Raw genomic sequence first — 72,089 nt, 5'->3', positions numbered from 1 at the left:
CTTAGAGAGAGCAGTCTCGGTAGAGTGGAGGGGACGGAAGCCAGATTGGAGGGGGTCTAGGAGAGAATGGGAGTTAAGGAATTCTAGGCATCGATTGTAGACGACTCGTTCTAAGATTTTGGAAAGGAAGGGTAGTAGGGAGATAGGACGATAACTGGAGGGGGAAGTGGGGTCAAGAGCGGGTTTTTTTAGGATGGGGGAGACGTGGGCATGTTTGAAGGCAGAGGGGAAGGAGCCCTTGGAGATTGAGTGGTTAAAAATAGAAGTTAAGGAAGGGAGGAGGGCAGGGGCGATGGTTTTAAGAAGGTGAGAGGGAATGGGGTCCGAGGCGCAGGTGGAGGGGGTGGCACCTGCGAGGAAGGAGGAGATCTCCTCTGAGGATACTGCAGGGAAGGATGGGAAAGTAGGGGAGGGGGTTGGTGGGGGGGAGGGGAGAGGCGGAGGGGTGACTTTGGGGAGCTCAGACCTGATCGTGTTGATTTTCGTGAGGAAATAGGTGGCCAGTGCTCAGTGAATACAAATGAATGAATGAATGAATGAATGAATGAATGAATGAGTGAATCCCACCTCCTCCACTTGTCTGCTGTATGATGTTGGACAAGTCACTTTGCTGTCCCTCAGTTTCCTCATCTGTAAAATGGGGAATAAGACTGTGAGCTCAGTGCGGGTCAGGGACTGTGTCCAACTCAACTATCTTGTATCTACCCCAGTGTTTGTTACAGTGCCTGGCACATAGTAAGCGCTTAAAAAATATCAAAAGAGAAGATAGAATCTGGATGGGCTCTCCGAATTCTCACTCTCTCTCAGAAGCACACATGGATGAGGGCAGGAAGAAAGCACCGTATCAAGATCGTTCTATGAAACTATTCTGATGCCTTGAACAAAGAAAAGACCCCACTACAGCAAGCCTAATTATATTCCAGCAAGGGCATGCATTTCATCAGGCATCAAACAAGAAAAATGAATGATTATGGACTAATAGAGAGTGCAGGCTGTACCACATTTGCATGGAACAGATGTAGAAAAACTTCAAGCTTTAGAAAGAGTGGGCAAGCAGTGGACATTAAAATCAATCTTTCCAGAAGACTCTCATGAAGAAAATATGTTTGTAGAGTCAGTTAATTTCAAACCATTTATCAAAGTGTGTTATCTTGTTTGAAGATGGGACAGAATAGAATGTTGTGAAGTTTGGATAATAGGGACAGAAAGCTTAAAACCTTCACCTGCTCAGCATCTGCAGCAACAACTTTCTATTTCAGGGTGGATTTTAATGATTTTGTTCTCTGCACTCACAGTGCAGTCATTTTCTTACCAGCAGGAGTCTGAGTGCAGGGTAAAAAAAATAAATAAAGGAAGAGAGAATTAATTTCCAACATTGTGGTAGGGGCTTTACATAAAAACTAGCTTGCTCGTTAATCGAAACAATAAGCTAAATTATTATATGAAGCATTAGTGGTGCCAGACATAGCTTTTGAGTTTGTCTGAAACTGAGAATGGGGTCACACAATCCATTTTCTGGTTTATAAAACCCCTAAGGGAGATGTGTAAAGACTATTAAATAGAAAACTGAGTCAAGCTGCCAGGGGGCTCTCATATATTTTGTCCTAGACACTGGGGAACCCAGAGCAAGGGACCACCCATCAAGATCACCCCCCCGCCCCCCATATCCAATCCCACTGAAGTAGAGTTCTTGAAGAAATCCTGGGACTATTCAATTAGTGGTATTTACCGAGTGTTTACTGTGTGCAGCGCACTGGGCTAAATGCCTGGGAGAGTACACTAGAGTAGATAAACAAGATCCCAGCCCTCAGGAAGCTTTCAGTGTAACAGGGAAGATCATCACTAAAATAAATTACAGGTTGGTGGGAGTAGCTGAAAATAAGTTGTGTACATTAGTGTTGTGGGGCTGGAGGTGGGATGAGTACCAAAGCATGTAGAGGGTATGGACCTAAGGGTGGGAGATAAGAGATTAGTCAGGTAAGACTTCTTGAAAGAGGTGATTTTAGTAGGGCTTTGAAGATGCTGAGAGAGAAGGTGGTGTTGTTTTTTAATATGAATGGGGAGGTAATTCCAAGGAGGAAGGAAGGTAAGGAGCAAGAGTTACACAATGAAAGAGATAATAATAATAATGGCATTTTTTAAGTGCTTACTATGTGCAAGGCACTGTTCTAAGCACTGGGGAGGATAGAAGGTGATCAGGTTGTTCAAGTGGGGCTTACAGTCTTAATCCCCGTTTTACAGATGAGATAACTGAGGCACAGAGAAGTTAAGTGACTTGCCCAAAGTCACACAGCTGACAAGTGGCAGAGCTGGGATGAGAACCCATGACCTCTGACTCCCAAGCCCGGGCTCTTTCCACTGAGCCATGCTGCTTCCCCAATGAGATGAGATTGAGATGTATTTAGTACATTGAGGTTAGAAGAGCATAGAGAAACAGCATGGCCTAGTGGATATGGCATGGGCCAGGGAGTCTGAGGTCATGGATTCTATTCCTGGATCCTCCACTTGTCTCCTGTGTGGCCTTAGGCAAGTGACTTAACTTCTCTGTGCCTCAATTCCCTCATCTGTAAAATGAGGATTACGACTGTGAGCCCTGTGTGGGACAGGGACTGTGTCTAACCCCATTATCTTATATCTACCCTAATACTTAGAACTGTGTCAGGCACATAGTAAATCCTTAACAAATATCATTATTATTATTATCAACTATTATAGGGTGCTGGCTGGGCAGTAGTGGGATAGAAGTGAGGATAGGTAGTGGGGAGCAAGATGATTGAATGTCTCAAAGCAGCATAGCTTAGTGGATGGAGCACGGGCCTGGAAGTCAGAAGGGCCCAAATTCTAGTCCCAGCTCCACCACTTGTCTGCTGTATAGTCTTGGGTAAGTGACTTCACTTCTCTATGCCTCAGTTACCTCATCTGTAAAATGGGGATTAAGACTATGAGCCCCATTTGGGTCATGGACTGTGTCCAACCTGATAACCTTGTATCTACCTCAGCATTTAGAACAGTTCTTGGCACATAGTAAACACTTAACAAATACCATTTAAAAAAAAGTTGGTGAGGAATTTCTGCTTGTTACAGAGATGGATGAACAACTTTTGAAGATTTTGAGAAGTGGTGAGAAGTGGGGAGAACACTATCTTTAGAAAACTGATAAGGACAGCAGAGTGAAATATAGATTGAAGAAAGAAGAGGCAATTCTCTGTACCTAGTAAGTGGCTAATAGAGAGCTCTGGGCCTGGAACAATGCTCTAATCAATGAGTCAATTAGAGGTTTTATTGAACACTTAAACCAGACAGAACAATGTACAGAGCATTTGGGAGAGTAAAATTAAATCAGTAGATATGATCCCTGCCCTCAAGGAGCTTTCAAATCTAGTCAGAGAAACTGTCACTAAAATAAATTATGAGAAGGAGAAAACAATGGAATTTAAAGATGCACACATAGGTGATGCAGCCAGGGAGCGAGCAGCCAAAACAGAAGTCCTAAAGTTGGGGAGGACCAGATGTTGAGAGAAGAAGTCCTGCTGGCGGAGATATTATTTCAATAGGGCCCTTAAAGATGGGGTAAACTATGGTCTGGGGAATAATAATAATAATTACGGTACATGTTAAATGATTACTATGTGCCAAGCACTATTCTAAGAACTGGGTTAGATATAAATTAATCAGGTTAGACACAGTCCATGTCCCACATGGGTCTCCCAGTCTTAATCCCCATTTTACAGATGTGGTAACTGAGGCCCAGAGAAATTAAGTGACTTGCCAAGGTCACACAGCAGATGTGTGGCAGAGCAGGGATTAGAACCCAGGTCCTTCTGACTCCCTGTTTCTTGCTCCATCCACTAAGCCACAATGTCAAGTGGAAGGAAGTTTAGGGAATTCCAGGCAGAAGGGAAGGTCCATGCAAGAAGTAGGTGGTGAGAGAGGTGAGAATGAGGCACAGAGAGTAGTTTGGCTTTCGAAGAGTGTGAGGTGGGCTTTGTGGGAGGGGATAAGTAGATGGAAAAGAGTTGGTTGACTGTCACAAGTCTGATGGTTAGGAGTGTCTTGATATGACCAGGAAAGGGAGACAATTGGAGGTTTCTGAGGAATGGAAATATTCATTCATTCAGTCAGTCATATTTATGAGCACTTACTGTGTGCAGAGCACTGTACTAAGCACTTGGGAAGAAAATTCAGCAACAAATAGAGGCAATCGCTGCCCACAACAGGCTCACAGTCTAATAATGTTACAGAAAAATGATCTGGGCAGCAGAGTCAATTATGGACTCGGGTACGGAATTACTAGACTCAGGGAGGTCAGAGAGGAGGTTGATGCAGTAGTCGATTCAGAACATGATAAGTGCTTGGACCAATGTGGCGGCAGTTTGGATGAAGAAAGGTTAGAATCTGGAGAAGTTGTGAAGAAGGAACAGACAGGATTTTGGAGACAGGACTAAATGTGAAGGTAGGAAGAGAGAAGAGTAGATTATGGCAAGAATTTGGGATTGAGAAGCAGCATGGCGTAGTGGATAAAGCACTGGCCTGGGAGTTAGAAAGACCTGAGTTCTAAACCTGGATCCTCCACTTATCTTCTGGGTGACCTTGGGCAAGTCACTTTGCTTCTCTGCCTCAGTTACCTCATCTGTAAAATGGGGATTAAGGCTGGGAGCCCCAAGTGAGACAAGAACTGTGTCCAATCTGGTTAGTTTTTCTCTACCCCAGTTTTTAGTACAGTGTCTGGCACATAGGAAGTGCATAACAAATACCATAAAAGAGAGAGAGAGAGATGGAAAGGACAGTGGTGTTGTCTAGAGTAATGGGAGAGTTAGGAGGAGAGGGTTTGGGTGGTAAAATTAGATAATCAGTTTCGAACATTTTGAGAATGAGGTTCAAGCAGTGTGGCTCAGTGGAAAGAGCCCAGGCTTGGGAGTCAGAGGTCAGGGTTCGAATTCTGGCTCTGCCACTTGTCAGCTGTGTGACTGTGGACAAGTCACTTAACTTCTCTGTGCATCAGTTACCTCATCTGTAAAATGGGGATTAAGACTATGAGCCTCACGTGGAACAACCTGATTACCCTGTATCTACTCCAGCACTTAGAACAGTGCTCTGCACATAGTAAGCGCTTAACAAATACCAACATTATTACTATATCCATATTGAAATATCCTGGAGGCAGACAGATATATGAAATTGCATTGTCTAGTTGACAGACCATGGGCCTGAGAGTCAAAAGGACTCTTTCCCTTATCTGTGGTGTGTCCTTAGGCAAGCCACTTCACTTCTCTGTATCTCAGTTACCTCAAGTGTAAAATGGTGATTAAGACTGTGATCCCCATGTGGAAAGTGGACCCTAATGCTTAGAATAGTGCCTGGCACATAGTAAGTGCTTAACAAATACCATTAAAAAAAGAGAGAGGAGAGAGTTGAAGTTAGTGAGCGGGAATTTGGGAGTCATCTGGGTATAGGTGATAACTGATGCTGTGAAAGAGGATAAAATTACTCTCTTTCTTAACTACTCAAAGGCCTTGAGTAACTCATTCATTAGAGTGAGTGTAGATTGAGAATGAAAGAGCAAGAGAATTAAGCCTCAAAAGAGGATGAGAATTAAGCTTTGAGAAACACCAAGAGGTAGAGAGTGAGAGGCAGAGGAAGAGCCTGAAAAGGAGATTGGAAGGAATGGCCAACAAGATAGAAGGAGAACCAGGAGAAGACTGTGTCAGAGAAACCAAGATTAGATAGTATTTCCAGGAGAAGGGGATAGTTCACATTATCAAAGGCAGTTGAGAGATCAAGGACAATTAGAACAGGAAAAAGCATGTTCTAGTGAAAAGAGCTCAGGCCTGGAAGTCAGAACACCTGAGTTCTAATCGCTTCTCCAACAGTTGTCTGTGACCTTGAGCAAGTTCTCTGTGCCTCACTTTCCTTATCTGTAAAATAGGGATGCAATACCTGGTCTTCTTCCTTAGACTGGAAGTCACTGATTCATTTAATTCAATTGTATTTACTAAGCATTTTCTGTGTGCAGAACACTGCACCAGCGCTTGGGAAAATACAATACAGCAATAAAGAGCGACAATGCCTGCCCACAACGAGCTCACAGTCTAGAGGGAGTCTCATGGGGGACAGGGACTGTGTCTGGTCTAATTTATCTATACCTGTGCTTAGACATGTCATTCAATCAATCTATCTTAAATGCTTAACAAATATCCTCATTACTATTTGGAAAGAACGAAGTCACTGGTGACCTTAGAGAGAGAACTTTCAGTAGAGTAAGCAGGAAATGTATCTGTCTACTGTTATATTGTACTCTCCTAAGCACATAGAACAGTGCCCTGCACCCAGTGAGTGCTCAATAAATATGACTGAATGAATGAATAAATGGAAGAAGCCAGGTTATAAAGGGCCAAGGAGGGAGTTGGAGGAGAAATGGAGGCAACTGGGGTAAACTACCTATTTAGAAAGTTTGAACAGGGGATAGAGTGATAGTTGAATAGTGCAGTGAGTTGGAGAGATTATTTTTTTAATATAGGGGAAATGTGGGCCTGTTTGAAAGTTAGTACAGTCAATTCAACCTATTCCTCCTAGAGTACTGCATCAGCCTCCTTTCTGACCTCCTACCCTCCTTCACTCCGCTGCCCGGATTATCTTTTTACAGAAATGTTCGGGGCTTGTCAACCCTTCCTCAAAAATCCCCAGTGTTTGCCTATCCACCTCGATATCAAATGAAAACTCCCCACTATTGGCCTTAACGTTCTCCATCACCTTGCCCCCTCCTACCTCATTTCCCTTCTCTCCTTCTATATCCCAGCCAGAACACACTGCTCCACTGGTGCTAACCTTCTCACTGTGCCTCCATCTCGCCTGTCCCACCGCTGCCCACTGGCCCATATCTACCTCTGGCCTGGAATGCCTTCCCTCCTCATATCCAACAGACAATCACTCTCCTCCCTTCAAAGACCTACTGAAGGCACATCTCCTCTAAGAGGCCTTCCCAGGTTAAACCCCACTTTTCCTCAGCTCCCACTCCCTTCTGCATCACCCTGACTCTCTCACTTTGCTCTCCAAGAAGCAGCGTGGCTCTGTGGAAAAAGCCCGGGCTTGGGAGTCAGAGGTTATGAGTTCTAATCCTGGCTCTGCCACTAATCAGCTGTGTGACTTTGGACAAATCACTTCACTTCTCTGTGCCTCAATTACCTCATCTGTAAAATAAGGATTAAGACTGTGAGCCCCATGTGGGACACCCTGATTACCTTATAATAATAACAATGATGGTATTTGTTAAGCAATTACTATGTGCAAACCACTGTCCCAGTGCTTAGAACAGTGCTTTGCACAAAGTAAGTGCTTAACAGATACCATCATTAGTATTATTATTATCCCCTCTCCCTGTCCCACAGTAATTGAATATATGTATATATTTACAATTTATTTATTTATAATGATGCCTGGTTACTTGTATTGATGTCTGTCTCCCGTCTCTAGACCACGAGCCTATTGGGGCAGGGATTATCTCTATTGATGTACTGTACTTTCCAAGTGCTTAGTACAATGCTCTGCACACAGTAAGCACTCAGTAAATACAACTGAATGAATAAATGATGAAAGCACAGAGGCAGGAGCCATCAGGGAGTGAGTAATTGAAGACAGCAGCCAAAAAAGGAGAAAGAATCAGCTAAAGCATTTTTATAAGATGGGAAGGGACTAGCTCAGATATCAATCAACCAATTATATTTATTGAGTGGTTACTGTATGCTAACTCTGTGCTAATGAATCGGAGAGTACATTATAACAGAGTTGGTAGACATTTCCCTACCTAAAGTGAGCTTGGGACTCTTAAATTTCAAGAACAGGCAGGAAATCTTCACATGACTGATGGTCAGGTATGATAGACAGTGAATTTGGGGAAGAGGGTGCTGGGAAAGTGAGGGGAAAATCTGGAGGAGTTCAGGTCTGATGGTTTCAACTTTGTCAATGTAGCAGATGGCAAGGTCATTGGGGGCAAGAAATGACAAAGACAGGGGACACTGGAGGTTCAAAGAAGGAGTTGAAAGTCATGATCTTCACTCTCAAGGAGTTTACAATCTAGCAAGGAAGACACCAATTTAAACAAATTACTCTTAGGGGAAGTAATAGAGGATAGGGATAAATAAATAAAACAAATGAATGGTATTTGTTAAATGCTTACTATGTGTCAAGCACTGTTCTAAGCACTGGGGAGATACAAGGTAATCAGGATGTCCCATGTGGGGCTCACAGTCTCAATCCCCATTTAACAGATGAAGTAATGTTAATGTTGGTATTTGTTAAGCGCTTACTATGTGCCGAGCACTGTTCTAAGCGCTGGGGTGGACACAGGGGAATCAGGTTGTCCCACGTGGGGCTCACAGTCTTAATCCCCATTTTACAGATGAGGGAACTGAGGCACCGAGAAGTTAAGTGACTTGCCCAAAGTCACACAGCTGGCAAGTGGCAGAGCCGGGGTTCGAACCCATGACCTCTGACTCCAAAGCCCGTGCTCTTTCCAGTGAGCCACGCTGCTTCTCTAAGCAACTAGAGAAGTAACTGAGTAACTGAAGTAACTGAGGCACAGAGAAATGAAGTGACTTGCCCAAAATGGTGGAGACGGGATTAGAACCCATGACCGCTGACTTCCAAGTCAGTGCTCTTTCCCCTAAGCAAGACTGCTTCTCTTTATGTAGATATCTCCTGAGGGGGAGAGCAAGTACTCAATACTTTTAGACTGTGAGCTCATTGTTGGGCAGGGATTTTCTCTATCTGTTGCCGAATCGTACATTCCAAGTGCTTAGTACAGTGTTCTGCACATAGTAAGCGCTCAATAAATACGACTGAATGAATACATGCTAATACTACTACCACTGTTCTCTCTCCCCCTTAGAATGTAAGTCCTATGTGGTACAGGAAATGTGCTCAATCCGGTTATATTGTACCTCCCCCAGAATTTATCACCATGCCTGCCACTTGACAGATAAAATTATTTTCATAATGAGTATTATTTGTACTAATAGAAATCAAGGAGGACAATCCCTTCCTCATCCAGAAGCCCCCTGGAATTGCATGGGATGAAACCAGGCCCTAAATACCTAGGGAGCAATCCGAAGGAGGGAAATATCAGCTAGTTAAGAGTGGATTTTTAAAAGGAAAATCTATTAGCCCTCCCCAGTATCAGAGGATTTCCATCCACCTATTAACATTTCCACAGTTGACAGTGCAAGACCTTTTAGAGATTTAAGCGCAGTGTTATAGAAATGTGAGAGTTCTTTTTGCAGGTGAGGTTGAAAACCATGCATTGAGATTCTCTGTTAGACATTTCAAACAAATTCTTCAGGACATCATTGCTCAAAATGAAACTTACTAGGTAGCCTTATGTACAGTGCAATGCCAGGCATTATACATTGCCAGTGGAGAACTGTTCCACCTACCTGTAAAACCTCAAATGGTAACCTATTCCTCTGCGCATCAAGAGTTTAGTACAGAGCTCTGCACACAGTAAATGTTCAGTAAATAACATTGATTGATGACTATTAAGGTGTTCAATTAGCAGTCACTCTCTTAATTACCTACTCTCTTTTCCCATTAAACCCCAGATCACACATATTATTCTTCTCAAGCTAACCTCCCAGCCCCCAGCCTCTCTCCACTCCAGTCCCAACGTCACTCCGCTAATCATGATCATTTTTTTAAAGCTCATTCTGTCCATATATCTTCACTTCACTGCCCATCCACCTCTGCATCAAATAGAAACTCCTTCCCATTGACTTTAAATCACTCAGTCAGGTCTCTCCCTCCTCCCTTACCTTGCTGATCTGTTACCACCCACCCACACACTTCCCTAATGCCAACCTGTGATGAGCCCACAAGCAGCTGATTATTCAGTGACTGTGTGTGATTCCATGAACAACAACAAGGAAGAGACTTGCAAAGGCACTGGTGGGCTCTACCTGGAACAGGTGATTGCTGACCTTTGGGGGTGGTGTATGGAGGGAGGTGTCCCTTTCCCTCCCTGTTCTACCAGGTAACAGGCCTGGATCAATCAATGACTGCCACATAGAGCCCCAGCTGTGATGACTAAGGCAGGTGAAAGGTGCTCATTTTGAATAGTAAGGAGGCATGCTGAAAACATACACAGAGGCAAGCACCTGGGCTAGAAGCATGCAGACAAGCAAGAAGGAAGCATGCAGAGAGCAGCACTTGGAAGCAGAAAGAAGAAGCATTGGCAGAATGGCTTCCTTTGACCACAGACTGGCATTGGACCCTTGGTGGAGTGAGTATGTGTATGTGTCACTCCCTTGCATGCTGGTAAAACTAAGTAAAAAAACTTTCTGCAGTAACCTTGGTGATCAGTGGTGTGGCTTGACTCTACTATGTATCACTGACTCTCTCTGGGTCAAGGAAGGTCTTGGTTAGTATGAACCAGGGAATTATGACACAACCTATTCACTGTCCCTTGATTCCACCACTGATGTTTTGCTCATATTCTCTCTCTGGCCTGGAACTCCATCCCATTTCATAACTGACAGTCCTCCCCTCTTCCCACCCTCAAAGCCTTATTAAAGTCACAGCTCTTCCAAAAGGCCTTCCCTGACTAAGCCCTCATTTTCCTTACTCATTCTCCCTTTGCGTGACTTAGTGGAAATGGCATGGGTTTAGAAGCCTGAGGTCATGGGTTCTGATCTCAGCTCTGCCATTTATTCAGCTGTGTTACTTTGGGCAAGTCACAACTTCTCCATGCCTGTTACCCATCTGTAAAATGAGGATTAAGACTGTGAGCCCCACGGTGAGGGGGGACAACCTAACTTTGTATCTACCCCATTGCTTAGAACAGTGCTTGACAAATACCATCATCATCATCACGTGGAACAACGTGATTACCTTGCAACTACCCCAGCACTTAGAACAGTTCTTGACACATGTTAAGTGCTTAAGAAATATCATTATTATCACCTATGCACTTGATAATCACCCCACTCTCAGCTCAATAGCACTTTTATAGCTCTCCTTATACCCTGCCATTTTTCCTATCGCTATTTTTTATATTGGCTATCTCCCCCTCTATATCATCAACTCTTCTGGGCAGGGAACACATCTACCCATTCTGGTCTATTGTACTCTCCCAAGCACTTAATACAGTGCTCTGCACAGAGTAAACACTCAATATAAACCACGGATGCTTGATTAACATACGCTCTGTGCCTTGTTCTTTTCTCTCGCACATTTACTTTTTGCTCACTCTCTCCATCCTGTCTGGAACTCCCTTCCTCTCTCTCTTTATATCCAACAGATCACAGCTCAACCCATCTAAAGAACCTTTTTGAAATCCCATTTCTTTAGGAAGGCTTCCATGATTTAGCTCTCATTTCCTTGTTTTATAGCTCTACAATTTTCACTTTGGCACTTCCACATCGCATAAGGACATAAGCACTCACAGCCTCTTGAAGCGCTTGTGTACATATATCACCTACTTCATCACTTTCTCCTACCTGGATTTTATTTTAGAGTCTGTTTCTAGAGACTGGAAGCTATCTGAGGTCAGGGATCAAGCCTGCTAATTCCACTGTCTTGTCTTTGTTGTCGAGTCGTCTCCTACCCATCGCGACACCATGGACACATCTCTCCCAAATGCCCCAACTCCATCTGCAATCGTTCTGATAGTGGATCCACAGAGTTTTCTTGGTAAAAAATATGGAAGTGGTTTACCATTGCCTCTTTCTGTGCAGAAAACTTGAGTATGCACCCTTGACTCTCTCCCATGCCACTGCTGCCCAGCACAGGTAGGTTTTAACTTGTAGCAGACTGCCTTCCACTGGCTAGCCACTGCCCAAGCTAGGAATGGAATGGGTAGGCCTCTGCTTGACTCTCCCTCCCATAATCAGGACTGATAGAGTACTGGAAACTCTTCAGGAGTGACCCTGAGAGGGGTAATTCCATTGTACACATCTCCAAAGTACTGACTCCATTCTCTGTATATGGAAGGCACTCCATAAATTCTTGAGATTGATTGAAGTCCAACAATTACACTTGCTGTTGATGGAGGAGTCCTGAAAGAAAGTGGCAGAGGTCTCTAATATTCCTTTAGTTCACCTATCACCCAGATAGCATCATCACAACCATCATCCACATGACTCTGCAGTGCTTTTCTTTGTGCCCAGTACTGTATGGACCCCTTGGGTGGATACAAGATAAGTAATTTATCAGTGGAGCCTGTACCACCAGGGATTCACTTTCTATGTGTGAGTTGTCAGACACCTAGGAAACAGGGTTAAGTTGCAAGCAACAATAAATTGCAAACCATGAAAGTAAATTACTGAGTTTAACAATCCAAAATAAGAACATTAACAAAGGTAGCTAAAACAGGACTAGAAAGGAGCAATCTCTGAGTTCCTTCCTGCCCCGCAAAAGTTTGGGCAGATGAAAGGCACAAACATCTTGCACAGCCTTCCCACAGTTCCAGTAATCAGGTAAATGGGATTCACTCCTGGGGGAGGGGCAGGAGGAAGAGAGACCCCACGGCCCCCCAGAGCACATGGTATTGAAGAGGCTGTGGCAGACTATTGACCAATTATTAGATTTAAAAAAAAAAATTCTCTGGTCATTTCTTATTTTAGTCCTGAAAGATAAAATTCCATGATCTCAATTATCACTATCCAAAATTCCTGCTTTGGAATTGCCATTTCTCTATTTTGAGATGTCAGCTATTTCAGGGAAGTTATTTTTGCCATGTTTTTCCATTATTATTTGCATTAACCTTATAACTATTCTTGTCCATAAAACTGGAAGAGGACTGCAAGAACATAGCATAAAAATTGCAATAAATCAGTTGAAATGCAGCATTAGATTTTCCAGTTCAGTTCTTCACCAGACTGTAAATGTAGGCTGTTATTCTATGTTAAGCCTAGATAATTTAAGTTACTACAACTAACCTCTATGATCACATGCTCCTAAGTTAGAAAATGAAAGAAAGTATATGAAACCTCTGATTATTAAAAAGCAATAAAAAGTCAAAACACAAGAATTTGAAATACTTAATTTTCTACACGCACAGCATCTCAATAAATGCCTGTTAAAAATTGTTCCTGAATAGGGTTATGCAACTATCCATTGGGTTTTTATTCAAGCTACCCCCTGCTGTATTTGCTGTTTGTAAATATTGCAATGCTGTTATGAGTTTTCATAATTCAACATAGCAAAAAATATTTCCCACAACTCATTTGTAGAGCCATTCATTGTTAATCCCTCTTTTAAGACTTTGGCTTCAAAAATATTTCCTTTCACTGGATATACTTTGCCTTAATTTGTCAGTATCCCCATTCTGCCTCAAATTTCTAAGATTTTTAAAAAAAATATTTGATTTGTTTAGATCCCTTTATTTTTCCATTCCTTATTCAAGATCCATGCTATGATGCAAAATACAGCTTGAAAACAATAAAATTTATTTAGCAACATTATCTTGCATCTACGCAGGACAAAACCTATTTGAAAAAAAACTTTGTAGAATTCACAGGGAAATGTTAGCAGTTTGGTTTTCAACAAAATGAAGATTGTTATCAAGCACCAATTTGGAAGTAACACACTGAAAAACATCAGATTGAGGCTGGGCAGCTAAGATATTGTGGATTCTTTTGGTCCCATTAGATTGTGTCTTGAATGCAGTTCCTGATTGGCTAGGATGTGGTTGCTCTTGTCCCCTTCAGATCTGCAATTTAGATTTGTTGTCCCTCATCCTTGGAATTGGGGCAGGACTTAAAGGAAAGGAAGCCTTATTCTGTTTAACCCTGCTATATTACTACAGAAAAAAGCAAATGCAGCTAAATAACCTTCATTCATTCAGTCATACTTATTGAGCGCTTACTGTGTGCAGGGCATTGAACTAGGGACTTGAAAAGGTACAATACAATAATAAACAGTGACATTCCCTGCCCACAATAAGCTCAAAGTCTAGAATGGGGGAGACAGACATCAAAAAACATAAATAAAATTAAAGATATATACATAAGTGCTTTGAATTTGGGAGGTGGGAAGAGCAAAGGGAACAAGTCAGGGTGATGCAGAAGGAAGTGGGAGTTGAAGAAAAGTGGGGCTTAGTCTGGAAAGGCCTCTTGGAGAAGATGTGTCTTCAATGAGGCTTTGAAGTGGGGAGATTGGATGTCTGTCAGATTAGAGGAGGGAGGGACTTCCAGGCCAGAGGCAGGATATGATAGACGGTCAACTATGGGTCAACGGTGAGACAGGCGAGATCGAGGCACAGTGAGAAGGTTAGCACTAGAGGAATTAAGTGTACAGCCTGGGTTGCAGAAAGAGAGAAGTGAGATGAGGTAGGAGCGGGCAAGGTGATGGAGTGCTTTAAAACCAATAGTGAGAAATTTTTGTTGGATACGGAGGTGGTTGGGCAACCACTGGACTATTATGAGGAGTGGGTTGACATGCCTTGAACGTTTTCGTAGAAAAATCATCTGGGCAGCATAGTGAATTATGAACAGGAGTGAGGAGACAGGAGGCTAGGAAGTCAACTAAATTTTTCCACTTCTGCCTGTAGTCTAGGCTGTAAGCTCGTTATGGGCAGGGAATATATCTACCAACTCTATTGTACTGTACCCTCCAAAACACTTTGGAGAATACTCTGCACACAGCAGGCACTCAGTAAATACCACTGAGTGCTTGGTTCCAATTCTGTGAAGTAGGATCAAACCGGATCAGTACAATGGGATACAGTTGAGCATAGAAAAACCTGTAATGTTTTCTGCTGATCACACAGGCAGGCTGACCACTGTTTTCTGGTGAAACTTGATGATGTGGTGCAGAGATTTTAAAACATTCTCTTGCTGCTCAGGGCAAGCCCAAAATTACTAGCTTGGCAATAAGGATTGGGGGGCCCTGTACAGATTTAGTTTAAACATTGAATTTTCTAGGGGTAAATTACTTTCAAGAAGAATCCTTGCTTGGGCAGTTTCAGCTATTGGGCCAGAACACTGTAGTCAGCACTCGAACTGGAAACAAAATTCAACTCTCTCAGCATTTCATTTCCCACAGTGAAATGAGGGGGGAGCAAGTGGCTGTCCATTACGAGATTAGAAGATCACTACACACCATCTATTTCAATGCCCTTTTTGTTGCTTTCCAAAAATTTGATTTCTCATCAAATGACCACAAGGCCTAACACTCTATTTCAGAGACTTGGATCCAAATAGAAGTAATTCCTCTCTTCTATTGCTGGTCCCAGAATTTTTTAAAATTTTTTTGTGGTATTTGCTAAGCACTAAGCACTGGAGTAGATACAGCTCAATCAGGCTGAATTCCTTCTATGTTCAAGAGTGAAATGTCCCCTCCCCACCAAGAAAAAGTAATTCCAGAAAGTAGGTGATGAATATTAAATGCAATAATAATCGTATTTTGAATTTGTATAGTATTTTTTCCCCTTCAATTATCCCATCAAGCAAAAGTAATTCTAGGAAGTAAGTGACCAATATTGAATGAAATTATAATTGTATCTTGAATTTGTAGAGTGTTTTTTTCACTTTCAATTATCTCATTTTGTCCTCACAGGTTCTCATTAAGAAAGAAAAGGCAGGCATTACTATTCCCTTTTTAGAGGTCAGAGAATTGAGGCTCAGAAAGGGGATGAGATATGACTAGTAATCTCCATTCTAGTATGGATACCACTGATAAGAACCTTCCTGAAACCAGAATCTTGGAAGCAGCAACAAAGAAAACCTTTTAGGAAAAAACACCTTATGAACCACATAAAATACAGAACTGTGCCTCACTATCTTAAACTATCTGCCCCATGAAATGTAAATGGGTTCTAATCACAGTTTCTCCACTTGTCTCCTGTGTGACCTTGGGCAAATGACTCAATTTTGCTATGTGACCTTGGGCAGGTCACTTCACTCTTCTGGGCCTTCATTCCCTCATCTGTAAAATGGGGATTGAGTCCTACTCCCTCCTACTTAGACTTTGAGGCTCATTTGAGACAGGGACTGTTTCCAGCTTCATTATCTTGTATCTACTCCTTTGCTTAGTACAGTATTTGAGTCAAAGTAAGTACTTAACAAATACCAAGTACTAGGAAGATAGTCTCTAAAATAAGGGGATTTATTATCAACCTTATTTTTCCCTTAATAACTGATCTAGTGATCTTACTTAATTACTGGGCGGTGATCTGAACCCCAAAAGTATGAGTGAGTATAATAGGATATTAAATAGCCAGTTTCTAGGGGCAGAGAGAGGGCTGGAACATAGTTCAGTATACTGTGTCTATTACTGAAAGTAGTTCTCTTGTTTGCATTTTAGCTAATGCAGATCACGTACTGGGGAGTTCAACATGCTCAAACTCAGCCTGGAAGTGCTTTGCGTTTCTCCCAAACCTGTGAACTTCTTTGGAAATCCAGAATCAACTTTATTCAGAGTATTTCTAATTCTGTAGCTTTATCTGTGGTGTTCATTACAGTGTCCTGATGAACTCAGCCCTGGGCTGAACATGGCCCAAAGCCAAGATAATGCAGGTGATCCTAACTTATGGGACCACCTCCAAGAGCAGACATCAAAGCAGCACCTCTAAGGCACTGAATATATATTGGAAAAATTGGGGCATTGGGAGAATAGTGAGTTTTCCTGTTGGGATATGGAGGATATAGCTTAATTCCTTGCTCTGATAATGGGAAGGCTGCAGCTCTTGCTGCTGCTGCTATTAATGATAAGGAGGATGGTATTCTGACATGTTTTTCCCATCTGATCCCAAAAGATGAATTTACACATTCTACAAGCTACCAGATAATCAGAATCATTTTGTGGTTTAGTAAATGTGTATGTGTGCTCATGAGTCCTCTAGACTGTAAGCTCATTGTGGGCAGGGAATGTGAACAAGTCTGTTATACTCATTCATTCATTGGTATTTATTGAGTGCTTACTGTATGCAGAGCGCTTAATACATTGCTTTGCACACAGTAAACGTTCAATAAGTACCACTGAATGAATGAATGATAATGGTATAAATTAACACTTACTCTGTGCCAGGCTGTGTGCTAAGTGCTTGGGTAGATCAAAGTTAATCAGATCAGACACAGTCCCTGTCACATGTGAAGGTCTAGACTGTAAACTTACTGTGGGCAGGGAATGTGTCTGTTTATTGTTATAATGTACTCTCCCAAGCAATTAGGACAGCACGCTGCAAACAGTAAGTGCTCAATAAATACAATTGAATGAATGAAGCTCATAGTCTCAGAGGAAAGGAGAACTATTTTACCAGTGAGAAACTGAGGCTGGAGAGGTTAAGTGACTTGCCCAACGTCACACAGCAGAGACATGGCAGAGACATGTGACTAGATTCCCAATGACCTGAGAGAAATAAGGTTATCAGAAATTTTGAATGAACTCTCTCTATACGTACACTCTGAGTTTCAACCTAATTCTCAAACTTCACATGCTAGGTCTTTCTTGTAAGGGAGATTCCATTAAGGTTCTTTACTCGCTCATCTGCGGATTAGTTGGGGGAATATTGCATTTATTCCTGTCGGTTACCAAATCTGAAAACCTCAGAGGAGGTTCTGTCACAGAAGCTATTACAAAGAAATCTCCTGCAGCTCTGCCACGAAAATCAAAGCTAGGAAAAAAAAAATTGGTTTATTGCAGACAGGTTTCTTGGCTATCTGGTTCAACACTTGTCCAACCTATGACATGAGGATTAAACATTTTCATGGATATAAGAAAAGTCACTTAAAATGTTTTTCCTTAAAATAAATTTAAGAATCGCTGAAAATTGTCTAAAAAAATAGTCCTGATGGACAGTTTCTGACTCATTCCAAGACTTTGTACTAGGTAAACTGAATGCACACTTTCATCTTTTTGTTTAATTTAGAAAAAATGATTAACTCTTTGCACAGTTGAGTTCCTTCACAGTTTATTTTTATTATGATATTTGTTTAATTGCTTACCAGGTGTCAAACACTGTTCTAAGATCTGGACAAGTTAATTAGGTCAAATGTAGTCTCTGTCCCTCATTGGGGCTTGTAGTCTAAGAGAGAACTGGTATTTAATCCCCATTTTACAATTAGGAAACTGAGGCAAAGAGAAGTTAAGTGACTTGCCCAAGGTCACATAGCAAGCAATTGGCAAAGTTAGGATTAGAACCCAAGTCCTCTGACTCCCATGTAGAAGTAGCATGGCCTAGTGGCAAGAGCACAGGCTTGGGAGTCAGTGGATGTGGATTCGAATCCCAGATCTGCCTCTTGCCTGCTGTGACCTTGGGCAAGTCACTTAACTTCTCTATGCCTCAGTTACCTTATCTGTAATATGGGGATTAAGACTGTGAGCCCCACGTGGGACAACCTGATTACCTTATATCCACCCCATGGCTTAGAACAGTGCTTGGCACATAGTAAGCACTTAATAACATAATTATTCTTCTAGACTGTAAGCCCAGTGTGGGCAGGGATTGTCTCTCTTTATTGCTGAAGTGTACTTTCAAAGTGCTCAGTACAGTGCTCTGGACACATTAAGTGCTCAATAAATATGATTGAATGAATGAATGCTCTTTCCACTAGGCCACACTGCTTCTGACCAGAGGACCCAAGCCCTGTGCTTTCTTGTCAACCAAGTGTTGTTTCAGGATGTTTGGTCCTCACATACTGTCCTCTCTCTTTACCTCCTCTATCATGATCGGCTCCGGACTCAGTGGAAGGAAATTTTTGAGGCATCCTTTTGGTCATGTAGACCTTGGTGCCAAATGGGACTTCTCGTTCACCTTTCTCTGCCTCTTTGAGGGTATCACAGAACAAAAATAATAACACAGAAATAATGATAATAATAATAGTTGTGGTACTTGTTAAGCACTTATGTGCCAAGCTCTGAGGCTGACATAAGATAAACATACTACCTATCCCACATTCATTGAGCGCTTACTATGTGCAGAGCACTGTACTAAGCACTTGGAATGTACAATTAGGTAACAGAAAAAATCCCTGCCCATTGACAGGCTTACAGTCTAATCGGGGGAGACAGACAAAAACAATAGCAATAAATAGAATCAAGGGGATGTACATCTCATTAACAAAATAAATAGGGTAGTAAAAAATATATACAAGTGAGCAGACGAGCCCAGTGCTGAGGGGAGGGTTAGGGAGAGGGGGATAGCAAAGGGAAATGGGGGGAAAGGAGGCTTAGCTGAGGGGAGGTGAAGTGGGGGGCAGAGAGGCAGCAGAGGGAGCAGAGGGAAAAGGGGAAGCTCAGTCTGGGAAGGCCTCTTGGAGGAGGTGAGCTCTCAGGGCTTTGAAGAGGGGAAGAGAGTTAGTTTGGCAGAGGTGAGGAGGGAGGGCATTCCAGGGCAGCAGGAGGCAGGAGGACGTGGCCCAGGGGTCGACGGCGGGATAGGTGAGAACGGGGGATGGTGAGGTGGTGGGCAGCAGAGGAGCGGAGCGTGCCGCTTGAGAAGTAGAAAGAGAGAAGGGAGGAGAGGTAGTAGGGGGCAAGGTGATGGACAGCCTTGAAGCCTAGAGTGAGAAGTTTTTGTTTCATGCAGAGGTCAATAGGCAACCACTGGAGGTTTTTAAGAAAGGGAGTGACATGCCCAGAGCGTTTCTGCAGGAAGATGAGCCAGGCAGCAGAGTGAAGAATAGACTGGGTGTCTCAGTCTATGGGAGAGGGAAAGTAGGTGTTGAATGCCCACTTTATAGGTGCGATAATTGAGGCATAGAGAAGTTAAGGCCAGGTCACAGGAAGCAAGTGGCAGAGTCCAGATTAGAACCCAGGTCCTCTGAGTTCCAGGCCCTCGCTTTTCATGTGTCTGTCTCCAATCCCTTCTCCGCCCTTACATTCTTGGACTGTGAGAGCCCTGAGGGACAAGCACTTGCTCTGTAATCTGCACATAGTAAACACTCAATAAATACTACTATTCATTCATTCAATCCTATTTATTTAGCACTTACTGTGCACAGAACACTGTACTAATTGCTTAGTGACATATCCTGCCCACAACAAGCTTACAGTCTATACTACTTCTACAACTACTAGTATTGCTACTGGGACTACTACTAAGACGACTATTAATAATACTAATTACAGTACTTGTTAAGGAATTATTGTGTGTCAAGCACTGTTCTAAGCACTGGGATAGATACAAGTTAGGTTGGACTCAGTTCCTGCCCCACATGGGGCTCACACTCTTAATCCCCATTGTACAGATGAGGTAACTGAAACCAAGAGAAATTGTGATTCATTCATTTATTCAATCGTATTTATTGAGCACTTACTGTGTGCAGAGCACTGTACTAAGCACTTGGGGAGTACAATTCAGCAACAAATAGAGATAATACCTGCCCAACAGGCTCACAGTCTAGAAGAGGGGAGACAGCAAAACAAGTAAACAGGCATCAGTAGTATCAATGTAAATAAAGTGATTTGTCCAAGGTCACACAACAGAGCTCAGCTTAGAACCCAGGACCTTCTGACATGGAGGCCAGTGGTCTACTACTGCGATATTACTACTGAGTCTTCTACAACTGTGACTAGTACTGCTAATTAAATTCCCATTAGCCCACAGAGGAAGTCTCTGACGACTAGCGACCTCAAGTTTGAAACCAAATAATAATGATGGTATTTTGTTAAGCCCTTACTATGTGCTAAGCATTGTTCTAAGGGCTGGGGGGGATATAAGGTAATCAGGTTGTCTTACATGGGTCTCATAGTCTTCATCCCCATTTTACAGTTGAGGGAACTGAGGCACAGAGAAGTGAAGTGACTGGTCCAAAGTCACACAGCTAAATTGCAAAGTGGGAATTAGAACCCATGACCTCTGACTCCCAAGCCAGTGCTCTTTCCACTAAGCCACACTGCTTCTCAAAGACAGCTAGCCACATAACCTGAAGTGACTGCCTTGACTCTCAGGGAAGATATACAATGGGAATCACTCATCTAACATGGAAAGGGAGCAAGGCATAGTCTAAACTGAACTAGGAATACTAGAATTCTGGATAGTAGTGGAAGCAACAGTGAGCAAGGTTCTGAACCTCCTCATCTCCCCATAGAAGTGGAGCGACTCAGTATTTATTCATTTCCTGCTATTCATCAACTGGTGTTTCTTTTTCTCATTAAGGGAGGGAAGTAGCACCAGGAGAGAATTGAACATTAGGAAGGACAACATCTGGTCACATGGTAATCTTGGGTCTTTTAGAAAATCAGAGGATGAGGGAGGCACATAGTATAATAGAGCCCCAGGGGTCCAGAGTCGACACAAACCAATTAAGCTAAATGCTTCCTGAAATTGCTTTCTCTCATCTCAATGATAAACCATCGCAAATTGCCACACACAATTGAGCGCCATAAGTTCCAAGGGAAAATGTTTTCATGTAAACATGGCTTTCATGACTATTAAGCAAAACCTGTGGCCTACCATTTTTCTCATCTTGAGGGTGAAACCTCTAAAGAAACAAGATTTCCTAGAGAAGGGAAATCAAACAATGACTGGGACCTCAGCCAAAGATACTTTAAAAATATTAAATGTTAGTGGGGTTATTTAGTTTAATTTCAAAATATTCACTATGCTTTCTACCTTGCTGCTCACCCCAAAATATGGCAATGCAGTGATTCATGTCTATTTTTATTGAATATCTTCTAAGGGCTTTGAACCCATCTACATTTTGTAAACTGGATTTATTTTCACTAACTGAGAGCATTATATTTCAGCACATACTTCATTGCTTAAAAACAGGAATTACCAGTTCTTAGTGAGGCATTTCAAATTACATTAAGAACTCTCCATTCCCAGTTCCCGGAGGACGGAGAGAACTAAAGAGATGGAAGCTCAAGGCTGGGAAGTGACTTTCACTATACAGCATTTCAAACTCATTGTTGATTTCCCCAGCTGTAATATTGGAAGGGAAAAGCACAAAGTGACCTGAAGAAAGATGCTTCCATTTGGGTTGAGCTACTCTGTACAAATAACATTTAAATTATACACATGCACAAAAAAAATACATAAGCATACAAAGCACCAGCATGAGAGTTGAATAGTCCTAAAATTTGCTCCAGGTTCTACTTAATAATTATGTCTTAGAAAGAGTGCAGCAATTAGTTATGATAGCCTTGAAATGCTCTTCAGTACAACATCAACTCACTGATGATCATTTAACTTTCAGAGATGCTTTCTTTCATTAAAAATGATTACTCAAGCATAACTTTAATAATTTATCAAGGAATAAACGTAAACAGAAGTTAAATCCCAAAGCTTAAAGCTTTTCACATGCTGCAGATGTTCATTCCTTCTGTAGCTCAGGAGGTAAGGAAAAAAGAATCACTAAACTTTCAGATCACATTTTCCATCACTTTACTCAAACCTCCCTCTTCTCTGTCTACAAAAAAAAAAGTCATGCCAACTTTGAAAGCCAAATTTTTTACTCTATGTAATGAAGAACCTTTAGTCCTCCTAAAAATTACAAGTAAAGCCCTTGGGGAGATATGATTATTGTGGATAATTTTTTTTTCATTTGTGTACCTACTACAGTTTACTACTGAAATGGTGTTTTTTATGGATTTGCTGCAAAACAAAATTCCTTCACTTCCTAGATCTTAGAGGGATTTCATTAGAAGAGTGAAAGACTTACACAGGTGGTAAAAATGGCCAAAGAACTGGAAAATAGGTCCTATATGGAAAGGTTAATGGAATTAGAATTGTTTAGTGTAAGCAAGGGAAGGCTAAGGGGTGACATTAATGGCTGCAAGACCATAAAGGATATTTTGGGGAAGGATACTGACTGTTGTCCAGGTTGACAGAACCAAATGGCAAGAAATGGCCTTAAATTGTCACAATAATAATAATAATAATATTTGTATTTGTTAAGCCCTTACTATGTGCAGAGCACTGTTCTAAGCGCTGGGGGAGATACAGGGTAATCAGTTCGTCCCACGTGAGGCTCACAGTTAATCCCCATTTTACAGATGAGGTAACTGAGGCCAGAGAGGTTAAGTGACTTGCCCACAGTCACACAGCTGACAAGTGGCAGAGCTGGGAGTCGAACCCATGACCTCCGACTCCGAAGCCCAAGCTCTTTCCATTGAGCCACGCTGCTGTCACAAGATAAATTTGGTCTGGAAATGAGCAGGAATAACAGTCTTTACAAAGTGTTTACTGTTAGAAGAGTACTGCACTAAATGCTGACAGAAAATGTAGAAAGAACTTGTTAAAAAAAGTTACAGTTATGTACATAAATGCTGTGAAGTTGAAGGGGAGGTGTAAGAGCAAAGGGGAGCATGTCAGGTAGATGCAAAAGGGAGTGGGAGATGAAGAAAAGTGGGGCTTAGTCTGGGAAGGCTTCTTGGAATAGATGTGGCTTCAGTAAGGCTTTGAAGGGGAGGAGAGTAATTAATTGTTTGGCAGATTTGAGGAGGAAGTACGTTCCAGACTAGAGGTAGGATGTGGGCCAGGTGTCGGCAACCAGATAGGCTAGATAGAGGCACGGTGAGATGATTAGCACCAGAGGAGTGAAGTATTTGGGTTGGGTTGTAGGAGAGAGGTCAGGTGAGGTAGAGAGGGGGCAAGGTGATGGAGGGCTTTAAAGCCAGTGATGAGGAGTTTTTGTTTGATATGGAGGTGCATAGGCAACCACTGGAGATTTCTGAGGGAGTGGGTGACGTGTCCCGAACGTTTCTGTACAAAGATGATCTGGGTAGTGGCTTGAAAGCTGGACTGGAGTGGGGAGAGACAGGAGGTTGGGAGGTCAACAAGAAGGTTGAAGCAGTAATCTAGGCAGGATAAGACGAATGATTATATTAACATGGTAGCAGTTTGAATGGAAAGGAAAGGGCTGATTTTAGCAGTGTTGTGAAGGTGGGACTGACAGGATTTCATGGTGGATTGAATGTGTTAGTTAAATGAGAGACAGCAGTCAAGGATAAGACCAAGTTTATGGGCTTGTGAGACAGAAAGGATAATGGTGCCATCTACAATGATGGGAAAGTCCAGGAGAGGACAGGGTTTGGGTGGCAAGATTAGGAGCTCTGTTTTAGACATATTAAGTTTGAGGTGATGAGAAGACATTCAAGTAGAGGTGTCTTGAAGGCAGGGGGAGCTGTGAGCCTGGAGGGAGGGAGAGACATCTGGGGAAGAGATGAAGATTTGGGTATCATCTCCATACAGATGATAGTTGAAGCCATGGGAGCAATTGAGTTCTCCAAGGGAACGAGTGTAGATAGAGAATAGAAGGGGACTGAGAAGTGAACCTTGAGGGACCTCCACAGTTAGGGGTAGGAGGCAGAGAAGGTGACTGAGAATGAATGGCCAGAGAGATGAGAGGAACCAGGAGAGGGCAGAGTCAGTGAAGTCAACATTGGATAACATTTCCAGTAGAAGTGGGTGGCCCACAGTGTTAATGGTAGCTGAGAGGTTGAGGAGGATTAGAATGATGTAGAAGCCATTGGATTTGGCAAGAAGGAGATCACTGGTGACCTTTGAGAGGGTGGTTTCTGTGAAGTTAAGGGGATGAAAACCAGATGGGAGGGGGTCCAGGAGAGAATTGGAAGAGAGGAATTTGAGACAGCAGGTGTAGAATACTCACTCAAGGGGTTTGGAGAGGAATGGTAGGAGGGAGATGGGATGATAATTGGAGGGACCCGTGAGGTCAAGGGAGGTTTTGGGTTTGTTTTTTTTTTAGGATGGGAGAGACACAGGCTTCTGGTTCTTCTTCTCTTCTCCATCTATATCTACTCCCTTCCAGACTTCATTTACTCCCATGGCTTCAATTATGACCTATATGCTGATTATTCCCAAATCTGCATGTCCAGACCTGATTTCTCTCTCTCTCTCTGCAGTCTCACATTTCTTCCTGCCTCTAAGACTTGGATGTCATGCCATCACTTCAAACTTAACATGTCCAAAACTGAACGCCTTACCTTTCCACACAGACCCTATCATCCCCATGATTTTTCCATTATGGTAGGCAGCACTACCATCCTTCATGTCTCACAAGCCTGTAACCTTGGCATTAGCCTAGATTAATCTCCCTCATTCAACCCACATATTCAATCTGTCACTAAATCCTATCAGTTCAACCTTCAGAACATTCTTAAATCCACCCTTCCCTCTTTATCCAAGCAGTGACCATGTTAATCCAAGCACTTGTCCTATCTTGCCTTGATTACTGTAACTTCCTCCTTGCTGACCTCCCTGCCTCCTGTCTCTCCTCACTGCAGTCTGTAGTTCATTCTGCTGCCGAGATCATCTTTCTACAGAATCATTCAGATCATGTTTCCCCACTTCTCAAGAACCTTCAGTGGTTGCCTATCCATCTCATACGAAACAGAAACTCCCCACCATCAGTTTTTAAGCCCTCAATCACCTTGACCTCTCCTACCTCACCTTGCTGCTCTCTTACTACAACCCAGCCTGCACACTTCGCTCCTCTAACGCCAATCTACTCATTGTACCCTGATCTCATCTATCTTGCCCTCGACCCCTCTCCCATGTCGTATCTCCTCCCTGGTACGTCCTCCCTCTTCATGTCTGACAGACTGTTACTTTCCTTACCTTTAAAGCCTTAAAGTACATCTCCTCCAAGAGGCCTTTCCTGACTAAGCCCTTATTTTCTCTTCTCCCACTCTCCTCTGTGTAGCCCCGATTTGCTCCCTTTATTCACCCACCCTCAGCCCCAAATCACTATGTACATATCTGTAATTTATTTACTTGCATGAATGCCTATCTTTCCCCCCCTGTACTGTAAGCTTGTTGTGAGCAGGGAATGTGTATCAACTCTGTTATTTTGAACTCTCCTAAGCTATTAGTACTGTGGTCTACACACAGTAAGTACTTAGTAAGCAAAAATATGATTGATTGATTGAGACAAGGACTTGACTGTCTGATCTCCTGAGACATTGTCTGGCTCAGGATTCTAGTATTTTATATTCTGGATCATGGTAGCTATGATATGCAACATCAATAAACTGTCATTACCCTAAAATGAAACAACAATAAGACCTCACAACGAGGTCTAGAATTATATTTCATATAATCTTCTATTTCATCTTCAAGACACTAATATCCAGCACCCACTTCAGCATCTAGCATAGTGAATAGAAGAAAGTTTGATATTCTCAGAAGAGTAATCACTATTATTAAGAATGATTCCAGAAGATTCATTTCTTAATTAATTGATTAATGGCAGATATAGTCTGGGCAAATAAAATCCATAGAGGCTAATTTGAATAAAAAATTACAAGCCTTTCCCCTACCAGATTTCTGACCTGTGCTTAGTAAAATGAATTTTTAATGAGTTTCATATCTTTTTCTATCCCACACTAACCAAATGGGTAAATAGAAAATGAGCTAGAAGTAACTAAGATAGGATAGAAGCCCAAGATAGTAAGTGGTAAGGAAGGGTAGTATAGTCTACAAATCTAATTATCAACATTTAAGCATTGAGTTTGCATCTGGAAAAAAATGAGTGCACAAGTCTTTCAATGAGAGAATTTCTTCTATTCTACATTGTTCCAAATATTTAATGATGTCACTAAGTTCTGCTTCCTGGGCAGTGTATTATCCAGTCAAATATTCTATCTGGTAGTATTAGTAGTTGTAGAGTTTCCAGACCTTCTAGAATGTATGCTCGTTGTGGGCAGGGAACATGTCTACCAACTCCGTTGATTGTATCCTCAGTTCTATATTCAGTCCATGTTCCCCATTCCTCAAGAACATCCAGTGGTTGCCCATCCATCATACAAGAAGCAGAAAATCCTTATCATTGGCTTTAAAGCACTCAATCACCTTGCCTCCTCCTACCTTTATTATTATTATTATTATTTTTAAGTGCCATCGAGTGATTTTTGATTTATAGCGACTCCATGGATGTACTTTTTCCAGAACGTCCTGTCCTCTGACATAATATGCAACCTTTCTAATGGCTCTTCCGCTATCGTTGTTATGGTCTCTATCCATCTAGCTGCCGGTCTGCCTTTTCCACGTCTCCCCTGTACTTTTCCTAGCATTAGTATCTTCTCCAGAGAATTAGTCCTCCTGATTGTATCCAAAATATGCTAATCTAAGTCGAGGCATTTGGCCTACCAAAGAGCACTTTGGTTTAATTTGCTCCAAAATCCATTTGTTTCTTTTTGGGGCAGTCCACGGTATTCACAAAAGTCTTCACCAACCCCACATTTCAAAAGAATCGATGTCCTTCTCCTCCCTTATCTCTCTGATTTCCTACTACAACTGAACCAGCACACTTCACTCCTCTAATGCCAACCTACTCAATGTACCTCAGTCTTGTCTATCTCAACACCAACCTCTTGCTCACATCCTGCCTCTGGCCTGGAATGCTCTGCCTATTCATATCCATTCTCTCTGATCTCCCTTCCTCCTCTCTCTCCCCTCTCCAGTCTATTCTTCATTCCACTGCCCAGCTCATCTTCCTGCAGAAACGCTCTGGGCATGTCACTACCTTTCTCAAAAACCTCCAGTGGTTGCCTAACAACCTCCGCATGAAACAAAAACTTCTCACTCTAGGCTTCAAGGCTGTCCATCACCTTGCCCCCTCCTACCTCTCCTCTCTTCTCTCTTTCTACTGCACACCCCACACGCTCCACTCCTCTGTCGCCTATCTCGCCATCAACCCCTGGCCCACGTCCTCCCGCTATCCTGCAATGCCCTCCCTCCTCACCTCCGCCAAACTAATTCTCTTCCCCTCTTCAAAGCCCTACTGAGAGCTCACCTCCTCCAAGAGGCCTTCCCAGACTGAGCTTCCCCTTTTCCCTCTGCTCCCTCTGTTGCCCCTTTACCCCCCCCTTCACCTCTCCCCAGCTAAGCCCCCTTTTCTCCCCCTTTCCCTCTGCTCCTCCCCCTCTCCCTTCCCCTCCCCTCAGCACTGTGCTCGTCCGCTCATTTGTATATATATTTATTACCCTATTTATTTTGTTAATGAGATGTAAATCCCCTTGATTCTATTTATTGCTATTGTTTTAATAAGATGTACATCCCCTTGATTCTATTTACTGCTATTGTTTATGTGTGTCTGTCTCCCCCGATTAGACTGTAAGCCCATCAATGGGCAGGGACTGTCTCTATCTGTTGTCGATTTGAACATTGCAAGCTCTTAGGACAGTGCTCTGCACATAGTAAGCGCTCAATAAATACTATTGAATGAATGAATATCCAACAGAGGATCATTCTCTGCACCTTCAAAGAGATTAAAAACAAATCTCCTTCAAAAGACCTTCCCTGACTAAGCCCTCATTTCCTCTTCCCCCACTCTCTCATGAGTCTCCTTTGTCCTTGAATTTGCACTCTTTATTCACCCTTCCCTGAGCCCCACAACACTTATGTACATATCTGAAATGTATTTAGTCATACTAAGCCTGTCTCTCCCTTTAGACTGTAAGCTCACTGTGGGCAGGGAGCATGTCTACCAACTCTTAGATATTGTTTACAATAAGTGCTAAGTGAATAGGTTTGATTGACTGCTCTCATAATCTCTTAGTAAAGTATTCTGCATAAAGTAAGCTCTCAATAAATACCATTGATTGATAGTAGTAGTAATAATCGTAGTAGAGGTAGTTGGAGTGGTAATATTTATTGAGCGCTTGCTGTACTGAGCACCTGGAAAAGCACCCAAGGAATACTAGGAACATTGTCCACAGTGAACTTACACTCTAATGTGAGAAATAGCACTTTCGCTGATTCAGGAAAAAAACCCTTCAAATCAAGAATACCAACAAGATTAAATACCTAGCAAATTGAATTTGCTTAAGAAAAAATGATTTTCTATTTTCTGATCAACATAGTTTCACTCATTCAATGATGATGCTTAGAAATCATCTATTTCAAATGACCTAGTCTTACAGAATGGAGAAATCTCTTTCATTCCCGGTTCAGTTCTGCATTCCTTCCCAGGAGCCTGTGAGTGGTTGTTTCACGGGAGTACTTGGCTTCAGACCATTTAACACTGTTTATTGTTGTCAGTGAAAAAACTAACACCCAGAGATTCCCTGGCTGGCTCATCTCACCCTCCTCTGAAGGGCGAGAGACAGCTAAAAGTATTGCTGCACTTGGAAAGGATGTTGATATTGTTCCTATTGAGCAAAAGCATGATGACGTTTCTCTGCCCAAGTGCCTTTAATATTTGAAACAGTCATTCCCCACACAACAAGCACATTGGTGATTGATTTCTCCAAACGCATTTTATTTTTTCTTCCCACTCACATTGGGACAAACTCTATTCTTTTCAGCAGAATTTAAAAGGATTGTCAACTCAGTGATTCAGTCCCTCCAAAAGGATAACTAAGAAGGTTATCCAGCTCATTTTAATAATAATAATTAAATAATTATGGTATTAAGTTCTTTCTATATATCAAGCATTGTTCTAAGCGCTGGGGGAGATCCAAGTTAATCAAGTTGGACATAGTCCCTGTCTCACATGGGGCTCACAGTCTTTATCCCCATTGTACAGATGAGGTAACTGAGGCTCAGAAAAGGTAAGTGACTTGCCCAAGGTCACACAGCAAACATAAGGGCAGGGCCAATATTAGAACCCAGATCCTTCTGACTCCCAGGCCGGTGCTCTATCCACTGAGCCACAGCTTTTTCTCCTTGTCCACTTATTGACTGTAATCCCATTGTGGGCAGGGATTGTCTCTCTTTACTGCTGAATTGTACTTTCCAAGCGTTTAGTACAGTGCTCTGCACACAGTAAGCACACAATAAATACGATTCAATGAATGAATAGTATGAATCCAATGAATGTGAAATAACATTTACATTGTCACCATTGGTGCCAGCTCCGTGACGGGCAAGGAGACTACCGTTCCAATTGAGTAGGAATGTACACAGTTGAGTTTCTGCGTAGAGCTGAAAAAATGCGAAATTGGGTCTTCCTGACCCACCAACTCTTTAACACCTGCTTGCTGCTCTCAAGTGCCACCCAATCATGCAAAGGTATTTACTGAGTGTTTACTGGATGCAGAACACTGTATAAAGTGCCTACAAGCTGCCCCACCAACAGTTCTGTCTCCTTCTTGCCCTGGGCACAATATGAAAAGTTGGCCCCATGCTGTGTAAGTATTCAAATCTGTAAATCTGAGGCTCCTGTTCCAGACCAGAACTATGACTCTCCTTGCTCTCCAAACATTTTCATGCCAACCCATTCTTCCCAGAGCTTTTGACAAGAAATTTCCATAATATATATTGACTTTTAAAAAGTAGGTTGTATTTCCAGCAGAAGGGAGCAGCATAATCATTTTACAGAAGCAGGCAGATTATCACCAAAGCTAAGAACATTAAATATGTTGGACACAAAGCAGAGTTTCTTGCTGCCTGTCAGGATTTAAACAAAGGCTTCACTTAATATGTGACAGCTAATTAAGGTTCTCTAAGAAAAGGCCTAAATCAGAGTGAAAAGAGTTAAATATTTAATCTTCTTCCCATAATTTTCTTCTTTGACTATTTCCAGATAAATTCATAACTTGTAGAATGAATAATTACATAATACAATAGATGTGAAATTGAAAGGAACATCCATTTTACACAGTCACCTTGCACTATATTCTCCCTATATTCTGTAATCAGATATTGAAAGAATGAAATAGGTAGTGAGTAATCTTGTGGTTAAATTAAGGCAAGACCATTTAATTGACACCGGTAAATAAGAGAATAGACATAATGGCTGATTGTATTTAAAATTCCATGGAAACTAAATGCTATTTCTCTTAAATTGATAGAAGTTAAAGCTAATGATTAGTTAACTACAGGAGAGGGAGAGCATGAATAATGTCACTGAAGGCTTTCCAATCTATCAGCTCAGTTCATAGTTTGCTTCAGCTCCTCCCTGAACTGTTGAAAAATGGTTCCACATACAAAAGTCTGCTTTTCATGTAGTTGGAGTAGAATCTAGAAAATAATAATTAATAATTGCGGTATTTGTTAAGCTCTTACATGTGCCAAGCACTATACTAAGTGCTGGGGTAGATATAAGATAATTAGTTCCTGCAGAGGGCTCATAGTCTAAGTAGAAAGAACAAATATTGAATCTCATTTTGCAGCGGGGACTGAGGCACAGAGAAGTTAATAATGATAACAATTATGGTATTTGTTAAGCGCTTATTATATGCCTAGCACTATTCTAAGCACTGGGGTACATACTAGGTAATCAGGTTGTCCCACATGGGGTTCACAATCTTAATCCCTATTTATACAGATGAGGTAACTGAGCCATAGAGAAGTTGTGACTTGCCTAAAGTCACACAGCTGACAAGTGGCAGAGCAGGGATTAGAACCCATGATCCCTGACTCTCAAGACCATGCTCCTTCCACTAAACCATGCTGCCCAAGTGTGACTTGCCCAAGGTCATATGGCAGACTAGTGGTAGAGCCAGAATTAGAACCCGAGGCCTTTAACTCTCAGGCTCATGTTCTTTCTACAAGGCCACATTTATTCAAATGTCTATAAAGTGAACAAAGATGGGGGAGACTTGAATCAGGGTGACCAGTTCAATAGTCTAACCATGATATGACAAGTGCTTGAATGAGAATCGTGACTATGCCCACCTCTTTCTTGCCAAGTCCAGTAGATCTTATTTCATCTTAAGCATTTCTCATAGACCTCTTAGCTGACTTGACCAAAGTGGAACACGCCCTTCCTCTTGAAACAGCGTCTAACCTTAGCTTCACTGACACTGTCCTCTCCTGGTTTTCCTCCTATCTCTCTGGCCACTCATTCTCTGCCCCTTTCTCAGGCTCCTCCTATGCCTTCCACCCCCTAAATGAGGGAATCCCTCAACACTCAGTTCTGGGTCCCCTTCTAGTCTCCCTTGGAGTATTCATTCCCTTTCTTCAAGAACTAATTGGTTCCCGTGGCTTCAACTGCAAGCTAAAGTAATGATTTCCAAATCTAACTCTTCAGCACTGTCCTTTCTCCTTCTCTGCAGTCATTTCTTCCTGACTTCAGAACATCTCTAGTTGTATGTCCCACAGACACCTGAAACTTAACATGTCCCAAAATTGCCTTAGCTACCCCACCCATACCCTGTCATCCCCCTGACTTTTCCATCATTGTAAAGAACATCATCATCCTCACTGTTACCACCATTATCCTCACTGTTTCACTAACCTTTAATCTTGGAATAAGTTATGTTTCATCTATATCGTTCAATTTACCCAAGCACTTAGTACAGCGCTCTCCACACAGGAAAAACTCAATAAATATGATTGATTAAGTGCTCAATAATGCCACTAGTTGATTGATTCATTAAATGTGTTACATATAAAGCCCTTCTTATAATCCAGTCACTGTACTTGCTTGGTTGTACATGTATGCCTGTCTTCTCCCTTCATCCCTTCTTGACTGCCATTTTCAACTGTTCACTCCCTACTGGCTTCTTCTCCAATGCTTTCAAACATGCCCATGTATACTGGGAAAAAAAAGACCTCTTTTGACCCCATGGCTCTCTCCAGTTATCACCCCATATAACCCTCCTACCATTCCTCTCCATACACCTTGAGTGTGTTTTCTACTCCTGCAGCCTCCACTTCTTTTCCTCCAGTTCTCTCTGTGACTTCCTCCAATCTGGCTTCTATTTTAGTCACTCCACTGAAAAGACCATCTCAAAGGTCACCAATAATTTATTCCTTGCCAAATCCAATGACCTCTACTCCACCTTAATCTTCCTTGGCCTCTCAGCTGCTTTTGACACTGCTGACCACTCCCTTCTCCTGAAAATATTATCATCCAACCTTGACCTAACTGACACTGTCCTCTTCTGGTTCTCCTCTTTTCTCTGGCCACTCATTTCCCTTCTCTTTTGAGGGCTCCTCTTTTGCCTCCCAACTCCTAACTTGAAGAGTCCTTCAAGGCTCAGTTCTGGTTTCCCTTCTATTTTCCATCTACACCCACTCCCTTGGCGAACTAATTTGCCCCCATGACTTCATCTACCTTATCTATATGGATGATTCCCAGATTTACATCTTCAACCCAGATCTCCCTCTTTCTCTGCATTTCCTCCTGCCTTCAGGACAACTCGACTTGGATGGCTCACCAACACGTAAAACTTAACATGTCCAAAGCAGAACTCCTAATATTCCCACTAAACCTTGTCCTCTCCTGACTTTCCCAACACTGTAGATAGCACCACCATCTTCCCTGTCTCACAGGTACATAACCTGAGTGTTACCCTCAACTCATCTCTCACATTCAAACCACATATTGAATCCGTCATCAAATCCTGTTATTTCTACCTTCGTTACATGGCTAAAAATCCACCCTTTCTTCTCTATCCAAGCTGTAACCACATTAACTCAAACACTTTTCCTGTTCCCCTTGATTACTGCTTCGGTCTCCTTCCTGATCCCCCTGCCTCCTGTCTCTTCCCCACTCTAGTTTATACTTCAGTCTTCTGCTGCCCAGATCATTTTGCCACAAAAACATTCAGTCCATGATTCCCCACTCCTCAAGAACCTCCAGTGGTTACCCAGGCCCCTCTGTATCAAACAGAAACTCCTTACCATAGGTTTTAAAGCACTCAATCAACTAGCCCTTTCCTAGCTCATCTTACATGTCTCCAACTAGAATGCAACCTGCACACTTTACTCCTCTAATGCCAACACACTCACTGTACCTCGATCTCATTTATCTCACTGCTGACCTCTCGCCCACATTCTGCCTCTGGCCTGGAATGCCCTCCCTCTTCATATCGAACAGATGATCACTCTCCCCAATTTCAAAAACCTTAGCAAACACAAATATTCTCCAAGCGGGCTTCCCCGATTAAGACCTCATTTCCTCTTCTCTTTTCTGTGTCACCCTTGCACTTGGATTTGTACCCTTTACTCACCTCTCCTTTTGCCCCACAGCACTTATGTACATATCTGTAGTTTATTTATATTAATATCTGTCTTCCCCTCTGGATTGTAAACTAGTTGTGGGCAGGGAGTTGTGGGTAGAAGGGAGGACTGTTATTTAGTCCCCATTTTACAGATGAGGAAACAGAAGCAGAAAAGTTTAGTAACTTGTTCAAGGTCACAGAACAGGCAAGTGGCTGTTTGCCACTGGCTCTGAGTTGATAATTCCTAATTCAGAAGGCTTTCCCACATCTGCTTTCTCCTAACAAAGCAGTCATCTCTTGGTGGGGGCATGGGATGATGGGTATGAGGCAGCAAGAGGAAGGAACTTCATCAGGGCCCCAAGGGAGAAGAGGGAGGAGGGCGGGGAGTTTGACAACCCAAAAACCTGAGGCCCTTTCTGCTGAGACCTACTTATTTACCAGAGCGTGCAGATATTAATTTGCTGCATGAACAAAGGTCAAGAAAGGTGCATAGAATTGCTGTTGGCAGTAGGTGATACACTCTGGGTGTTAACTTTAGTAAATCAAAGTCTGAAATGTTAAAATGCGGTATGAAACCTTTTATTTCATGGATTCTTCCGGAATACTGCTTCTCTGTAATTCTTGCCATGAACCAAATTTTAATTATTTTCCTAAAGATAGCTTGTGAAGGATAGGGACTCTAAGAATTATGATAAAGAAGAAACTGCCTTCAGGATTCTCCAAATGGCTCTTTTAACTCAGATGGGATGGGTATCAGAACTTTTTTTTAGAAAATAAGCATATTAATCCTCTTCAAAATAGGGAGAAGCACTACCTATATGAATTAATGTGATGATCATACCAAATATGGCTTTAATTAAATGGCTCTGATTTTCTGTCAAGTAGATAACTTCAATATCTCCCATTTCTGAGTACACCTTTACAAGAAGTTCCTGTTCTCTATTCATTTTTAGCCCAAAATACAATATATATTGAAAGACTTGTGAGAATGAAGTAGCTGTAGCCTACTTTGGGAGTCTAAAAGGACATGCAAATTCATGAAGCATTCCATATTTTTAAACCCTCATAAAATCATATGTCCTCCAAGAGACCTTCTCAGACCAAATCCTCCCTCCCTTCTGCATCGCTTATGCACGCTGCAATGTACCTTTTAAGCAATTTGAAACTCACCCCAGCCCCACTGCATTTATGTGCATATCCTTAAACTCTACTATTTCCCCTCTCTGATATTTATTTCAAAGTCTGTCTCCCCTCGTGGACTGTAAACTCCTTGTGGGCAGGGATTGTATCAACAAACTCCATTGTATTGTATTTCCCAAGGACTCAGGTGCTCTGCACACAGAAAGTTCTCAATAAATACTCAGTTGATTGACTCATTGATTAGAATAAGAATGCCTCGGTGGGATCTTTAGATAACACATTAGGAGCTCAATATTGAATAGACCAGGCCAGCCTCAGTGAAAATGAGGTCTAAAGAGCAGAACAGTTCAGCAACACAGAATCCACTCACTACATCTGGCTTGAGTGGTTGGAAGGAGATTCCTACGAAAAAATAAAATATCTATTTCTGATGAGAAAGTCCCGCTCTCAGGATTGCACCTGGAGAGTTTGCAGTACTCTACCAGTCTCGGCTATAGGAGGGAGAATCAAGCAGAGGCAAACCCATTCTGTTCCTAGCTTGGGCAAAGGTCAGCGAGTGGCAGGTAATCTGCTACAAGTCAAAACTCATCTGTGCTGGGCAGCAGCGGCATGTGATGGAGTCAAGGGCAGAGATTCAAGTTTACCACATGGAAGGAGGCAAAGGTAAACCACTTCTGTAATTTGAGCAAGAAAACTCCACGGATAGACTACCAGAATGATTGCAGATGGAGGTGGGGTGTTCTGGGAGAGATATGTCCAAGGAGCCACTATGGGTCAGAGGTGACTCGACAGCCTAAAACAAGATAAGATGAGATGTGTAAGTAGAAGCAGTATGGCCTAAAAGATCGATCTTGGGCCTGAGACTCAGAAGGATTTGGGATTTAATCCTAGCTCATCACTTGACTGTCATATGACAGACTCTGTGCCTCAGTCAAAATTGGGATGAAGACTCTCAGCCCCATGTGGGACATGGACTGTGTCCAATCTGCTTAATTGTATCTACCCCAGTGCTAAGAACAGTGCCTGACACAAAGTAAGCCCTTACAAATACCATAAAAAATCCCCTTAACATTCACCAGCTGAGTCAGGAATCCTAAACCCCATTATCATCATGGCTCTATGCATTTGTGGTGTTTTGTTGTTCTGAGGGACCAAGTGGCTGCTTTCATTCTCTCAGAGGACTGCAGGTAGGGGTTACGGAGGATCCCACATGAGGGAGGTATTTCTCAATTCCTCAATCAAGGTAGGTATTTTGATTTGCCCCAAGAATTAGCCCTCACCTAAAATAAAATATAAGGCTCTGAAAAGGTAATATAGTCAGTATCTGTACCTTCTCTCCACACAGGCTCGCACCTGGAGAGTTTCCAGTACTCTACTGGACTCTACTACAGGAGGGAGAGTCAAGCAGAGGCCTACCCATTTCACACCTAGCTTGGCCGGTGGCTAGTGTTTGGAAGGCAATCTGCTACAAGTCAAAACTCACCTGTGCTGGGCAGCAGCGGCATGGGTGAGAGTCCAGGGCAGAGGTTCAGGTTTAATAATGGTGGTATTTGTTAAGCGCTTACTATGTGCAAAGCACTGTTCTAAACGCTGGTTGTCCCACGTGGGGCTCACAGTTTTATCTCCATTTTACAGATGAGGTAACTGAGGCACAGAGAATAATGTTGGTATTTGTTAAGCGCTTACTATGTGCAGAGCACTGTTCTAAGCGCTGGGGTAGATGCAGGGGAATCAGGTTGTCCCACGTGGGGCTCACAGTATTAATCCCCATTTTACAGATGTGGTAACTGAAGCACAGAGAAGTTAAGTGACTTGCCCATAGTCAGCTGACAAGTGACAGAGCTGGAATTCGAACCCATGACCTCTGAATCCAAAGCCCGTGCTCTTTCCACTGAGCCACGCTGCTTCTCTATTGCGTGGAAAGAGGCAGTGGTAAACTACTTCCATATTTTATCAAGAAAACTCTATGGATACACTACCAGAATAATTGCTGAAGGAGGTGGGGCATTCTGGGAGAGATGGAGTCTCTATGAGTCGCTATGGGTCGGAGACAACACAACGGAATAAGACAAAATCTGTACCTTTGACATGGAGGATGTAATGTCTGTCTCCCATTTTAGACTCTAAGCTCATTGTGAGCTAGGAATGTGTCTGTTATAATGTTATATTGTACACTCCCAAGCACCTATTACAGTGCTCTGCACAGAGTAGGTGCTCAATAAATACAATTGACTGATTGACTGAGCTCCACAAATGTAAGCTCACTGTGGGCATGGGATGCGTCTGTTATATTGTACTCTCCCAAGCATTTAGAACAGTGCTCTGCTTACAGTAAGTGCTCAATAAATATGATTGACTGACTGTCCCACATGGAGGAAGTTCTTCCTGTTGGGCAATGGTGTCAGCCCATGATGAGCAGTGGATGATGATGATGCATCAACAGCAGAAAAGCAGAACTTTAATTAAGGCATAAACTGTTAGCTGGAGGTGATATGAGCTTGTCTTTTGACTGGAGACTTGTTGTGGGTGGGGAATGTGTCTGTTATATTTTTATATCATTTGCTTCTAAGTGCTTAGTACAGTGCTTTGGCCACAGTAAATGCTCAGTAAATATGATTGACTGACCGATGCCTTAACCAGTGGTTCTTCAAGCAGCTGTTCCCTGGTCTTTTGTGATTGAGGGCTAATGTGTCCCCTCCCTAGCGAGGACTAGGAAGGTGGAAGTTCTGAACTTCTTAATACTAGGGAAAAAGAAAAATCATGTGCATCAACTATCCAGAGACAGAGCCTTAGCATTTCCATAAGAAATTTGATTTATTCTAGCATCCTCAAAGACAGCAAGATTCTTCTAATTTTCTTCTTTGGACAACAACCCAAAATGATGAGAAGAATCTTCTATGATGAACGCTTCAGTGTAAAAATGTGCAGCCTAACCATTAGAAACTCTGACTACTGGGTTCCTGGGTTGATCCCTGCTGCAAAAAACCTATAGATGTCAAAAGCACAAATTGAAGTGTACTTTATTGAACTTTTGAATTGCAATACTACTCACAAGAAATCCCAAACTGTAAACTAGTCAGGAGGGTTCAATGCAGTTAGTATAGTTCTTGATTAGGGGTACAAAGTTGATGGTTAACTGAGGAAAACAATCAGTAACATGTCATTTTGTCTAATTATCATGGAGTTATGGTGTTAATATCTCCTGAATGTAATTGCTACCCATTTTACATCATTTCCCCATTGTAAAAGTTCCTTCATTTAGGTCTCAGACAGAGTGTACAAATCACACTTCTTTTGTTTCACTATCCAAACCCTATGGAACTACACGTTTCCTTCTCCCTTTCCAAACTGTGCCACATGAGAGAGGAGGATATCCCAATGTGGTCTCTAAGCCTCGGTTTAGGGTAGCAGATTTGTGGGGTGAGAGGGTGATTTTAATTTTAAAAAATGAAAACATTCTTATTAATAATCCAAAGTCCCTGTGCATTTTTAATTTGATTACAATGTCCAGTGAATTATAAGAACACCAGGGCAGCACAGTCATGTTGTGATATGCTATGTATGTGACTATGGAGGCCTTGAAGAGAATTTCCCTGGGGTGGTTGGGGGCGGAGGGGAAGGTTGTCACAAAATTGAGATCAAATGCTTTAAATAATTAAGTGGGGGAAGAAAAAGTTGTAGTTCATTATAAAAAATAAGCTAAAAAAGACAATTAAAGATATGCTGTCTCCCAGCTATTGTCATCACTTTCCAATGACATTCTTTGATTGAACATAGTAATAGTAGTTATAATAGTATTAAATTGAGACCTCTTACTTTATGCAGAGCACTTTATTAAGTGCTGGGAGGAAATACACGGACGGGAATTAGTCAGAGTCCCTGTCAATTGGGAGACTCGTGCTCCAAGAAGGAAGGCAAATGATGGTGCTGGTACCATTTGAGGTGAGTTCATAAGGTAATCAAAATATTTTTATAATCACTCAACATGTCATGTTTGCAACTATACAGTGATAATTACTTTACTGCCTAAGGAAAGCAAAATGTCATACCCTGTTCAGTTACCCTCTGCTCTACCCCTCTCCTCACCCCACAACACTTGTGTATATATGTACATATTTATTATTCTATTTTATTAGTGTATACATCTATTATTATTCTATTTTATTAGTGTGTATATCTATAATTCTATTTATATTGTTGCTATTTATGCCTGTTTACTTGTTTTGATGCCTGTCTCCCCCCTTCTAGACTGTGAGCCCGTTGTTGGGCAGGAATTGTCTCTATTTGTTAGTGAATTGTACTTTCCAAGTGCTTAGTACAGTACTCTGCCACACAGCAAGTGCTCATTAAATACGATTGAATGAATGAATGACCATCTTGTTCAGTAATCTATTAAGGGGTTTGAGTTATGGGGGCTCTTCTTTATGCTCTGTTGTCCCACTGACTTCCGGAGTGTTACATCTCAAGATCACTTTTAGAGTTGAGTGAATTACCCCCAGCCCCAAGTTCCTTCCTAAAAGGCTAGTTCCTCAGGAAAACTTGTCCTAATTGCTCATTAAAACCCTCACTCTATCAAATGCCTATAATCAACTTTGCCAAATCTCAGTCTCAGGCCCAACTTAGACTAATCAGTCAATAGCTCAGTCAGTCAGAAGTTAGCTTTGACTTCATCGTCCCTTCAGAGCCCCATATCCCTTGAGAAATGACTGCTAAGTGTAAGTTTAGCATCAGTCTTTCCAGATGAATGCCAAGATGAAAAACATCTAACTCTTACTTCAATAAATTGCCCTTTCCTTCTCAATGAGGTTGCCTTTCTCTTTCACTACTGTAACCATTGCCTTCATTTTCTGAGATAATCTTCCTATTGGTATTCTTTTCATTCTCCCATCAATTTTGCATTTTGATACTTGTTCCATAACATTTTAAGTCAACCTTTGACATCCATGGTTAATGTGTACTATTCAGGGTGGCTATTTCTTAGCCATCAAGTACCCAGGAATTCCCCTAAATTGATATTGGAAGCTAAACGCTTCAAAGTTTGCTCTAGCATTTTCATGCTTAGTTTCACTTACAGCATACTTCAGTGTTTTTTGTTTGGTAAAATTCCCCAGACCTCTAATTAAAGTTAAAGACATTGATAGGTGATATAAGAACACCAGGGCAGCACAGTCATGTTGTGATATGCTATGTATGTGACTATGGAGGCCTTGAAGAGAATTTCCCTGGGGTGGTTGGGGGCTATATAAGAACAAGCCCAACTTGTACTGGGACTTGTCTCTATTGGTGCTCAGAACAATCAAATCAAATGAATCTGGCAACAGTCTTGGGTCTTACCCAGCAAGCCATCATTGTTTTCTATGTGTGTGTGATACATATATAGAGATAAACTAATATATGACATATGAAACCCTATATATGTATATATATAGGGTTGTAATATATATTATTTATCTTTATATTCATGTCTCCCCTCTCAGGATCGCACCTGGAGAGTTTCTAGTACTCTACCAGTCTCAACTACAGGAGGTAGAGTCAAGGAGAGGCCTACCCATTCTATTCCTAGTTTGGGAAATGGTTAGCAAGTGGAAGGCAATCGGCTACAAGTCAAAACTCCCCTGTGCTGGTCAGCAGCCGCATGAGAGAGAGTCAAGGGCAGCGACTCAGGTTTACTGCATGGAAGGAAGCAATGGTAAAACACTTCCATATTTTTACCAAGGAAACTCTAGGGAATCACTACCAGAATGATTGCAGATGGAGATGGGATATTCTGAGAGAGATGTGTCCATGGTATCGCTATGAGTCGGAGATGACTCGACAGCATGAGACACACCTAATCTGTTTATCATTGTATTGTAGTCTCCCACGTATTTAGTACTGTGCTCTGCACACAGTAAGTGCTCAATGAATCCAATTGAATGAAAGTTCCCTGCCCACAATTAGTGTACGGTTGACTCGGTTCTTTAGAGAAGCAGCGTTGCTCAGTGGAAAGAGCACGGGTTTGGGAGTCATAGGTCATGGGTTCGAATCCCAGCTCCACAACCTGTCAGCTGTGTGACTGTGGGCAAGTCACTTAACTTCTCTGTGCCTCAGTTCCCTCATCTGTAAAATGGGGATTAAGACTGTGAGCCTCATGTGGGACAACCTAATTACCCTTAATCTACCCCAGCGCTTAGAACAGTGTTCTGCACATAATAAGCACTTAACAAATACCAACATTATTATTAATGGGGTTTCATTCAATTGCACTGTACTGAGCACTTGGGAGAGTACAATACAACGATAAACAATAGACATGTCTGTCTCTCCCTCTAGACTGCACACTCACTGTGGGCAGGGAACATGTCTACCAACTCTGTTGTTATTTACTCTCCCAAGCACCTAGTCCATGACTCTGAACACAGTTAGTGCTCAATAAATACCACTGATTGATTGATCCCTACTATTTCTTTCATATCTTTTACACAAATTACTATTCCAAGGACAAAACCTCTGAAAAAGTCATGCAAAATAAAAAAGTACTCAAAGCAGATGGCTTTCCTGCAAAAAATTCCAGGCATAGAAGGGATCTAGTTCCCCTTCATTGGCATGAGCTTTTCTTCAACATATGGAGCACTGAAGAGAGGCCACATGATTGGAAAGATGCCACCACCAGCACCGTCCTCAAGAGGAATTTCAGAGAATACAGAGGAATCTCCCAGTTTTGCATACTTGATTCCACCCAAAATCTGTCTTAACAGGCAATTAAAGAACCAAGTCAACCATACATTAACTGTGGACAGGGAACTTTCATTCAGTCTTATTTATTGAGCGATTACTGTATGCACCGAGAACTTGGGAGAGTACAATTCAACAATAAACAGATACATTCCCTGCCCAAAAAGAGCTTATAGTCTAGATGAGGAGGGCAGTTGACAGACATTAATATAAATAAATTAATAATAAAAACTTTGGTGTTTGTTAAGTGCTTACTATGTGCTGAGCACTGTTTTAAGCGCTGGGGGAGATAGAGGGTAATGAGGTTGTCCTCATGAGGCTCACAGTCTTCATCCCCATTTTACAGATGAGGTCACTGAGGAACTGAGAAGTGAAGTGACTTGTCAAAGTCACATAGCTGGCAGGTGGCGGAGCCAGGATTAGAACCCATGACCTCTGACTCATAAGCCCGGGCTCTTTCCACTGAGCCATGACGTACATGAGTAGTGTGGGGCTGGGAGTGAGGGAGAACAAAGGGAGCAAGTCAGGGTGATGCAGAAGGGAGTGGGAGATGAGGAAAGGAGAGGCTTAGTCAGGGAAGGCCCCTTGGAGGAGATGTGCCTTCAGTAAGATTTCAAAGCAGAGCAGAGTAATTGTCAGATTTGAGGAGAGAGGGTGACCCAGGCCAGAGGCTGGTGTTGGGCCAGGGGTCAGTGGCACAATAGGCAAGATTGAGGCACAGTAGAAGGTTAGCATTAGAGGAGCAAAGTCTGCTGGCTGGGTTGTAGGAGGGGACAAAGTGATGGAGTGCTTTAACAATTCTGTTATATTGTAGTCTTCCAAGCGCTTAGTAAAGTGCTCTGCACACACTAAGAGCTCACTAAATATGACTAATTGACTGATACATTATGACTATCACAATGTAACTTCAAACCAAAGCACAGCAAAGCTAGTAGGAATTTTGCAATCAGTCACTTGTATTTATTGAGTACTTACTGTGTGCAGAGCACTGTAGTAGGTGCTTGGGAGAGTAACAGTACAACAAAATAAGAGATACATTCCCTGCCCACAACGACTGCACAGTCTAGATCTAGAGATCCTGGAAAAGTGCAAAGGGCAACACAAGGACTTTCAGACCTCAGTAAATGATAAATTAATCAACTTATCCAAATAAAACAGCATGGTTCAGTGGAAAGAGCACAGGCTTAGGAGTCGGAGGTCATGAGTTTTAATACTGGCTCTGCCATCTGTCAGCTGTGTGACTTTGGGCAAGTCAGTTGACTTCTTGGTGCCTCAATTCCCTCATCTGTAAAATGGGGATTAAGAGTGTGAGCCCCAAGTGGGACAACCTGATTACCCTGTATCTACCCCAGTGCTTAGAACAGTGCTTGGCACATAATAAGGGCTTAACAAATACCAACATTATTATTATAAAAGGGGCAGGGGAATTGCTATGTCCTTCCAAGAAGGTATGGAATTTAACAATTATAGTAAAAATAATGTTGTTTGTTAAGCACTTACTATGTATCAAGAACTGTTCTAAGCACTGGGGTAGATACAGGCTAATCATTTTAGACCCAGTCACTGTCCCACATGGGGCTCAAAGTCTTAAAAGAAGGAATAGGAAATGGGCAAAAAGGTTAAGGTGTGGGACCGACGCAGAGGATCATAGGAGGCTGCTGGGTCAGCCCCAGGAATTGGAAAGATGTAGCTTGGCAATAAAACTTGCTTTTCTGTTTGCATTTGGAGGATCATCGGGGCCTGCCTTGGAGAGGGAGAGAACGAAGGACGCTGCTTTCACCTCATTACCCTGAATTGATATTTGCCCAAACTAGCCCATATCTACTACTCTGATGGCATCCATCAGCATCTTCAAAGGTCTTCGAAACTGTGGCTCCGAAATTGATTTATGCAGAAAAAGAGAATGGAAAAAGCATATATGTATCCAACTTAATTTGCATAATTGCCTCTACACATAACTGCCCACCCTGATTTTTGTGGAGGAAGTATTTTTTTTTTAACCTATAGGCTAAATAAGTGAGTAATGTTATCCACCATGGGAGAAGAAAGAGTAGAAAGGTGAGAAAGTGGGAACACAGCATTGGGAAGAGTTAATTCACTGGATATTTACTGTATTGTGGAAGAAAATCTTCACAGACTCTGCATTGTATGAAGTATGAGGCATTTGAGAAAGTTCAATAACAGTAAAAGATGTAGTCTCAAATGCCTTTTTACATCACACTTCTTTCTCCCTTCCTCTCCCCAGCTTTAGAGCACAGGTCTGGGAGTCAGAAGGTCTTGGGTTCTAATCTCAGGTCTGCCACTTGTCTGCTCTGTGACCTTGGGAAATTCACTTAACTTTTCTGGGCCTCAATTACCTCATCTGTAAAATGGGGATTAAGACTGAGCCTCATGTGGGACAAGGGACTGTGTCCAAACTATTTGATTGTATCTTCCCCAAGGCTTAGTACAGGGACTGGCACATAAGTGCTTATTATTAATTTTCTTGTCTTTTTCCTCCAATCCCCTATTGCTATGCTTAATTCTTATATAACCTGTTTAATAGCACCCTTTCTGCTTTCGTGTTTCAATATTTATGCAAAGAAATGTGGCATTGAGAAGCAGCGTGGCTCGGTGGAAAGAGCCCGGGCTTGGGAGTCAGAGGTCATGGGTTCTAATCCTAGCTCTGCCACTTGTCAGCTGGGTGACCTGGGGCAAGTCACGTAACTTCTCTGGGCCTCAGTTACCTCATCTGTAAAATAGGGATGAAGACTGTGAGCCCCACGTGGGACAATCTGATTACCTTGTATTTCCCCCCAAGCGCTTAGAACAGTGCTTTGCACATAGTAAGCGCTTAACAAATGCCATTATTATTAATTATTTGAATAAAAACTGTAAATAAGCCCTTAAATAGTACAGTATAGTAAAAGGCCTTCCCCACTTAGGCCTTATTTCCCCTAATCTGTCTCCCTTCCATTTTGCCTATGCACTTGGCTCTGTACCTGTTAAGCACTTGATATTCACCCCTCCCTCAGCCCCACAGCACATATGCACATATCTATAATGTATTTGTTTATATAAATGTTCTTTTGGGAAGGGAATGTATCTACCAACTATGCTGTAATAATAATAATGGTATTTGTTAAGTGCTTACTATGTGCCAAGCACTGTTCTAAACTCTAAGGTAGATACAAGCCCATGTGGGGCTCACAGTCTTAATCCCCATTTTACAGAGGAGGTAACTGAGGCCCAGAAAAGTTGCCCAAGGTCACACAGCAGACAAATGGTGGAGCCAGGATTAGAACCCACAACCTCTGGCTCCCAAGTTTGTGCTCTTTCCACTAAGCCACGTACTCTCCCAAGCACTTAGTACAGTGCTCTGCACACAGTACTTGCTCAAATACCATTGATTGATTACAGTGCATGAATCAATGTGAACATAATGACTACAGATGACTGTACATAAATCCTGAGGTGATACATTTATTCTTGCCATACTTAAGGAGAAGGGAGAGCAGAAAACTACAAACTCAGTAAGAATTTGCAACTAATAATACAAAAAGGTCAAAGCTACTTTCAGTATGATACATAAACAGGAAGCAAAAGAATGTTGAGTTCTATCTAGCAGATGAACATGTTTAATAAGAGGGGGTTCAGTGAATCTGATGCATTCAGATCTCACCATTTGCTTCACAAATAAAAAGATACGAGTAATTTAGTGTTCATAAACTTAGAATAACAAATATTAAAATAATGATGAGGTGGTCATTTTAGTAAAGATTAAGTGGAAAAAATTATATGGAAAAATAATCCTGGTCAGATTGGGGCTAGGATAACAATAATAAGTACTAATAACAATGACATCATGTTAGAAATTGTCTCTTTGCCATCTGGGACTCAGAGTCTAAGGGGCAGGGAGAATAGGTGTTTAATTGTCCTTTTTTAGATAATGAAACAGAGGTTCAGAGAAGCTAAGTAACTTGTCCCAGGTCACACAGAACGGGTCAGGGTTCCAGATGAACTGATTCGCTGGTCAGTTTGCAGCGAATCTTTGACAGCCCCTCCGCTTGACACTCTCACTTGAGAGTGTTGTACTAAGTTTTTCTGGGGCTCATAGTCTCAAAAAAGTGCAGGTCATCGGTACAGTCACAGTGAGGAGCACCCCCAGAGTCCCACAGGACCCATAGAGTTGCACTGTACTCTAGGTAATTTTACCATACCCTTACCTACAGAGTAGTTAAGTGACTTGGGTAAGAAGGTCACACAGCTGGTAAGTGGTGGAGCCAGGATTAGAACCCCTACCCTTTGTATTAGGCTATACTGCCCTGAGCAGAAGAACAAGTACAAGACCACCAGAACCCCCAGGGCTATCTCTAGGCTGAGAGAACCTCCAGGCAGCATCGTTTCAAGGCAAGTCCTCTTTCCCTTGGCTGGATCTACTTCTGGACTAACCACTTGATCTCACCCACTGTGCCCTTAATTCTTGAATGGCGGTATGGGTATTTTTCCATTTAGCATGCACTTTTAACCTAAGGCTTAACAAGAACAGGCCAAATGTTTACTTATTAAGTCTATCATATTAAACTCCCCAGTTTCTTGATCAGTATTCTCTTTTGGGGCCTGAATGAAGATCAAACACACATATATACAAAGCAAAACCAAACAAAAACAGGGTCACTGAGTTTAGTTGACTTTTGTACTCAAATATTGATTAAATATTTATTCAATCTGATGCTGCAGGTGGAAGGGGAGTAGGGATGCAAGCTTTATCAGAGAATTCACTGTTCTTCACCCACTAATGTTATGTTGTATTGTTATTTATTTCTATTAAGGTCTGTCTTCCTTAGACTGTAAGTTCATTGTGGGCAGGGAATGTGTCTGTTCTCATATTGTACTTTCCCAAATGCTTAGTTCAGTGCCCTACACACAGGAAATGCCCAATAAATAATGATGATGGCATTTGTTAAGCACTTAGTATGTGCCTAGCACTGCTCTAAGCACTGGGTAATCAGGTTGTCCCACAAGGGGTTCACAGTCTTCATCCTCATTTTACAGATGACGGAACTGAGGCCCAGAGAAGTGAAGTGACTTGCCCAAGGTCACACAGCAGACTAGTGGTGGAGTCAGATTTAGAACCCATGACCTCTTACTCTCAAGCCCAGGCTTTTTCCACTAAGCCATGCTGCTTCTCAATATTAGTGAATGAATGAATATTGGCATTAAGTCTTGATATAATGGCATCCCATATGAAATATGTAATTTTATATATTCCTAAGCAGGACGTTTTATTCCTAGGATGTCCCTTGCTGATTTGAAAAGACAAGAGTATAACCAGTATGATCCCTGGATCCAAGATACTTTGAAATCCTGTTACTGAACAAAATTGCATTTCCATTCTGTAGTTTTGCAAGAGCATGGGATAAATGTCCCCGTGATTCATCAATGTCATCAGTAATTGTGTGATACACCTAGTTAGAGTCTTACTAATGCCATTTCTATTTCTTGTCACTTTCTCTGGTGATTGATTAACAAAAGAAAAGCCACTGCAGTCCAATTTTCTTTAGAACCAGAGATGCAACTAAGTTTGAGGGCATGTGTCAGCTCCAAAGCTTCAGGACACTCATCCAGATTCATTTTTCTCTTTCCAGCCCCATGGTTGTAATTTCACTATGCCCAGAGCTGCCTGTGCTTTTCGATTCTATCCAGCAGGGTTAGGGCTGACATCTCTTGTCTACAGCCAAAAGGAGAGGGTTTTGTGGCTTCCACAGAAAGGTTGTTTCCTAGGAGGTTTTTAGAGCACCATGGGGATTGTGTACAAGCACCCATGCAGGAAGAAGATGGGTGTTAAAGGACACTACCACACCCACACAAAGAATTCAGAGGAGTTGAGAGGAACAACATGGCCTATGTTGGTATTTGTTAAGCAATTACTATGTGCACAGCACTGTTCTAAGCACTGGGGTAGATACAAGGTAATCAGGTTGTCCCACATGAGGCTCACAGTCTTAATTCCCATTTTATAGATGAGGTAACTGAGGCACAGAGAAGTTAAGTGACTTGCCCACAGTCACACAGCTAAGTGGCAGAGCCTGGATTCGAACCCATGACCTCTGACTCCCAAGCCTGTGCTCTTTCCACTGAGCCCCACTGCTTCTCTTAGGATAGAGCACGGGCCTGGGAGTGAGCCCATTGTTGGGCAGGGATTGTCTCTATCTGTTGCCGAATTATACACTCCAAGCACTTAGTACAGTGCTCTGCACATAGCGAGTGCTCAATAAATACAATTGAATGAATGAATGGGAGTCAGAAGGACCTGGGTTCTAGTTCCAACTTTGCCACTTGTCTGCGGTGTGATGTTGGACAGATCATTTAACTTCTCTTATACCTCAGTTACTTCATGTGTAAAATGGAGAATACTACCATGAGCCCCATATGGGACAGAGACTGTGTCTAAACTGATTAGCTTTTATCTACCCCAGTGCATGACACCTAGTAAGCACTTAAGTACCATAAAAAAGAAGAAGAAAAACTGCATCATAGGAAATAAGAAAACCAGATATAAAGATGCTTGTATCTATACTGGAGAAGGCACAAGCCATTTGCTAAAAGGACTCTCCAGCCTAAAACCAGATAAATGGCCACCCTAATGGGTAGCAGTTAAAAATGGGCCAGGTTGTAGGCAATGAATTCACCTTATTGCAGTGGAGAGTGCTTTTTTAATTATTTATTTATGGTATTTGTGAAGTGCTTACTATATGCCAGACACTGTAGTAGATACAAACTAATTAGTTTGGAAACAGTCTATGTCCCAGATGGGGTTTACAACCTTAATCCCCACTTTGCAAACGAGATAACAGAGGCAAAAAGAAGTTAAGTAAATTACACAAGGTTGCCCAACAGACAGGTTTCCGTCTCCCCCATTAGACTGTAAGCCCGTCAAACGGCAGGGACTGTCTCTATCTGTTGCTGACTTGTTCATTCCAAGCGCTTAGTATAGTGCTTTGCACATAGTAAGTGCTCAATAAATACTATTGAATGAATGAATGAACAAGTGGTGGAGGTTGGTTTAGAACCTAGGTCCACTGACTCCCAGGCCTGTGATTTATCCACTAGGCCACACTGCTTGCTGGTATTGTTCTATGAGAGGCACTCAGTAGGAACTGTTCAAAACCTCACCATTCTCCCATCAGTCGGGATACATCCAGACTTTAGGTGAGAATACATCACATCCCCCATCTGGTTCTTACAGAGGGCAAAAAGGCAGCATGGCGTAGTGGCTAGAGCATGGGCCTGGAGTCAGAAGGTCATGGGTTCTAATCCTGTCAATTACTTGTCTGCTGTGTGACCTTGGGCAAGTCACTTCACTTCTTTAGGCCTCAGTTACCTTATCTGTAAAATGGGGATTGAGACTGTAAGCCAGATGTGGGATAGGGACCGTGTCCAACCTGATTTGCTTGTATTTACCCCAATGCTTAGTATAGTGCCCAGCACACAGTAAGCACTTAAATACCACAATAATAATAATAATTATCATTATTATTAAAGATGATCCCTCATGGTTGTTTATACCAGGGTGTCCCTGCTTCTTTTTCTTGCCTCTTCTATCTTTTCTTCATAAGAGATGAAAGAATTGGGATCAACAGTTGTTAAAGTGATGAAATGAATGATGAGGGTTATGAAAATTATTATGAAGAAGATGATGATATTATGGTGATGAAAGGAACAATCACAATGGTAAGGATGACATTTCTGTTCTAGGAAACTGTGTTTCATGGAAATAGCAAAAGCAGTATGGCCTAGTGGAAAGAGCATGGACCTGGTAGTCTGAGGGCCTGTGTTCTAATTCCGGTTTCACCACTTGTTTGCTTTGTGACCTTAGACAAGTCACTTGGCTTCTTTTTTTCCCAGGTACCTGATAGGTAAAATGGGGATTGATACTGTGATGCCTATGTGGTACAAAGACTGTGTCCAACCTGATTATATTTTATTCATTTATTCAATCATATTTATTGAGCGCTTACTGTGTGCAGAACACTGTACTAAGCACTTGGAAAGTACAATTCAGCAACAAATAGAGATAATCCATAACCCACAGTGCTTGGCACATAGTAAGCCTTTAACAAACGTCATAAAAATATACATATATATATGTATATGTATATATAGAGGAACCTCTCAGGGTTGCACTTGGAGAGTTTCCAGTACTCTACCAGTCTCGGCTATGGGAGGGAAAGTCAAGCAGAGGCATATCCATTCCATTCTTAGCTTGGGCAATGGCTAGTGAGTGGAAAACGATTTGCTCCAAGTCAAAAGCTCACCTGTGCTGGGCAGCAGCAGCATGGGAGACAGTCGAGGGCAGAGACTCAGGTTTATTGCACGGAAGGAGGCAATTGTAAACCGCTTCCGTATTTTACCAAGAAAACTCTATGGATCCACTTCCAGAATGATTACAGATGGAGATGGGGCATTCTGGGAGAGATGTGTCCATGGTGACGCTATGCTGTAGAGTCATATCCAACCCATAAGACAACAACAACAACTATATATATAGGAGTAATGCATTTCTGGGGACCCAATAATATACTGATAATGTTATGTTCCCATTTCTCTTCTCCTTTTAATCAGTGTTCATTTCATAGACTGAAAGCTCCACCATGAATAGACCAAATGGATATTTTCTCTTTAAATTTGCCAAAGTCGCATTTGTCCCTGAGTTTAATGTTGAAGCTAGCTAGTCTTAAAAAGAAGAATAAATGAAAGAAAATGCCCAGAATTGGCAATTTCAATTTTATCTTCTTCACATGTATTTAAAAATGCCCCTACATAAGTCATTCCACACTGCTTGGAATTTTGTTACCAAGAAGAACAGTAAATAGCAAGACAGCTAATTAATGACTTGCACAAAAATTAAAGATGCAGAAATGCTAATACTCAGATTGACCACTGCACTAATGATTTGCAAATGAGAAATGTCATTTGAAAGCTTGGGTCTAAAAACACTAAAACAAGCCATAAAGAAACAATAGAGAAACTGCAGGCTGAGGGTTTATGAGGACATTTTACAGCTCTTTATGTCTCGTTCTGCCTAATTTAGAGTTGAAGGCTGACTGCAAACCTTTCATACAAGGTCATTTTGACAGACTCAAAAAAAGTAAGATAAATGACCATGTATGATAAACCTGAACTCAGACAAGTTAAAATCCAAGGTAATAGTTAAAATCAGGTAAATGTGAAAATGAAGATGAGAATTATGGATAGGTAGATAGCTAGCGAGATAGAACTTGATAGACAAATGGCACATAGATATGTAAGACAGCTGATAAATAGTAGAGAAATCGATGAATGGTAGATAAATGACAGAAAGAAATAATGAGTGTGTCGGATGAGAAATACTTGATTTCAAGTCTTCATGGCAGGAGAAGTGAGAGGACCTCAATGGCACAGTTGAATAATCAAACATTAAGGGCATAGAGCAGGCCATGGATTGTATATTCATTTTTGGAAGCAATTATATGCAATTCTAGCTCCTTGCCTTAAAACTAATACCAAAAAGATGCCCATGCCCTCAGCCACGGCTGTTCCTAATGCTTAGAGGGCCCTGGGTCTCAACCCTTCGTCCAAGCTTCCCAAGCTTTGATTGGTCCCACTCACAAGCTAGCTCAGCTGGTCATTTAAATGGTATTGGTTAAGAGCTTCCTATATGCCAATTACTGAACTCAGCGCTGGGGTAGATACCAGAAAATCAGAATGGACACGGTCCCTGTTCCACATGAGGCTCACAGTCTAAGTAGAAGGGAAAACAAGTATTGAATCCCCATTTTACAGATGAGAAAGCTGACACAGAGAAGTTAAGTAACTTTCTCGAAGACACACAGTAGGCAAGTGACAGAGCTGGAACTTAAAACCAAGTCCACCACTTGCTGGTCCATGTTCTTTCCATTAGGCCATGCTGCTTATTTCACAAATCAATCAGTAATGCTTAGTGAAACACATATTGAGTGCATAGGTACTCAGTAAATGCCTCCCTTTTCAATTCACCCATCCTTCCCAGCAGTATCAGGAGAGATCACCTGCCTCCTCTCAAAATCTACCCTCTTCACCTGCCCTTCCAACCTCATCCCTTTATACTTTATTCAAACTTTTTCCCTCTCTCTTCTTCCATCTCTGACCACCATTTTCAACCACTCACTCTCCAAGGGCACTTTCCCCACTGCCTTCAAAACATGCCCATGTTTCCCCTACCCCCCAAAAACACTGTCTTAATAATGATGTTACTTATTACTTGTGTATATTTGTATATATTATTTCTCTATTTTATTAGTGTGTATATATCTATGATTCTATTCATCTATTTTGATGGTATTGAAGCTGCGTGGCTCAGTGGGAAGAGCATGGGCTTGGGAGTCAGAGGTCATGTGTTCGAATCCCTGCTCTGCCACTTGTCAACTGTGTGACTGAGGGCAAGTCACTTAACTTCTCTGTGCCTCAGTTCCCTCATCTGTAGAATGGGGATTAAGACTGTGAGCCACATGTGGGACAACCTGATTACCCTGTATCTACCCCAGTGCTTAGAACAGTGCTCTGCACATAGTAGGCACTTAATAAATACCAACATTATTACTTGTTTTGTTTTGCTGTCTTCCCCCTTTTAGACGGTGAGCCCGTGGTTGGGCAGGGATTGTCTCTATCTGTTACTGAATTGTACATTCCAAGTGCTTAGTACAGCGCTCTGCACACAGTGAGCGCTCAATAAATACTATTGAATGAATGAATGTTAGGCACTTACTCTGCACCAGGCACCGTATTAAGCCCTGGAATGGATACAGGCAAATTGGATTGAACAGGGTTCCTGTCCCACTTAGAGCTCACAGTCAAAATCCCCATTTTAGAGATGAAGTTACGGAGGTAGGCACAGACAAGTTAAGTAATTTGTCCAAAGTCTCATAGCAGGCAAGTGGTGGAGCAGGGATTAGAAGACGGATTAGAAACTGGGATTAGAATAGTGCTCCAGTACTTAGAACAATGCCTGGCACATAGTAAGCTTTTAACAAATACCATAAAAACAAATAAATAAAAAACCCCAGGTCCTTCTGAATTCCAGGCCTGTGCTCTGTCCACTAGGCCTCGCCATTCCTCTTTACTCCATCTTCATCCCACCCATCATTTCCAAACTCCTCAAGCGAGTTTATTACTCCCATTGCCTCTACTTCCTCTGTTCAAATTCTCTCCTTGAACCTCTGTAATGTAGCTCCTGCCTCCTCCACTACATGGAAATGTCCCTCTCTAGGGACATCAGTGACCTCCTTAACAAATCCAATCGCCTCTACTCCATTTTAATCCTCTTCAACCTCTCAGCTGCCTTCCGCATTGTGTCCTACCCCCTTCTACTGAACACAGTAACTAATCTCGACTTCACTGACAATGTCCTCATCTGGTTCTCCTCCTATTTCTCTAACAACTCCTTCTCAGTCTCTTTCACAGGTCACTGTCTCCTCTGTTTCCCATCCCTGAACTGAGAGAGTCCCACAGAGCTCAGTTCTGGGTCCCCTTTTATTTTCCAATTATACCCACTCCCTTAGAGAACTCATTTGCTCCCACAGCTTCAACTACCATATAATAATAATAATAATAATAATAGTATTTAAGTGCTTACTATGTGGCAAGCACTGGAGTAGATACAAGGAAATCAGGTTGTCCCAAATGGGGCTCACAGTCTTAATCCCCACTGAACAGATGAGGTCATTGAGGCCCAGAGAATTTAAGTGGCTTACCCAAGGTCACATAGCAGACAAGTGGAGGAGCCAGGATTAGAACCCATGTCCTCTGACTCCCAAGCCTGTGCTCTTTCCACTAAGCCACGGGCAAAACTCACCTGTGCTGGGCAGCAGATGCATGGGAAATTGTCAAGAGCAAGATACTCGAGTTTATTACTGGGAAGGAAGCAGTGGTAAACCACTTCTGTAGTTTTAATAATAATAATAATAATGTTGGTATTTGTTAAGCGCTTACTATGTGCCGAGCACTGTTCTAAGCGCTGGGGTAGACATAGGGGAATCAGGTTGTCCCACGTGGGGCTCACAGTCTTAATCCCCATTTTACAGATGAGGGAACTGAGGCACAGAGAAGTTAAGTGACTTGCCCACAGTCACACAGCCGACAAGTGGCAGAGCTGGGATTTGAACTCATGAGCCCTGACTCCAAAGCCCGTGCTCTTTCCACTGAGCCACGCTGCTTCTTATGAGGGGTTCCCATTCCTTGATTCTGCTGTAGAACCTTTCTCTGTTCTTAGATCTTTCAATAATTAACCTACTATTATTCACAGAATATATTCCTATTGTTTAAAAATTCTCTATTCTGGTCTTTAAGGCTCTCTATATTTTAGGTTTTTGCCACAAAAAGTGTACTGGACCACTGCTGTAGTTTTACCAAGAAAATTCTATGGATACACTACTAGAACAATTGCAGTTGGAGGTGGGGGGTTCTGGGAGAGATGTGGGTATGGTCACACCATGGGTTGGACACGACTCGACAGCATAAGACCACAACAACAACGATGCTGTAAAGCTACCTCTTCAGCTCCGAGCTCTCTCCTCTCCAGTCTCATGTTTCCTCCTGCTTTCAGGATATCTCTATTTGGATGGCCTGCCAACACCTCTAACCTAACGTGTCTGAAACAAAACTACTCATTTTCCCACCAAAATCTTGTTCTCCTCCAGACACCTCTATATTTGTAGACAGCATGGAAGCAGCATGGGAAGCAGCATGGTTAGTAATTGGTTAGAGCACCGGGCTGGGACTCAGAAGGACCTAGGTCTAAACCCAGTTCTGCCATTTGTCTGCTGTGTAACCTGGGGCAAATCACTTCACTTCTCTGTGCCTCAGTTACCTCATCTGTCAAATGGGAACTGAGATGGTGAGCTCCATGTGGAACAAGGACCGTGTCCAACCCAATCTGCTTGTATTCGTCTCAGTGCTTAGTACAGTGCCTGGCACATAGTAAGCATTTTTAAAAAACACAATTATCATTGTTATTATTATCAGCACCACTATCCTCTGTTTCATGAGTCCATAACCTTGGCATTTTTCTTGACTCATCACTCTCATTCAACACATATTCAGTCTGTTACCAAATCTAACAACTCTAGAATCCTCTCCTCTCTATTATATCTCACTTTGAATACTGCATCAGCCTCCTTGCTGACTTCCCTTGCCTCGCCTCTCTCCCTTCTCCAGCCCATACTTCATTCTGCTGCCCACATCATTTTTTCTTAACACTACTCAGTCCATATCTCCTCTCTCCTCAAAAAGCCTCCAATGGTTGCCCATCCAACTCCTCATCACACAGAAACTCCTTACCATCAACTTTAAGACTCTCAAATCAGCTAACCCCCCTCCCTAACCTTGCTTTTCTCCTATTACAACCCAACCTCACTTTGCTCCTCCTGTACCAACCTACTCACTATACCTCATTCTTGTCTTTTTCATTGCTGACACCTCTGGTCTGGAACTCCCTTCCGATTCATTATCAACAAACTACCACTCTCCCTATCTTCAAAACCCTTCTCAAATCACATCTCCTTCAAGAGGTCATCCCAGACTAAGCCCACACTACTCCCATTTCCTTCTGCATCACCCTTGTAGCTGTGTCAGTAAACCCTCAAGCAATTTGATTATTATCCTATTCCCACAACACTTACATATATCCAGCTGTAATTTTTTTTTAAACATTTGTCTAGTCTGTAATCTCCTTGTGGTCAGGAATCATGTCTACCTACTCTATATAATAATGATGGTATTTGTTAAGTACTTACTATGTTCCAAGCACTTGGGTAGATACAAAGTACTCAGTTAGTCCTACATGAGGTTCACAGTCTTAATCCCCATTTTACCGATGAGGGAACTGAGACACAGAAAGGTTAAGTGACTTGCCCAAGGTCAAACTGCACAGAGTAAGCACTCAATAAAATTTCATCATTCGTTTGATGGCAAAACAATGAACATGATGCTTTGGAGTAGACAACTGAGTAAGAGACACAGTCTTTATCCTCAAGGATTTCATAGACTAACAGAGGAGAGTGACAGACAAGAAGCCATTAGCAAATAATAATGATTGTGTTGTTTATTAAGTGCTTACTTCCCAAGAGAAGCAATGTGGCCTAATGGACAGAGCATGGGCCTGGGAATCAGAGAACCTGGGTCCTAATCCTGGCTCCACCACTTGTCTGCTGTGCAAATTTAAGCAAGACAAGTGTTTAATATGCCTCAGTTGCTTCACCTGTAAAATGGAGGTGCAATACCTGTTCTCTCTCATGAACCCCCAGTTCATACCAAGCAGGACCTTCCTGGACCAGGGGAGCCTCAGTGACACATAGCAGAAGTCAAACCACACCTCTGATCACCAAGGGTATTGTGAAAAATTTTCTTAGTCTTACCAACATGCAAGGGAGTGACACAAATACAGTCACTCCACCACGCAAGGGTCCAGTACCAGTCTGTGGTGAAAGGAGACAAATCTGCCAATGCTTCTTCTTTCTGCTTTCAAGTGCTGCTGCTTTCTGTTGAGTGTAAGTGCTGCTCTCCTGCTGTGCCAATACTTGCTTCTCTCTGTATCTCAGCATCCCTCTGCATGCTACCTCCAAATGCCCCTCTGCATACCTCAAGGCTACCACCTTTTATCTGCCTTAGGCATGGCAGCTTTGGCATTACATGCAGTCACTGATTGGTCCAGGCCCATTACTGGGTAGAACAGGAGAGAAAGTCCTGCCTCCCTCCATGTTCCACCCCCCATAGGCCAGTAATCACCTGCCTCAAATAGAGGACCTCAGTGCTTTTACAAAGTCTTTTTCTGTTGTTCATGGGATCACAAATTGTCACTTACAAGGTAGCTTGTTGTGGGCTTACCACATTCTCCCTCCTACTTAGACTGTGATCCTCATAGGAGAACTTAGTACTGTGTATCTCCCCCAAGCACTTTACAAAAACCATTATTATTATTTGGTTATAAAAACCATTATTATTATAGTAAATGTTTGGGTAAATACAAGGTAATTAGGAAAGACAAAGTCTCTGTCCCATATGGAACTCACAAGGTAAATAGGGAGGAGAAGAAATATTGAATCTCCATTTTATAGATGAGGAAACTGAGACACACTGAAGTGTCTTCCTTAAATTCACACAGCAAGGAATTGGTGGAGCCAAGACTAGAACTCAGGTCTTCTGACTCCTAGGGCAAGACTCTTTCCTCTCAACCAGACTGCTTTTCTATTAGAGAAAGAAACGATGCAAAGCTGCCAGTAGCCGAAGTAGAAGCACTGTGGCCTAGCAGAAAGAGCATGGGCCTTGGAGTCAGAAGACCTAGATTCTAATCCCTGTTCTGCCACATACCTGCTGTGTAACCTTGGGCAAATCATTTAACTTTTATGTGGCACGGTTACCTTATCTGTAAAATGAGGATTCAATACCTGTTCTCCTTCCTCCTTATATTGTGAGCCCTCCGTATGACAGGGATTGTGTCTGATCTTCTTATCTAGTGTCTTCCCCAGCCCTTAGAACAGGGCTTGTTACTAAGACTGTGAGCCCGTTGTTGGTTAGGGATTGTCTCTATCTGTTGCCGAATTATACTTTCCAAGCACTTAGTACAGTGTTCTGCACAATGTAAGTGCTCAATAAATATGACTGAATGAATGAATGGTTAGTACTTAACAAATACCACAGTTATCATGATCATTAAGTCTCTAAGGATAGTACACCTATAAGTTAAAGTTAAAATAAGTTGAGAATATATGCAAGTAATAAATTGTAGAAACATAAGTGTAAAGGGCAGCTGTTGAATGGATTTCACTTGGTGGGAAGATTGAGCTTAATCAAGGAAAGCCTCCTGGATGAACTAGGCTTTCAGGAGGGTTTTTTTTTTTAATAGGAAGAGCTGTGGTTTGGAGGATTGGAAAGGGAAAGTAATTTCTAGCAAAGGACAGAGTACAACAAGGGACTAAAGACAGGAAGGTCAACAGTAATGCTCATTAAGGAGGTTATCTTGAGGCAACTGAAGTGTACAAGTTGGATAGAGTGGGAGAAGAGAGTGGATATTTAGCAGGGAGTGTCTTAAAGACGGAAGCCAGGAGATTCAGCCTGATGAGATGACGAATGGCTACCTACTGAAGGTTTCTGAGGAGGAAGTGATGTGTGCTGAACATGTTGATACATTGTTTGCTAAACATTTACTGAGGCAGTTCTGTAAATTTTACAGTGAGAAGTATGGCTGCTGCTGCTTCTCACTCTAATCTCCGGGCCACTGCAGTCCCAACACAATTCTTGTGGATGTCTGAGGCTCCCTCGGTGCTGGGAGAATTTTCTTTCCAAGGGGATCGGCTACCTCTAGGACTGGGGCTTCTAGGGGTGAGACATCGGGGATTGATCCCAGCTCCACCACTTGTCCACTGTGTGTCCTTGGGCAAATCACTTCACTTCTCTGTGCCTCAGTTACCTCAACTGTAAAATGGGGGTTGAGACTGTGAACACCATGTGGGACAGGGACAATGTCCAACCCGATTTGCTTGTATCCTCCCCCAGTGCTTAGTATGGTGCCTGGCCCATAGTAAGTGCTTAATAAATACCATAATTATTATTATAATTGGAGGCTGCCCTGATCATACCACAAATGCTATTATGGTATTTGTTAAGCACTTACTATGTGTCAAGCACTGTTCTAAGCATTAGAGTATATATAAATTAATCAGGTTGTACACAGTCTCCATCTCATATGGGGCTCACAGTCTAATCAATCAATTAATCATATTTATTGAGCACCTACTGTGTGCAGAGCAAGAGGAGAGAAACATATCTGTAATTTATTTATATTAATGTCTTTCTCCCCATCTAGACTGTAAATTTGTGTAGGCAGGGAACATATCCTCCAACTCTATTATACCATACTCTCCTAAGGCCTTAGTATAGTGCTCTGCCTATAGTAAATGCTCAATAAATACAATTGATTTACTGACTGAGAACAGATATTTAATTCCCAATTTACAGTTGAGGAAATTGAGGCACAGAGAAACCAAGTGACTCACCCAAGGTCCCAAAGCAAGCAATTGGCAGAGCCAGGATTAAAACTCATGTACGCTGACCCCCAGGCCCAGGCTCTTTCCTCAAAGTCATCTCCTCCAAGAGGCTTTCCCAGACAAAGTCCCATTTTTCCTCATCTTCCACTCCCTTCTGCATCACCCTGATTTGATCCCTTTGCTCTTCCCCTTCTCCCCACCCCACAGCATTTATCTATATATATATATAGAAATATATATATATGTAATTTTATTTGTTTATATGGATGTCTGTTTATTTGTATTTGTGTCTGTTTTCCCCGATCTAGACTGTGAGCGCCTTGTGAACAGGGAATTGTCACTCTTTATTGTTGTACTGTACTTCCTACATATGTCTATGTCTGAAGGCAGGGATTAAGGTTCCGTTACCTTCTCTTTTCCTAATGCCTTCCTTCTACTTCCCCGCTTAAAGGGCATAGTGTAGCTCACTCCACATTTTATTGAATAAATATCCATATTCTCTTGGGGTAGTTCAGACCCTCTGACTGAGGGAGGGGCAGCTGAGACAGGGGTCACATTAAGAGTGCCTAACTATACTAAAGGAGCAGCGTAGCTCAGTGGAAAGAACACAGGTTTGGGAGTCAGAGATCATGGATTCTAATCCTGGCTCCACCACTTGTCAGCTGAGTGACTTTGGGCAAGTCACTTAACTTCTCTGTGACTCAGTTACCTCATCTGTAAAATGGGGATTAAGAATGTGAGACCCATGTGGGACAATCCGATTACCTAGTATCTTCCCAGCGCTTAGAACAGTGCTCGGCATATAGTAAGCGCTTAATGAATGCCATGATTATTATTATTACTAAGGTCACATCTCCTCTAAGAGGCCTTCCCCTATTAAACCCTCTTTTCCCCAGCTCACCATTTTCTGTCCTTTATGCACCTCAATCTGTGCCTTCCAGACACTTCATATTCTCCCCACCCCCAACCCCACGTCACTTATTTATTCATATTAATGTCTGTCTCCCCCTCTAGACTGTAAGTTTGTTATGGGCAGGGAACATGTCTGCTAATTCTGTTGTACTCTCCCAGTCACTTAGTATTTTGCTCTGCACATAGTAAGTGCTCACTAAAAGTGATGGATTCATTGATTGATTGACCCTGCAGTAGTAGTGAGAAGCCAGAGGCCTCTCTTGCATAGAATTAACTCTCAAGCTCAACCCTCTCAACACTCGCTCTTTCCTTGTCATTCACTCATTCATTCATTCAATCATATTCATGGAGTGCTTACTGTGTGCAGAGACTGTAATAAGCGCTTAATACAGTGCTCTGCACACAGTAAGTGCTCAATAAATACGATTGAATGGGAGTAGAATATAACACTAAACAGACACATTCCTTGCCCACAACAACCTCTGCCCCTAATCAACATCCATTGGAGGTGGCAGAGAAAACTGGTCCTCATCTCTTCTGTTCTCTGTCTTCACCCTGACTTACTCCCTTTGCTCTTCACCCCTCTCCCAGCCCCACAGCACTTATGTAAATATATCTAATTCTCTTTATTTATATTGATGCCTGTTTACTTGTATTGATGTCTGGCTCGCCCCCTCTAGACTGAGCCTGTGGTGGGGTATTGCCTCTCTTTATTGCTGCACTGTACTTTCCAAGCAGTTAATACGGTGCTCTGCACACCGTAAGCACTCAATAACTACAATTGAATGAATGAATGAATGAATGTCTTCCTTTGTTAAGCACTTATCAGGTGTCAAGCACTAATTAGGTTAGACAGTTGCTGGTCTGCATGATCCTCACCTTGTTTTTCCAAATGTTTTCAAAAGTAATGAGGAATCTTGATCTGAAGTGGTTCCGACATGGACCAGGGAATAAAAAATGCTTTAGTTATTTGAATTTCATGTTTGGGGGTATATCTTTGGAAATGGGAATCAGGGAAACTGAGTGCTAATCCTGGATCCTCCACTTGTCTGCTGTGTTATCTTGAACAAGTCACTTAATGTCTCTGTGCCTAAATTATCTCATCTGTAAAATGGGGATTAAAAATGTGAGCCCAATGTGGGACATGGATTATGTCTTCCCCCATAAACATGTATATACCCCAGCAATTAGTACTGTGCCTGGAATATAGTAAGTGCTTAACAAACGTAAAATGGGTATTAAGACTGTGGGCCCCATGTGGGACAACTTGATTAGTTTGTACCTACCCCAGCACTTAGAACAGTGCTTGGCACATAGTAAGTTATTAACAAATACCAAAATTATTTTTAGAGAAGCAGCATGGCTCAGCAAAAAGAGCCCGGGCTTGGTCATGGGTTCCAATCCCAACTCCGCCACTTGTCAGCTGTGTGACCTTGGGCAAGTCACTTAGCTTCTCTGTGCCTCAGTTACCTCATCCGTAAAATGGGGATGAAGACTGTGAGCCCTACGTGGGACAACCTGATTATCTTGTATTTACCCCAGTGTATAGAACAGTGCTTGGCACATATTAAGCACTTAACAAATACCAACATTATTAAATGCCATTAAAAAAAATGGTACTGAGTTGGAAGAAGAACGAAAAGAAGGAAATCAAATATTAGCAACAGCCTTTCCCTCCTCCCAGGTCAATTCCCAAATCCATCAATGGTATTTATCGAGTGCTTACTGGGTGCAGAGCACTGTACTAACTGCTTGGGAGAGTACAAGCATCCAAATGCCATTTCTTTTTCATACTGATAAGGTAGGAAGATAAAACTACCAGTTTTGAGTCTAAATACTCTCACAACTAATTAGCCAATACTCTTGTCATTCTCCCAAACCCAATGTCACAGACTTCCAAGTGTACTGATGCAGTCAACAGGTACCTAGGCCACTGTCTCTAGAAGATAAAATATCTTCTGTGGTCAAGGGAATAGGGAAAAAATACCAACCAGGAAAAGATTAAAGGTAAAGCAAAATTCAATCAGTCAATTATTAATTTAATTGTAGGCAGGGAATGTCTCTTCATTTGTTTTATTATAGTCTCCCAAGAACTCAGTATAGTTTTCTGCACACAGTAAGTGTTCAATAAATAATTGAGTGAATGAATTGTACTTAATGTTCTTTTCTTTTACACATGTCCTAACCAGTCCAGACATCATTTTCATAAAGAAAATTATTCTTTCCCAATTTTGCAGGAAACAATAGTACATCCATCCCTTCTATTATGCTTTCTAGGCCACCCATTCATCAGAGGAGAGGATCCCAGGGTCCATGTTGCAACAGAAAATTGAACGGCTCCAGACCCACAGCCATGTTCCTTGGCTGACTCACATTCCTGTTCCTTGTAGCTTGGGGTGGATCCAGCCAGCTCCTGGGGGTGTGGTTTCAAACCAGATGGTCCCAGGTAGCTCAATGGTCAGCCTGGAGTGAGTGTGAGAAGTGACAAGGTCATGCTTAAGTACTTGTTTTGTTCTGTTTTGCTTTGCTATCTGTTTCCCCTGATTAGACTGTGAGCCCATCATTGGGCAAGGATTGTCACTATCTGTTGCCAAATTGCACATTCCAAGCACTTAGTACAGTGCTCTCTGCATAGTAAGCGCTCAATAAATACCATTGAATAAATACCCAGTCAGAGAATACCAGAGAGATATGGAGGGTGTACTCAATATGAGGGTAAGAACAGGAGACCAGAACAAGAGTGGGGATTTGGTTTGGGTGGAACGGCCCTGTGACCACCTTCCTTCTATCCTATAACCACTTGGTGGAACTCCCTGAGGCAGCTGCCTCATGTGCTTACCACCTGAAGCCCATCTAGGCAATAATAATAATAATGATATTGGTATTTAAGCACTTCTTATGTGCAGAGCACTGTTCTAAGCGCTGGGGTAGATACAGGGTAATCAGGTTGTCCCATGTGAGGCTCACAGTCTTCATCCCCATTTTACAGATGAGGTAACTGAGGCACAGAGAAGTTAAGTGACTTGCCCACAGTCACACAGCTCACAGGTGGCAGAGCTGGGATATGAACCCATGGCCTCTGGCTCCCAGGCCCGGGCTCTTTCTACTACTCTTTAGTACCCTTTATTACTAATAATAATAATAATAATAATAGTATTTGTTAAGCACTTACTATGTTCCAAGCACTGTTCTAATCACTGGGGTAATTTGAAGATAATCAGGTTAGGCACAGACTCTCTCCCACATGGGATTCAGAGTTTTAATCCTCATTTTCCAGATAAGATAAGTGAGACCCAAAGAAGTATAGTGACTTGCCCAAGGTTACACAGCAGACAAGTTGTGAAGCTGGGATTAGAACTGAGGTCCTTCTGACTCCCAGGCTAGTGCTCAACCAACTAGGCCACAGTTACTAGGTTGGCAGTGGATGAGGCAACAAGTAAATGAGAGAGAAAAAAGAAACAATTTAGGAGAGGCTTAAAGGGGTGTATTTCTTCAAACAGTGCCAGATGTATCATTAATTTTAGGAGGTGAAACACTGAATAATTTGGGTTTGCTCCTTTTAGAGGAAAAAAAAATTGGGGTCTTTAGTGGAGCACAGTCAGGAACTTAAAATACACAGCTGTCACACCCAGCATGATCACAGACAGTTCAGATCTAGGCCTGTTTGGAAAGAATTTTCTAGTGGAAAATTCCACTTGTGATCCAGATCTACTCTGGGTGCAGCTGCCTCCTTATAACAAACTTTCAGGTTAGTGAACAAACATCTAGTGACCTCGGGGGTATGCTAAAAGAATGCTCTACTGTAATTGTTTCTTGATTATTTCATAGAAATGAACCCGGGAAAACTGTATTTCTTCCATTTTGGAGGTTTACCCGTATGAAATGAGCAGCTGGAATGTGATTGCGTCCAGGTTACAGATCTCTATTTCTGACCCCAGGTCCTATTAGAAGACCCCTCTGCTGAAAGATCTGAGACTATCATAGTTTGCTTGAAAGGTCACAATAGGTCCTGAGCTGAACAATAATTATTAATCAGAGGAATGTTCACTCACAGGAAATGTTTCCAGCAAAATCAAATACGGGTGTCCCTTAAGGAATTGCTCACATAATCCGGAAGAGTGAAGAAATCAATATTATACAATATTAAATACAACAGCATATCATTTATATCCCTGGCATCCCTATCCCTATCCCTTCCTTATCCCTGATATCTACCCTCTCCCTCCACTTCTCTGTTTCTCCTCCCTCACTCTCCCAAGGCCTCTACCTCTTCCCAGCCACTCCCTCTAGACTTCGGTGTTTGCTAGACTCAACCCCTGCTCTGCTCACAGTCCAGTGAGCTGCATTTTTATGAAGTGAACGATACCACATCAAAATCCTCAAGCAGGCTTCACTGCTGTTTTCCATCCCTAGAGCACGGGACTGGAAGTCAGAGGGTGTGGGTTCTAATCCCTGTTCTGCCACTGGTCTGCTGTGTGACCTTGGGCAAGTCACTTCACTTCTTTGTGCCTCAGTTACCTCATCGGTCAAATGGGGAGTAAGACTAGGTGGGACAGGGACTTTGTCCAACGCAATTTGCTTGTACTGATCCCAGTGCTTAATACAATGCCTGGCACATAGTAAGCGCTTAATAAATACCACCATTCTTATCTACAGGCACCTCCATGGTTCCTCTCCCTCTTCACTTCTGGCCTGTCAGCCATTAGTCTCAGACTCAATCTTGCTTCTTCCATCCATTCTTTCCTCCTCCTCTTTGACCCATCCCACTCCACTCCGCCACACCTTAACTGTGCTTAGTGTAACTCCGGAGAGATTCCCCCAGCTTTTAGATAATTTTTCAAATGAAACAGCCAAGCTGCCTCTGTGTTAAATAGACCATCACAGACGGCCTTTCTCATTATTTACTTTCCAATGGCAATTTTCCCAGAAGGCTCCAGATGTTAAGTATTCACTGTTTAGAAACTCACTTGTTTGTGTGCTGCAACTCTTTAACATAGGTTTTGTCCTGATATTGCATCTCGCTGTTTTCTCCTTGGGAGGAGGTTAAGCTGTGAAGGCAGGAAGTGTGATTGTGCCTGAAACTGTGGCAGCTGGTCCGGAACCTAACTAAAATATGCATCACCATTCAGATGTAATGTGGTGTGAGAAGGAAAACTACTCTTTGCCGGAGAGCAGAAAAGAGTCAGTCTATTTAAATAAGACATTCCCGTGATTCAAGTGATTAAGGGGAAGTTAGATACTAGGGAATAGGATATTGTATTCTATTGATTTTACTATTCAATAAAAAGGAAGCATGTGTGTGACTGAATTGACACCCCCAGAATTCATCTCAGTAAACATGCATGGATTTTTCAATCATCAGCTGGGTGTGAGTTCTACTTTCACAGGAATGGGGAGGACCTGAAGAAACCCCGGCCAAAACTAGATTTATGTTCTAGAAAATTGATTGGTATGAATTTTCCATTCCAGTGAATGTTTTTTGGAGTCATCCTCTTCCCTGGATAGACCTAGACGTGGCTTAGTGGGTAGAACGGGGGCTGGTATTCAGAAGGACTTGGGTTCTAATCCTGACTCTTCCACATGTCTGCTGTGTGACCTTGGGCAAGTCACTTCACTTTCATTCATTTAGTCAATCATATTTATTGACCACTTACTGTGTGCAAAGCACTGTACTAAGTGCTTAGAAGAGTACAATATAACAGTAAACAGACATATTCCCTGCCCACAATGTGCTTACAGTCTAGACTTCATTTCTCTGTGCCTCTAATGATCTCATCTTAAAATGGGGATTAAGACTGTGAGCCTCATGTAGGACAAGAACTGTGTCTGATCTGATTAACTTGTACTTACCCCAGCGCTTAGAACGGTGCTTGGCATATAGCAAGTGATTAACAAGTACCATATGGGAAGGTATAGCATATCAGCCCAGAGACAGGATGAGGGCAAGGGATCGGAGGCGAGAAAGATGAGATTGAAGTACAGTGAGAATGTTGGCATTAGATCCAGCAGAGGCTGACCAGGGTCTGCAAAGTGACTCCAGGATCTCTTTTAGCCTGAATCTAGGACTGAAAACCCCAAGTCACATGGCAACTAGGTAGATCGGTAATAGAAATTTAAAGTCTTCAGGTTTCTAATTGACGACTTCCTTGATAAATGATAAGCTTTTGGTAAAAACTTTGTTCAGATTCTCCCAATCAAAACATTGCTTTGTGATTCGCCCTGCTTGTCCCCTCCTCTGATCAGTTCTCCCAGAGCTGGTGAAGGGACGGTGAATCTGCAGGTTGAGTATTCATCACGATCTGGTTATTGGGTAAGTCTGTCAGATGAGTCTCTTGTACTAGTACCACAGTCTCCTCTGGTTTTGTCCGCAGTAAACGGAGGGAGGCTGGAGACTCAGCACCCTCTGTTTGTAGCTTCTCATGGCAATAGATACTTTGTTTCTCAACTCTACTGAGTCCTATGTTTCTCCTGTAACAGAGGGAAACACTATGGGAGGCATGGAGAAGGGAGGAAGCAGTTTAGTTGCTAACGTGAGATGTATATAAGCCAAGACATGCTTACTATGACTTGCCTGGAAGTGGGGTCCCATGGAGGTAGGGAAGGACCAGGAGCAGGTCATGGGTCCAGGGGATCTGGAGGATCTTCCAGAGAGGAGAAGTGAAACCCCCACAAATGAGCTAGGCTCATTTGTCATTCCTGACAGGAGACTCCATCATTAACCATCATAATCAATCAGTGGTATGTACTGAGCAATTACCTTGTGCAGAGTGCTATACTAAACTCTTGGGAGAACGATGGATTTGGTGAACATTGACTCTGCTCTCAAGAAGCTTGCAATCCAGAGGAGTCACAAGTATTAGGTTCATTTTCTCTTGCACTCTTGTTTTGCTGAAAGTTAGTTAAATAGAAATGTTTAAAGAATGTGTTTCCTTTCAGAAGAGCATTTATTTTTCAGTTGTGTCCAACCAACAATGCTATTTGGGGCTCTGTTCCCGGGATTCGGCAACTCTGCAGATGTGTAATTTACATGTTTTCAGTCGCTTCAGTTTTGCTAAACTTGGACAAAGGGCATGAGAACACAAAGAAGAACATTTCCAAATACACAGGGTTTGGGAAGGGTTACTGTTAAATGCAAAGTAATTATGGTCCCAAATATACTAAAAGCTGAACAGACCACAATTAAGTTTTTTGGAGATGTGAACAAAATATCTTTCCACGAAAGAAATAAAAGACTGTCAGAAAGTTTAAAGTTTAAAAAAAAAATCCCACCACCTTTTGATCTTTTCTCACCAGTGTTTTCCATATATTTCTATTCTATTCTGGGTTACTATTACAGCCAAACAACTCATTTGTGATCACAGAGCTATTTCTAGTATAACCCTCCACCTCATCAGTCAGTCAGCCAGTCAATCCTATTTATTTATTGAGCACTTACTGCGTGCAGAAAACTGAACTAAGAGCTTGGGAGAGTACAATATAACAAATCCTTCCTGTCTCACAAGCCCGTTAACCTTGGTGTCATCCTTGACTCCCCCTCTCTCTCATTTACCCCAAATATCCAATCCGTCACCAAAGCCTACCGGTCTCACCTTCACAACATTGCCAAGATCGGCCCTTTCCTCTCCCTCCAAACTGCTATCACATTAGTAAAATCACTCATCCTATCCCGACTGGATTACCGCATCAGCCTCCTTTCTGACCTCCCAACCTCCTGTCTCTCCCACTTCAGTCCATACTTCACTCTGCTGCCTGGATGATTTTTTTAGAAATGTTCTGGACATGTCACCCACCTCCTCAAAAGTCCCCAGTGGTTGCCTATCAACCTCCATATGAAGCAAAAACTCCTCTCTGTTGGGTTCAAAGCTCTCCATCAACTTGCCCCCTCTTATCTCACCTCCCTTCTGTCCTTCAACTTCCCAGCCCACTCACTCTGCTCCTCTGGTGCTAACCTTCTCACTGTGCCTCGTTCTCACCTGTCCCGCCGTCGACCCCTGGCCCACGTCCTACCTCTGGCCTGGAATGTCCTCCATCCTCAAATCTGCCAAACAATTACACTTTAAAACCCTACTGAAGGCTCACCTCCTCCAAGAGACCTTCCAGGCTAATCCCCCCCTCGTCCTCAGCTCCCCTACCCCTCCATGTCACCCTGACTCGCTCCCTTTGCTTTAACCCCCCATAGCAATTGTGTATATATGTACATATCTATAATTCTATTCATGTATATTGATGCCTGTCTCCCCCGTTCTAGACTGTAAGCCTGGTGTGGGCAGGGATTGCCTCTCTTTATTGCTGAATTGTTCTTCCCAACTGCTCTGCACACAGTAGGCACTCAAATGTGATCGAATGAATGAAATAACAGACATATTCCCTGCCCTGCCCATTGTGAGCTTACAGTCTAGAGAAGCAGCATGGCTTAGCAGAAAGAGACTGGGCTTGGGAGTCAGAGGATGTGGGTTCTAATCCCGGCTCCACCATTTGTCAGCTGTGTGACCTTGGGCAAGCCCCTTAACTTCTCTGGGCCTCAGTTTCCTCATCTGCAAAATGGGAATTAAGACTGAGACCCCCCACGTAGGACAACCTGATTACCTTGTATCTACCCCAGTGCTTAGAACAGTGCTTGGCATATAGTAAGCACTTAAAAAATATGATAATTGTTATTATTAAAGGACTTCATCATCCACAGTCACAATCCTGTTGCCACCTCGACCCTCATTCCACTAAAGGAGTGGGAAGTGGTTGGGATTGACCTCAGAGTCCGCCTTCTAGCTTCACCTTGGGAACAAGAATGTAAGGGAGACTCCTAGGCTCCTATGTCAGCCTGGTAATGGATAAGACAGGCCAACGACACAGTGCATGTAATTGATCTCTATGGTTTAGATTGTGGGAGCTTGGTATGCACTTTAAGATGGTCACATTTCCCTGGTCTGTATTTCTTCAAGAGTTTTATTCTGACCATTTCTCTGTGGCTAATCAGTGCTTTCCAACAGTGTTCAGTTTTTAATGTTCTATTTTCTATCATGAGGATAGATATCCTGGTCCCCCAGCCTTCAGCCAGTTCCTCAAACAACATGCTGACACCTTAGAAAGCAGAGGCCTTATGTGGATGAACCACTGATTGGATGTATAATGATGCCGGTGATGGTCTCATATTTTTTTATTTTCTGATAGTATTTGTTAAGCTCCTACTATGTGTCAAGTACTAGTCTAAGTGTTGGGGTAGATAGAAGTGCTTACTGCGTGCAGAGCACTGTACTATGTGCTTGGGAAAGTACAACAATAAACAGACACATTTCCTGCACTAAGAGCTTACAGTCTAGAGAAGCAGCGTGGCTCAGTGGAAAGAGCCAGGGCTTGGGAGTCTGAGGTCATGGGTTCAAATCCCTACTCAGTCACTTGTCAGCTGTGTGACTTTGGGCAAGTCACTTAACTTTTCTGTGCCTCAGTTACCCCATCTGTAAAATGGAGATTAAGACTGTGAGCCCCACATGGGACAAACTGATCACCTTGTATCCTCCCCAGCACTTAGAACAGTGCTTTGCACAGAGTAAGTGCTTAACAAATGCCACCATTATTATTACTAGAGGAGGGGAGACAGACATTAATATAAATAAATAAATTACAGATATGTACATAAGTGCTGTGGGGCTTGGGGGGGGGGGGGAAACAAAGGGATCAAATCTGGGTGATGTAGAAGGGAGTGGGAGAAGAGGAAAGGGGGAGCTTAATATTGATGTCTGTCTCCTAAGCTCATTTATGGCAGGTAATGTCACTGTTTGTTGTTGTATTGTACTTTCTCAAGCACTTAGTCCAGTGATCTGCACACGGCAAGCACTCATTATTGATATATATAATTGATTGATTGAAATTAATCAAGATAGACACAGTCCCTGTCCAACCTGAGGCTCTGAGTCTAAGTAGGAGGGAGAACAGGTACTGAATCCCCATTTTGCAGATAAGGAAACTGAGGCACAGAGAGTTAAGTGACTTGCCCAAGGCCACAGAGCAGACAAGTGATGGAGCCAAAATTAGAACCCAGGTCCACTGGTTTCTAGTCCACCGCTCTATCTACTAGGCTATGCTATCTTGATATAATGTAGCACAATTTCCCAGTGGGACATGTCATTCAGCTTAATCAGCGTGGCGCAGTGGAAAGAGCACGGGCTTTGGAGTCAGGGCTCATGAGTTTGAATCCCAGCTCTGCCACTTGTCAGCTGTGTGACTGTGGGCAAGTCGCAACTTCTCTGTGCCTCAGTTCCCTCATTTGTAAAATGGGGATTAAGACTGTGAGCCCCACATGGGACAAACTGATCACCTTGTATCCTCCCCAGCACTTAGAACAGTGCTTTGCACAGAGTAAATGCTTAACAAATGCCACCATTATTATTACTAGAGGAGGGGAGACAGACATTAATATAAATAAATAAATTACAGATATGTACATAAGTGCTGTGGGGCTTGGGGGGGGGGAAACAAAGGGATCAAATCTGGGTGATGTAGAAGGGAGTGGGAGAAGAGGAAAGGGGGAGCTTAATATTGATGTCTGTCTCCTAAGCTCATTTATGGCAGGTAATATCACTGTTTATTGTTGTAATTGTACTTTCTCAAGCACTTAGTCCAGTGATCTGCACACGGCAAGCACTCATTATTGATATATATAATTGATTGATTGAAATTAATCAAGATAGACACAGTCCCTGTCCAACCTGAGGCTCTGAGTCTAAGTAGGAGGGAGAACAGGTACTGGAATCCCCATTTGCAGATAAGGAAAACTGAGGCACAGAGAGTTAAGTGACTTGCCCAAGGCCACAGAGCAGACAAGTGATGGAGCCAAAATTAGAACCCAGGTCCACTGGCTTCTAGTCCCCGCCCGCTCTATCTACTAGGCTATGCTATCTTGATATAATGTAGCACAATTTCCCAGTGGTACATGTCATTCAGCTTAATCAGTGTGGCGCAGTGGAAAGAGCACGGGCTTTGGAGTCAGGGCTCATGAGTTTGAATCCCAGCTCTGCCACTTGTCAGCTGTGTGACTGTGGGCAAGTCACAACTTCTCTGTGCCTCAGTTCTCTCATCTGTAAAATGGGGATTAAGACTGTGAGCCCCACGTGGGACAACCTGATTCCCCTGTGTTTACCCCAGCGCTTAGAACAGTGCTCTGCACATAGTAAGCGCTTAACAAATACCAACATTAATCATGAGTGTGTTTTTGCACTGTTTCTTTAGTGTATACTTTGGGAAAAGACTGGCCCCTTAAAACCAGTTGAGCCAATGTTGACTGTTCGTATTAATGTGACTGTGATTGGGACAATATTTTCAGGAAGAAGTGAACATCCAGCCAAGAATGGGTGTGGTCCAACTCAAAGAGGGAAATTTATCCCCTCTCCTGGAAAATACCGAGTTCAGAGCCAGAAAAAATGGTTCCACTTGACTTAATACCTCCCTTCATGCTGGAAAAATGAAATGTGAAATCAAAAGCAACCAGGAAAACATATTATTTGAAATGCTTGACAGGAATCTTTATACTCCACAATCAGTGGAATATTTAAAAAGAAAAATCTCACTCACTGGAAACACTGCACAGTGAAAATCATAAATAAAACCGAGACCAAGCATAACCAAACAGGCCATTGGAATAATGTCCTACTAAAGAGAGTTGAAATACTTCAGCGTGGAAAGGAAAATAACTGTTGCTGGCATCTTGAGAGAACCTAGAATTTCCAAAAGCATACTTTTAAGGGCTCCTGAAATGTAGCTTCAGATAATAAACAATGAAGTTACCAAAGGAAGTCTTTCCTTTTGAATTCAAGTTATGCTTACCTATGATGACTACACGGCATGGTGCATATGAAGCAAATGAGAGACAGGAGAACATCCAAAAAACAGATGGTTGGTGAGTTAGTGAAAGCAAGAGGACAAAATCAATATTCTAAGGACATAGACAACAGTCAGATAATGGTGCAGAATGCGAGCTAATAGCAGTGGATAGTTGGATATGGCTCACTGCATTCAAAGAGGTTCTTTTTGAGGAGAATCTTCAACAGGATCATGAGGCAAAGTGCAAAATGCTCCAAAGATCAGCGTGGTAGCACATCTAAGACAGTCCTGGTACGCACACAATGTGTCCAAGTCTCTGGTTGCTGCCTTGATCTTTTTTGTCAGGCATGTACTCAGAGATGAACTTCATTATCTTTTGGTGTACCCTTCCATCATGAAGAATGCTATGCAAAGAGAGATAGAGAGATAACTATGCATCTCTCCATTGCTCTCAAAGAGAGATTCCATATTTTTCTTTCTATATTGTGCTATGACCTACTTAGCACCCGTAATTGTTTCCATGAAAAAAGTCTTAAGTGTAAGAGCACTAAATGAAGGGCAGTTCCTAAGGAAAAAATGTAAAGTGTACAAATGCATTTCCAAAAGTCAAAAATTGACCATAACAATACAAATAGGATTTTTAAAGTGTTACAAATATATCACAAGGACAAACTGAAGTGA

The 72,089-nt window shown here is 42.3% G+C and overlaps 2 non-coding genes across 2 annotated transcripts; one reads left to right on the top strand and one right to left on the bottom strand.

The window, feature by feature from the left end:
* Positions 1-11,787: 11,787 nt before the first annotated feature.
* Positions 11,788-11,925, bottom strand: LOC114816941. Its single transcript, XR_003764756.1, has one exon. It is a non-coding gene; the product is annotated as a small nucleolar RNA SNORA7 (small nucleolar RNA).
* A 37,866-nt stretch (positions 11,926-49,791) lies between these two features.
* LOC114817345 lies at positions 49,792-49,929 on the top strand. The gene has a single exon (XR_003765200.1). It is a non-coding gene; the product is annotated as a small nucleolar RNA SNORA7 (small nucleolar RNA).
* The last annotated feature ends 22,160 nt before the right edge of the window (positions 49,930-72,089 follow it).

This window comes from Ornithorhynchus anatinus, chromosome 1 (assembly GCF_004115215.2).
Source record: "Ornithorhynchus anatinus isolate Pmale09 chromosome 1, mOrnAna1.pri.v4, whole genome shotgun sequence".
NCBI classification, from domain to species: domain Eukaryota; kingdom Metazoa; phylum Chordata; class Mammalia; order Monotremata; family Ornithorhynchidae; genus Ornithorhynchus; species Ornithorhynchus anatinus.
The sequence above is the reverse complement of the archived record's forward strand: the minus strand, read 5'-3'. Positions and strand labels throughout refer to the sequence as shown.